The sequence below is a fragment of the Myxine glutinosa genome, chromosome 1, assembly GCF_964187855.1.
Source record: "Myxine glutinosa chromosome 1, kmMyxGlut1.1, whole genome shotgun sequence".
Taxonomy (NCBI): Eukaryota; Metazoa; Chordata; class Myxini; order Myxiniformes; family Myxinidae; genus Myxine; species Myxine glutinosa.
Window position 1 is genome coordinate 430,826,716 of NC_136261.1, and position 72,089 is coordinate 430,898,804.

A 72,089-nucleotide genomic window follows, 5' to 3' on the forward strand; every position below is an offset into this window, starting at 1 on the left:
ATCAAAGAGCTGTGTACAGTGGAGGCTCCTGGTTTTGCTCAAGTGCTGGATAAATTTCCATCTCTATTTGAGCCAGGAATTGCTTCCTTCATGGGGATAAAAGTTAAAATCCCTCTGAATCCGGAAGTGCAGCCCATCTATTGTAAAGCTCGTTCTGTTCCCGACTTGATAAAGGGAAAAGATCGAGTATGAACTTGAGAGACCCCAGAATGAGGGGGTCCCTCTGCTGTTGAGTTAAATGAATGGGCCAGTCCAATTGTTCCTGTGTTGAAAAGCGATGGAGCAGTGAGGATCTGCGGGGACCACAAGGTGACCATAAACGACTCAACACAGGATCAGTATCCACTGCCCAAAGCGGTTGACCTGTTTTCGACATTTGCTGATGGGAATTTATTCACCAAGTTGGATCTAACGTCTGCCTACATGACACAAGAGCTGGATGAGGAGTCAAGGAAACTCACATGCATCAACACTCAAAAAGGGCTGTTCATCTACAATCGCTGTCCTTTTTGAATCCATTCAGCAGCGGACATCTTTCAGAGAAACATGGAGTGTCCATTGAAATCTGTGCCAAAAACTGTTGTGTTCCAGGACGCCATCCTGATCACGGGCTGCAACACTACAGAACACCTGAGTATCCTAGAGGAAGTTCTGTGTCGTTTGGACAAAGTAGAGCTCAGACTGAAACGTGCGTGTTTATGGCGCCAGAAGTGGTGTTCCTTGGCAGAAGAGTCACCGCTGCTGGAATTATGCCTTGTGATTCCAATGTCGAAGCAATCAAGAACGTGCCCATACCAGAAAATGTGTCGCAATCACGTTCCTTCTTGGGAACGTTCCTTTGCAAAACCATTTTGGCAGTTTCTTGCCACTGTTGAGCACAGTGTTGGAAACCTTGCATCAGCTACTTTGGAAAGGAAAAATTTGGGTTTGGGGCAAGGCCCAGGATGATTCATTCAAGGAAGATAAAGGTCCATTGTGTTCTAACAAGTTGCTTGTTTTTTATGATCCGTGTAAGCGTCTTGTATTGTCGTGTGATGCCAGTGCCTATGGGGTCGGCTGTGTATTGCAAAAGCCAATGAGTCGGGCAAGTTACAGCCTGATGCGTTCGCTTCCAGAACCTTGACGAAAGCCAAACGAGCCTATGGTATGATTGATATCGAAGCTTTAGTCTGTGTGTTTGGGGTAACCAAAATGCATCAGTATCTGTTTGGTCGTAAGTTTGAGCTTGAAACCGACCACAAACCGCTCACTTTCTTGTTTTCAGAGAACAGAGGCATCAACACCAATGCGTCATCACGTGTTCACCGGTGGGCCTTGACGTTGTCTTCTTATAATTATACTATTCGTTATAGGCCTGGCACTGGGAATTGTGCTGATGCACTGAGTTGACTGCCGGTGCCTGTTGCTGATCGCAACAAAACTCAACCTGCTGACCTTGTATTGGCTATGAATGCGTTTGAGAGTGACAGCTCTCCAGTCACTGCTGCTCAAGTTAGGTTGTGGTCCAACAGAGATCCTGTGTTGTCTGTAGTCAAGCGTTGCATTATGACTGACGATTGGTCCGGCATACCAGACTCGGAGGAGTACAAACCATTTTCACGTCGTAGAGATGAGCTATCTGTCCAGTCAGATTGCCTAGTTTGGGGCAGACGTGTCATCATGCCAAAACAGGGGATAGAGTTTGTTCTCTGAACTGCATAGAACCCATCCTGGTTTTTTTATGATGAAAGCTATTGCAAGGTTTCATGTTTGGTGGCCTGGTATTGATCCCGAACTTGAATGTTGTGTTCATCGTTGTGATACCTGTACGCAGCTCAGTAAGTCGCCAGCCTTCCAAACCATGTGGTCATGGCCTTCCAAACCTTGGTTCAGGATTCATGTTGACTTTGCAGATCTGTTCTGAGTGAAAATGATCCTTGTTGTCATTGATGCATTTTCCAAGTGGATTGAATGCTCTGTCATGTCTACCAGCACTTCTGCTGCTACCATTGAGAATTTACGTGTCATGTTCGCTATTCACGGTCTACCAGATGTGTTGGTAAGCGATAATGGTTCGTGTTTCACGTGTCAGGAATTTCAGGAATTCATGAGGTAGAATGGCATCGGACATGTCCGTTCTGCTCTGTTCAAACACGCTTCTAATGGCCAGGCAGAGCGTGCTGTAGAGATCATCAAGCAAGGATTAAGGCTTGTTACTCAAGGTTCACTTCAAACGTGTTTGTCACGCATGTTGCTCGGGTATAGATCAGACCACATACCATAACTGGAGAACCCCCAGCAGAATTACTTATGAAGCGAGACTTCAAAACTGCACTCTCTCTTGTTTACCCTGACGTCGGTGAAACTGTTGCTAGCAAGCGTCAGTCAGAAGTTCTATCATGATCACACGGCTGTGTCGCGTGACTTTGCTGTAAACGATCCGGTTGATGTGCTAACAATGGCCTTGGAGTGAAATGGCTGCCAGGTGTAGTTCTTAACAGGGAAGGCACCCGTGTTTTTGTGTCGAGCTGAAGGATGGGTGGATGGTTAGAAAACATACAGCAACTGGATTGCCCAGCCCCATAAAGTAAGCCCTCAGCCCCGTAAGTCACAACACCATAAAAAGCCCTTTAAAAATTAAAAACTCGCACTTTATGTAAAAACGTGCTCTTGGTGGTCACCACACCATGAAAAGCCGTATATAAATTAAAACTCGCAGCACTTTATTTAAAAACGTGCTCTTGGTAGTCACCACACCATCAAAAGCCCTATAAAAATTTAAAAATCGCACTTTATGTAAAAACGTGCTCTTGGTGGTCACCACACCATGAAAAGCCCTATATAAATTAAAACTCGCAGCACTTTATTTAAAAACGTGCTCTTGGTAGTCACCACACCACGAAAAGCCCTATAAAAATTAAAAACTCGCACTTTATGTAAAAACGTGCTCTTGGTGGTCACCACACCATGAAAGCCCTATATAAATTAAAACTCGCAGCACTTTATTTAAAAACGTGCTCTTGGTAGTCACCACACCATAAAAAGCCCTATAAAAATTAAAAACTCGCACTTTATGTAAAAACGTGCTCTTGGTGGTCACCACACCATGAAAAGCCGTATATAAATTAAAACTCGCAGCACTTTATTTAAAAACGTGCTCTTGGTAGTCACCACACCATAAAAAGCCCTATAAAAATTAAAAACTCGCACTTTATGTAAAAACGTGCTCTTGGTGGTCACCACACCATGAAAGCCCTATATAAATTAAAACTCGCAGCACTTTATTTAAAAACGTGCTCTTGGTAGTCACCACACCACGAAATGCCCTATATAAATTAAAACTCACAGCACTTTATTTAAAAACGTGCTCTTGGTAGTCACCACACCATGAAAAGCCCCATATAAATAAAACTCGCACTTTATTTAAAAACGTGCTCTTGGTAGTCACCACACCATGAAAGCCCTATATAAATTAAAACTCGCACTTTCTTTAAAAAGGTGCTCTTGGTAGTCACCACACCATGAAAAGCCCTATAAAAATTAAAACTCAAACTTTATTTAAAAACATGCTCTTGGTAGTCACCACACCATGAAAAGCCTTATAAAAATTAAAACTCGCACTTTATTTAAAAACGTGCTCTTGGTAGTCACCACACCATGAAAAGCCTTATAAAAATTAAAACTCGCACTTTATTAAAAACGCGCTCTTGGTAGTCACCACACCATGAAAGCCCTATAAAAATTAAAACTCGCACTTTATTTAAAAACATGCTCTTGGTAGTCACCACACCATAAAAAGCCCTATAAAAATTAAAACTCGCACTTTATTTAAAAACGTGCTCTTGGTAGTCACCACACCATGAAAAGCCCTATATACAGACTTGGCATTTAATATGGAATTTTTTTTGTGGGAGTGAACTTACTTTTCAAGATGTCTTAGAACCAAAAGTTCATTGGAATTATGTTGAAATTATTCTAGATTTTGTTAATGTGACCTTTGAAAGAAACAAAAACCACATTTGACATTTCAAAACAAATAAATTGATCCTTGAAAGTGATGTAAACTGATATCGAAATGAATTCATGGACAGTACTGTGTCAAACTTCTGTACGTTTTCCAGAAGTATCTCTTTATTTTGCACATTAGCCAATTTTTTTTTAAACAAAAACAAAAGTTAAATTACGACTGGTATTACGGACAGTAAAATTACAGTTCAGTACTTCGTGTAATCCCCACGAGCATTCAGGAGAGCACGTACACGTTGAGGCAATGCTGTTCACGAGATTTGCCAAGGTTTGGACAGGCATCGCTTGCCATGCAGTGACAATAGTCTGCTGCAATTCACGCATAGAGGTCGGCTGCTGGTCCAAGTGGTCGATTTGATGCGTTAATTCTGCCCACAAGTTCTCTATCGGATTCATATCCGGGGACATCGCAGGCCACTCCATATGCTCTACACCACGGTCAGCAAGAAAGTGTTGGATCATGCGAGCACGATGAGGCCGTGCATTGTCATCTTGGAAGACAAAGTTTCCTCGAAAGGCTGCACGAGCAAATGGAAGCAATGTTTCTTCCAGAATGGCCCTGTACTTGAAATGGTTCAGGTTTCCATTCAGAACAACCAGGTCAGTTTTGCCCCCTGCATGAAAAGCAGCCCAAACGGTCACCCCACCACCTCCAGCTTGGACTCTTGGCACTATACAATCTTTGTTGTAGGCTTCATGCACTTGTCTGTGCACTCGGACACAGCCATCTTGACGATAGACCAGAAATCTAGACTCGTCACTGAAGATCACGTGATTCCAGTGTCCTGGCTGCCATTGACGGTGCTCTCTGGCCCACTGCAATCAGCGCTGGCAGTGATGTCTGGTCAGGCGTGGCTTTCTCAGGGGACGCCTGGCACGATAGCCTGCTTGAACCAGTCGTTGGTTGACTAGCCTTCTGGATACAGGCACATTTGTCAGTTGCTGCCACTCAGCCCTAAGCCGATTAGCTGACTTGGTATGGCCATTGCGGACTAACCGGTGCAGCTGGCGATCATCCCTCCTTGTGGTTCTGCGGGGACGTCCTGGCCTCGGTATTGGAGTAGGGACACCCCTCTGAGCATTTCGTTTCAGGATCTTTGACACCTGACCTTGAGTGATGCCATACCACTGAGCAATAGCACACTGTTTCATGCCGTAATTTCGTAAAGCCACCACTCCATGACAAACAGCATTGTCGAGTTGACGGACCATCTCCAGAGGAAGCGGCAATAACTTTTGGAGACGTGCAGCAGTTGTTTTCCACTAATACAGAATGCAACAACCCTTGTATACCCGACTGTGAAGCCAATCATCAAATGCACCTGTCCGTACATTTTGCCACGCCTCCTGTGATATAATCCTGTTGTTGACGTCTTGCTGCGACAGACAATCAGTGACATGGTTCTTTTAACAAATAAATCACCAAAGTGTAAAAGAAACTCACCAGATTGATATACTGAGTCAAGAAAGTAAACCCAAGTCAAGAAAAAAAATATATTCCATATTAAATGCCAAGTCTGTAGATTAAATCTCGCGCTTTATTTAAAAACATGCTCTTGGTAGTCACCACTCCATGAATAGCCCTATATAGATTAAAAGTCGTGCTTTATTTAAAAACATGCTCTTGGTAGTCACCACAACATAAAAAGCCCTATAAAAATTAAAACCCACACTTTATTTAAAAACATGCTCTTGGTAGTCACCACACCATAAAAAGTCCTATAAAAATTAACTCACTTTATTGTAAAACCTGCTGTTATATGATTTTTTTTGGACGTTGCTAATTTATGCAACTTTCGGTCGGTTGGGAGTCCAAATATGGCGGCCGTGTAGCTTCATGAGCAAACACTCTCATCGGCTGGTCGTTCCTCCATATCATAGAGCTGTGAGTGGATACCATGTCGGACCTGTCACCTTTGCTCTGCCTGCGATTGACGTTATTGAGTGTCTTCGATTCGATACATTTTAAATCCCTCCCGAATCGATTGGTGTATCAAATCAAATAACACAGCAACCTGTCATTTTTAAACGAATGATGAAATGCCGTATGCTTGTGTGATAAGCGATTGATGGATATAAAGTGAAGCGTTTCATATTATAGTGGTGGATCTGGTTATTAAACATTTTAATCGCAAATATATTTCACCTCAATCTCGGGGCCCTGGGCACGTGCCCAGTGTGCCCTTTGGTTAATCCACCACTGGGCATGAGGTTAGTATTAATAGGAAAAGCAGGTTTCGTAAAATAATAACTACCTTTAATGTATGCGAATGCAACCATAACCACAATAAAAATTGTACAATTCCTAATGTTAATACTGATCGATACTATTTAGCAAATCTAAACTCTATTATATTGCACTGTCCCAAAACACCCCCCATTAGTAAATGGACCAACCCGTGATCATGGCGGAACATTGCGGTTTTTTAATCCAGAACACCTGTCCCAAGGTGAAACAAAACTACTCCAGCGATGTTGAAAAGGAAACACAACTCAGCATTCGGTAGAGAGAATACCTGCACCAGGTGAACACCTTATGTTTTGTTCAGTCGGACACAGAAAGATTGAATCTAGATTCGACTTGAACCAAAATCTAATCGCTTGTTCTTGTCGCTTAGTAACTCATAGTTTTGTCATAATTCGTCCACAACTTTATGAGATATCGTGTTATAATATATCGTTTTGGCCCAATAACTCATTGGTGAAGAATCGCTTACAAAATTATAAAATTCTCCGACCCGGATTCGGATCCGGATCTTCACCAAAATTGAATCGGTTCTTCCTTGTCACACACACAACTTGTCCACCAAATTTCGTCCGAATCTGTCCACAATTATTTGAGATATCGTGCTATATTGTCGTTTTGGCCTTGTCTTTCAATGGTGAAAAATCACTTTAAAATTTTTCAGATTGGATCTTCACCAAAATCGAATATTTTCGTCCTTGTCACACACACAACCTCTGCACCAAATTTCGTCCGAACCTGTCAACAATTTTGTGAGATATTCTATTCACAAACAAACAGACAAACAGAGGTGAAAACAAAGCCTCCTTGATGATCCACCTTCGGTTGTGGAGGTAACAAAATGTGAAAAGGGTTGAACATCACCCGAAATTAACTTTGTTCATTACGCAAGCGGAAGAATCACAAAAGGGTCTTCGGTCTGTCTAATTTGTGTGTTCAGTCACCAAGCAGCTTGCTATCGCTTGACAAGCCAGCCGTTCCTTACCAACGGTTTTGGTTAAGTGATTGATTGTGTGCTTCGGCCACTTGGCGAGCACTCGACAATAAACTTTTTGTTCTTCCACAAGCCTCGTCTTTTTATCCAAAAACAAATAAATAAACAAGAAAGACGTCGTGCAGAGCACAATACTTGATAAAATCCACCCCTAAACCCTCCCCAAAAAAGTTTCCATTGAGACATCAAATTGTCCATTTCATTGAGATTAAAGTTGACAATCTTAATCATAGCTCATTGAATTTCAGATGAAAATTGATGATTTTGAAAGTTTGACCTTTAACCTTTTGACCTTAAAATAGTTGGTTTCCCAAATCAGTGAGGCACTTTACAATTGCTCTTTAATGTTCAGGTTAATCGGATGAAAATTGATGATTTTTTAGACAAATTGATGATTTTAGAAGTTGGACCTACAGTTGGCATTTGACCGTTTAATCTTAAAAAATAGTTCATTCCCCAATTCGGTGATTAAATATGCAAATGCTGTTCAACGTTCATGGCAATCGGATGAAAATTGACTATTTTAGAAAGTTGACCTCAAGATGACCTTTGACCTAAAAAAATCAATAGTCTTCTCAGTTGTGACTACACGTACAACTTGGTAAAGTTTCGTGACGATCAGGGTGGAATTGTAACTTGTGGGCAATTTATATAAAAACAGACAAATAAGAAATCTGTCATGCACAGAACGATATTTGCGAAATCCCTAATATAGGTTTTTGTCCCTTTGCCAATGTTTAACTTTTGGCTTATGTTGACGTCAAAAATAATAGGTGGCTGAATTAATTGTCCTGATATGCAAATCTTCTTTAAATTTCAAGTGAATCGGATGAAAATTGAGGATTTTTATAAATCTGCCAAAATTGTTGACTTTTGGCCTATCCTGACGTTTTGACCTCAAAATCAATAGGTTTGTTTTTCCTTATGGCCAACTCTATGATTTGGTGAGGTTTCGTAAAGCTCGGTGGTTTGTGCCCAGTGTTTGTGCCCAAGGCCCCAAAAAATGTAAATCCACCTCTGCCTGACTGACTCACTCACATATAAACACCCACTCACTCACTGTGAATCACTCAGTCACTCACTCACTCACTCACTGTGAATCACTCACTCACTGTGAATCACTCACTCACTGTGAATCACTCACTCACTCACTGTGAATCACTCACTCACATATACACTCACTCAAATATACACTCACTCACTCACTGTGAATCACTCACTCACTCACTGACTAAGTGACACACTCACTCACACAACGACTCATACTCACTGACTAAATCACATACTCTGTGACTGTCTCACTTAGACCCACTCACTCACTCACTCACATACATACTCGTTTGCTCACACTGACTCACTCATCTCAATGACTGACTCACACAATGCACTCACTGTCTGTCTCACTGACTCGCTCGCTCACTCACTCACTGACACACACACACACACACACACACACACACACACACACACACACACACACACACACACACACACACACACACACACACACACACACACCTCACCTATGGATGGACACTGCTCGATCGATAGGTTTACTGGACTAAGGTCCAGGTGAGCTAAAAACGTGTTTGTTACCTGGTAAAAAGTAAGACGAGTTTTAGGAATCCTTTTTAACAAAACACGAATGTAAGTACACGTGGTCATCGTGGGGAGTGTCACATTTATTTTATATCAATAAATTATAAAAAACGGGGAATATTAATTATTTTAATTATGAAAGGGGGAAATATCAATTCATTATCTCATCATGTCTCGGCTACGTCAAATTGAGTGCGACGTCACATAATGTTGGATATGATTTTACATTGATAATTTCACAGGGAATCACTAGATTATTGGAGTCGATGAAACTTGTGTTATAATGCAAATGTACAATGTGTTATACAAATGTACAATGTACAATGCAAGTACACACGTCACGGACGTTGTTACGGATGTTAACGTGTTATATTACACATACACCGCCTAGTGGGTGATTATGGCATGCATGGTAATACGGTGGGTTGTACTTCCGGCGTCATTTCCGGGCTGCACGTGGACCATGGCTTGCTTGAACTGACATCGGCTCCGTGTCCTTTTCCACAAGCGGCTGAATCAGTGATCGGGTCGGATCTTCTGAGGAAAAGGTTTGTTCAGAGATTCTCATTTTATTATTTATACTGAGAAAGATATTCTGTAAAACGATTATTCGAAGTGATTCTTTATAATATTAATAGAGAGATCGGGTGAACATTATGATTATACGTAGCACGATATGACAAAGAGATGTGGATGGATTATGACGAAACGAGGGGATGAGATGGGTAGAGGAGGAGGAGGAGGAGAAGAAGAAGAAGAAGAAGAATCAGAAGAAGCAGGAAAAAAAGCTGATTCGATTTAGGTTTAGGTCCGAATCCAGATCCGATCTATCATTGCCATTGGATACAAAACGTTTCCTGTTTATCCTGGCGGAGGTTTGTGTGATACCGAGTGTCGTTATACGTCCTTACTTGTGAAACTAATCCTGGTGTTGGCTTCATGTTTAATGTGGCTGCTTTAGTTTAAGATGTTAGGGTCACGCCGTTAAAATAACACCAGGTGGGTTGACTCAGCGCGTCATCCTTTTGAAGTCCGAAAAATGAGTACCGGCATCCCGGAAACAGGGGGCACTGCATCAGCAGCCCGCGAAACGAAGTGGTTTTTTTTTTTGAGGGGAAGAGGTCTTGGGTCTTGGTGACATAAATCATAAATTTTCAACATAGTATGGCAGATAGGTGCAGGAATTGTACCTTTGATGATACAAGCATGGCATTTGGCACACAGAGTATGTCCGAAGAAAGATATTTGGATATTGAGCCATTGCAGATTTGTCCTTTTTTGAAAAATGGCCGCCATTGTTGTCACAGGACAAATCTGCGATGGCCCTATAGCCAAATGTCTTCCTTAGGGCACACTCTAACTGTGTGCCAACTCGTGTGCTTGTATCATCAAAGGCACAATTCTCCCAAATATTTCACCTATCTGCCGTACTAAAAATTGGCTGCCATTTTTATTGGACACATCTGTGATGACTCAAATAGTCAGAATATTTAACTGTGTACCAAACACCATGCTTGTATGATTCAAACAACAGTTTATACAAATTAATATACCATATTGTAGCGGCTACCGCTGGGTTTACACAATCACCTTGCACCTACCGAGGACGCGGAGCGATCACCATGCCGGGCTCGTCCAGGACGCCCGGGCATGCCTGCTCTCGACTTGCCAGGCCTCGTCCGGGACGCCCGGGCATGCCCAGGCACGCCCGGCCATGCCCGCCCTTGACGTGCCAGGCCGCGTCCAGGACGCCCGGGCACGCCCCCTCTCGCCTTTCCCAGGCAAACGCTCCGGGATAATGTGTATATATATTGTTGCCCGATAAACGGGCTTTTCAGAGTACCCGAGTTGATTTGCCACAATAAAGAAACTCGGACGAATTCCAGCTTTTTGTCGCGTCCATTCTTCCGATTTACGTCGGAGCATAGCTCCTACATTGGTGACCGGACATGGACACAGCAGTTGCCCTCAAACTGCCTACCTTTCCGGGAGGCTCACGCGACGGTTTGGTTCGCCCAGGCGGACTCCCTGTTCGCCCTGCGAGGCATCACGGCCGACGACACCCGCTTCCACCATGTGGTAGCAGCGCTCTGCTCAGCCACCGTGGTCCATGCCCTGAGCCTCCTTGAGAGCCCGCCAGCCGCTGACAAATACGGCGCGATTAAAAAGCTCCTCGACGCTTTCGCCCTCTCATCAACGGAACGCGCACGGCGCCTGCTCGACCTGCCCGAGCTCAGCGACACGCGCCCGTCCGAGCGAATGGACTACATGCTTTCGCTGCTCGGCGAGCACTCTCCGGCATTCATGTTCCGGGAGCTGTTCCTCCGTCAGCTGCCTAGCCCGGTACGCCTCGCCCTGGCAAGCACGACGATCACGGATCCCCGCGCCCTCGCCAGGGAAGCCGACAAGATCTCCGCGGCAGGCCAACACATTGGAGCAGCGACCTGGGGCCACCACCATCCAACGCAATGCCCATGGCGCCCGAGCACCCGGCACGGTCGACGAACGAACTGCCAACACAATTGGTGGCCGCTACCCTGCGCCGACCTCCTCCAGCACGCCGACCGGAGCCTCCACCTGACCTGGCGTGGTGTTATTATCATGCCAGGTTCGGACTGAAGGCCCGGACATGCCGACCCCCGTGCACCTTCGGCAAGCCGGGAAAAGGCCGGGCCGGCGTTCATTACCAGCCATGAGCGCCGGCCACACGGGCAACTTACTTTTCATCACGGAAAAAGCGTCCAGATGGCGCTTCCTGTGTGACACCGGCACCCAACTGAGCATCATACCCGCCTCTGATCAGGACAGGCAGTCCGCGGTTTGCGGCCCCTCCTTGGTTGCGGCCAACGGACCGGCCATCCGCACCTTCGGCCCGTGCAACGTCACCCTCTGCTTCGGCGGCCAATGCTTTAATTGGACTTTTGTAACCGCAAGCGTGCCCATGGCTCTGCTCGGCGCCGACTTCCTCTGCGCACACGGACTGCTGGTGGACGTCCAACGGTGTCGCCTCATCAACGTCGAGACCTTCAGCTCCCTGGTATGCACATTGAGCAGCTCCGCTCCGACCGAGCTGGCATGCGCCCTCCCGGCGGTGAATGAGTTTGCTTGCCTGCTCACGGAGTTCCCGGCCCTCACGCGGCCGATGTTTTCGGCCGTCGCAGTATGACATGGGATCGAGCACCACGTACCAACCACGGGCCCGCCGGTCTACGCCAGAGCCCGCCGCCTCGACCCAGCCAAGCTCGCCATGGCCAAAGCCGAGTTCGACGATTTGGAACACTTCGGCATTGTGCGGAGCTCCGATAGCGTGTGGGCTTCGCCACTACACATCGTCCCAAAACCAGGGGGCGGCTGGCGCCCATGTGGCGACTACCGCCGCCTTAATGACGCTACCACCCCCGACAGGTATCCGATCCCGCACATCCAAGACTTCTCCGCCCGTTTGGCAGGACGGGTCATTTTTTCAAAAATCGATTTAATACGGGGATATCACCAGGTACCTGTCAGGGCGGCCGACGTCCCAAAAACGGCCGTCATCACGCCGTTCGGCTTATTCGAATTCCTGCGAATGCCATTTGGCCTCAAGAACGCGGCTCAGGCATTCCAGCGCTTGATGGACGGCGTGCTGCGTGACCTGCCATTCCTCTTCGTTTACCTGGACGACATCCTCGTCGCCAGTACGTCCCGGGCCGAGCACCTCCTCCACCTCCGAACACTGTTTGGTTGCCTCAGCGAGCACGGCCTCATCGTCAACCCGGCCAAATGCCACTTCGGCACGACGGCTGTTGATTTTTTGGGCCACCACATCACCAAGAACGGGGCCGTGCCACTGCCAACCAAGGTCGAGGCCATCACCACGTTTCCGCGTCCCCGCTCCATAAAGGCCCTGCAGGAATTCCTGGGAATGGTGAATTTATATCACCGCTTCGTGCCCCGCGCTGCTCAACTCATGCGGCCCCTCTACAAAGCCCTCCGGGGCAAGCCGGCCAAGCACGACGTCGTCTGGTCCGCAGCAATGGACGCGGCCTTCAAAAGCTCAAAGCGGGCCCTCGCCGATGCAACACTGCTCGCTCACCCGGTGCTCAACTCTCCCATCGCCCTCACCACGGATGCCTCCAACTACGCGGTGGGCACCGTACATGAGCAATGGGTGAACGGGGTTTGGCAGCCACTCGCTTTTTTCAGCCGGCAACTCCGGCCGAACGAGCTCAAATATAGCACGTTTGACTGTGAGCTCCTCGGTCTACACCTGGCCGTTCGCCATTTCCGCCACCTCCTGGAGAGCCGACCCTTCACGGCGTTCATCGACCACAAGCCGTTGGTTTACGCAATGGCCAAGGTCACGGAGCCGTGGTCGGCCCGCCAACAGCGCCACCTCTCCGCCGTGTCGTAGTTTACCACGGCCATCCGGCACGTCACCGGCAAAGACAACGCCGTGGCCGACTGTCTTTCTCGGGCCAGTGCGAACGCGGTCCACCTCGGTGTGGACTTCGCGCTTATTGCGGCGGACCAAACCACCGACACCACGGTGCAAGCCCTCCGGGCGGCGGACACGGGCCTCCGCCTGGCCGACATCCCCTTCGCGGACACTGTCCTGCTCTGCGACGTCTCCCAAGGCCAGCATCGCCCCATCCTGCCCGTTACCTGGCAACGCCGCATCTTCGCCTCCCTCCACAGCCTTTCCCACCCGGGCCGGAAAGCTTCCCAGAAGCTGGTGTCGGCGCGATTCGTCTGGCACAGCCTTCGACGGGACGTCCGCAATTGGACCAGCACCTGCACAGCCTGCCAACAGGCCAAGGTCCACCAACACACCCAGGCCCCGCTTAGTCAGGCAGATAGGTGTATCCATCATAAGAATTGTGGGTTTAGACGTACAAGCATGAAATTTGGCACAGTCATAGATAATAATCTAATGAATAATTCCAGATATGGACCCACCACGAAAACGTCCTATGGTAGCCATGGCGGCCATTTTACAAAATGGCCGTTTTGACCGCGATTATTTTTTACCGGACGACACAAATGCTTCTTTATGTTCTAATGAAATGAATCTAGATACACATGTATGCCATAATTGTATTCTCCAAATGACCACAATTTGCATTTGTGTTGCCAGCAATGTCGATTAACCCACCAAGCACTGTAACGGTAACTTATATTACTAGATAGTTCCAGTTTGATCTTGTTTATACGTCACAATTTTCTCCACCACACTGGCACAAAGCGGTACATTTCAAACTAGCTTGTTTGCACTTGCATCGGCCCTTGCAACCCTTTTTGCATTTACAACAAATCAGCTCCCTTGATGAAATGCTGGCTTCAGGAAGCATGGACCACAGGGGTTTCCAGTTGTGGGGATCGATCCATCCCCAATCCCCAGGTGAGGGCAGATCCATAACAACCTTGAGCATGTTTCCCAAGCAGTGGCCACCCGTGTACACAGCCCTCTTGATTTGTTGTACCAGGGCTCCTCTGGTAGGGGGAATAGCTTGCATGGCTCGTCCTTTCTTCGTGAAGAGTGCCTGTCGAGCTTCGTCTATGTTGACGAGATTGCTGGTGCGATCGTAGAGAAGAATGGTGAACCGCTCGAGCACTGCCACAACATCATCAGAGATGTCTGCTGTCCCCATGGAGAGATGAACTAACGCTGGTGTCAATTCGTCAAATACTTTCCAGGTATCCCAGGCTGTATTCTTGCCCCGTGTATTAAATGACGAGACTGTGTCACACCCTGTGTATGCATGGAACATCGGGAGGGCCTGTGACTTATCTGGTCCGAGGAATGCTGCAATTTCATGTGCTGGAATATACCTGAAGTGCTGGCCTGTCCCAAAGGCCACCCAAAGCTCCTGGATTTTGAGTTTGGTTGTTGCTGCCACAGCCAATACCACTATATCTGTATCCACCGTATGCAGAAGAATTTTCTGAAATCCATCACGGACTGCATCCGCGAGATGTATCATCATTCGTGTATCAGCCTCCTCATGGTCACATGGGGCAAGATGACTGGTGTCACGTGCGGGAATGCACGTCACATCTTAACCATCCGTGATGACTATCTGCTTATCTGATACAAGATGTGTGATGTGTTTTGTCAAGAAGGCAAACAGTTCTGTTTTGTTTGCATCAATTCTCACGAACTGCTGCCAATTTCCTGGAAGAACAGTGGATCCGTCAACTCTCCTCCGAATGCCTTTCCCACGTTTGTCCCTGGCTTGAGATTTCAGGCTGTTGTCACGGTACTGGTCCCAGACTATATCCACACGACAGGCTCTTTGCAAGTGACCTTGTATGTGTGGCAAGAATACTTTCAGCGCATAATCATCAAAGGTTTTGGCAGCAACTGGTTTCAGAACGTTCACCAACACTGCCCCGTCAAGGATAGTGACGTCAGTATCTGGTTTTGGAGCATCACCACTGACCTCTGCGCAACTCTCTAGACACACCAATAGATCTGATTTGGTTCCCAGTCGTAACTTCCCAAGCTGAGATAAAGACGGGGGACATGCTTGGTTTTCATGGCGGAAAAATTCTGCAAGATCACCATCTCGTGTTTGAGACGCAATGTAGAGTCTTGAGAATAAAGAGCAGTCACTCTTTAGCGAAGTTACTTGCAAACTTGTCTTGGATTTCTCTCTTGGAGACGATTGACTAAACAATGGGAGTTTATTCTTCTTTATTGGCTTAGTAAGAGGTACGGTTCGCTCCAGTAGACGGTCTGCTACGAAGGTCTTGTACTGTTGCTTACCTATCTCCTCAGCCTGTTGAACAGTAGAAACAACAGTTGGGTCAGCAATGTCTCTTGTGTCCAGCCGCAGCAAGTCTGTACTCTCTTCTAGGAAGGGGTTTCCCATTTCCTCTATTACTTCAACCATACGTTTGACGTGTTGAGTAAAGATTACCTGTGAACTATATGTTTGCTCATGGTGGTGTGTGTCTTGATTAATCCTTATTTTCCTTCCCTCCATGGATGCTTCAAACTCGGTAGTCATTCTAACCAGTTCCGGCCCAGCCACCATCCATCTTCTCAGAGCATTTGGATTTTGAGTGAGTCCAACAGCACCACCGTCACTCTTCACAGCAGCATTATTTTGCTCATGAGCCTGGTCAATGGCCATAGATGAGAAAACTCGTTTTGTCTTGTGAACTGTGAATTTGCCATTGGTGAATTCAGTAGCAATATCTGGGTGTGACTTGCTAAGACTCATCATGTCTCGAATGTGGACAGGCACCCATCGTGCATAGTTGGTGTGGTGCATGCTGAAAAACCATGGTGCAAGCTGTGTGAGGCTGTCCATGTACAGGGGGAAGTTTGCTGTCCTCAGTGACTTGACAAACGTTAAGAGGAGGACTTCCAGTTGAAGAGTGATGTGCCAGAATTGGAACTGTGGCACATCTCAAATTCGTTGACCACACCAGTCATCAAAGGATTCAGGATGGCTTTCAGACTCCAGAGACTCTGTGTAATGGGCGTAAGATTTTGTCAGTAGGATATATAAGCTGCTTGTTGTCACTTGATGTGCATGTCTGGTTCTTGTAACATGAGATGCATGCAGAAATGAATCTGCAGTTCCAGGAGAAGCAACTTTGGCCTGAACCAGGGCTTCCACTCATCCAGCATCTTCCAGCCAGTCTCCGATCACTTTTAGTCCAGCCATCTCTATATGCAGCCCTCCCAAGATGATGACGAAATTATCTTCCCCATACGTTGATGGCCAAGTCCACTGTATCTGCTTGGAGATGGTGTAGAGTGGTTGATCCACAGTGATCACTGGTTTCTGTCCTTGGTTGACTTCCATCACAGCTTTTTTAATCACATCCATGGAGTGCCGTATCATACCAACAGACTTGGAGTCGTCCGGAAAGAGGGGAAGTAGTGCTGTGATCGCCGGCAGATTATCTTGTCCTGACTCCTTACTGGCATGGTAGTTTGCCCATGATAAGTTACTGTCACTCTGTGGGATTTCTTGATACCTCTGTTTCACAGTATCCAGCCATCTGTAAATTAAGCAAAGTACATTAGAATTGTCAGAAAACAAGCAAACATTTACTCATGGTATAACAATAATGTTATTGCATCACGTTCTTATGGCATGGTATTATGTTAGAATGTTACAAGTACTCACCCATACTCTTGGTGCAATGCCTGGGTGATCTCCTGCCCATCACTCTTCAATGGACCATCAGCCTTTGGGAGTGGAGGATCCTTCCGAGGTAACACCAGCGGACGAACACAGGTGTAGGACTCTGGGAGCTCTGACAGTGTAGTGGTAGTAGATGGCTGTTCAAGGACGCTGTGTTCCCTGCGATCCTTCCAATTATTTTGCAGACTGGGGTGCTGGAAAAGTGATATCCCAGTACCGTGAAAGGAATCTGTCGACGATGTGGAGCTGGGATTGTGGTCGATATTATCAACCACTGCCGTTGTGAATAAGCCCTCGCGTAGATTGGGTGGACACACTACCTCATCTCGGTGATACTGCTCACACACTCTGTTTCCCATGGATGTGGAGATTGCCATCACTCGGTCATAGGAGATGGACAGTCCGAGATCAAACAGCATCTCAATGAGGTCACGTTTCCGAGTCCTTGCATGGACTGTGAGTCCCACGTAGATGGGCAATGGGGTCTCTCTGTCTTTGTTGTGATGCACAGTAGTACTTCCCACTCTGCGACGGATGGAGCTATTGTACTGCAACAACTGAGCTGTGCTGAGGGTTGCTTGGGTTACACCATCACCTGATTGAGACTTGATGTTGGGGCCGTCAAGGATCATGGACACCAAAGTCAACAGTGACTAAGGTCCTGATTTTACTTGGCAGTCCTCATCAAATGAACCTGTGAATGTAGCTGCAGTTTGGAACATTTCTCTACGTACTATCTCCGCTGCCCTTGCAAGACATATGGCTTCGTCATCATAGTCTTCTTTGCAGACTTTACGGAGAGCAGGTCCTACATCTTTATCAAATGCAAGTAGTATATCACGCCCTTCCTTATGAGCCGTAAGGTCTGGGATTTGGGCCAGGATACGATTTTTAAACTCTGTGCTATGTTGTCTGACATGCTGCTCCACTCCAAGTTGTTCTAGACGATTCGAATAAAGTTTGACGAGATCTGCAAGTTTAAAGACAGGGGCATGCTCTTCATCTATTCTTGTTTCATCGATAAATGACAGCAACTCGGCTAGTGCAATCCCATGGTTGACTTTATCAGTTGTGTCCATCTTCTGTTTATCTTGTAATGATTTAGTTTTGTTGTAAAGTGAAACAAGACACCTTGGATGATATTTTGCATCTTGTGCGACCATGTCCCCAGCACTCAATTTTGCAAGTAGCCTCTCGTCCTGCAGGTCTAATGCACATCTTCGTACGCGTGAGTCGAGACGAAAAGTTGATGCCTCACAGAGTGGTTCGGAAGTTGACACATCTTCGTATAAAAAACAGACATCCGATGCTGCCACTTCATGATGAGCGACTTGACGAGTGTATTTCTTGGATGGAGTAGCATCAGGGTCGCAACCCTGTGTGCATTTCCTTTTTTCTGCTCGTTGTAGTTTTATATCATTGAATTTTGTATGGCAAGATTTGTGCCACTTGGCATTGTTCTCCAGAAACGTAGTTTCAATGCCATTCCCGTCATCAAGGCGTCCTAATTCTAGTGGCATCGGTAATTCGTGAAGTTCATTGAAACATCTGATGTTGAAGGCAATGGTAGAATAACCAACTCCAACATCGTGCCGTTTTGATTCTGCTGGGCATTGCAAACTTTCTCGTGTGATTTTTTGGCACAAAATGCACTTGTTCCAATCCGTCTGTACCTGAGACTTTGATTGTCCAGGTTGCAGTGGATCCACACGCTGATAACTCTTAGACATTTCGCTGTTCGAAACACCAACTGAAAAAAAGATAAGATATGATAACAAGTTGCAATAAATAAATAAAAACTTTATTTAATTTGCTAATTTGCACTTTATTTAATTTGCTAATTGCACTAATTTGCATAAAAATGATACGTGGGACATTTTTTCAACTATTTAACAGCAAATCATTTTCTACACATTTTTTCCTATCTATAGACACCAATGAGAAGTATATTTCGGGGGGGGGGGGGGGGGGGGTGCACGAGACCCCTATCTGGCCACTAGACTAAAAGCGGCCATTTTGTAAAATGGCCGCCATGGCTACCATAGGACGTTTTCGCGGTGGGTCCATATCTGGAATTATTCATTAGACTATTATCTATGACTGTGCCAAATTTCATGCTTGTACGTATAAACCCACAATTGTTACACCTATCTGCCTGACTAGCTGGCACCTTTCACCGTGCCCGAACGACGTTTCGACCACGTCAACGTGGACCTGGTGGGCCCCCTCCCCCCATCACGGGGTTTCACACACCTGCTCACCATGGTGGACAGGATCACCAGGTTGCCGGAGGCCGTTCCCCTCGTCTCCACCACCACCGCCGACATGGCGCAGGCTTTCATCACCACCTGGGTCGCCCGCTTCGGTGCACCAGTGGACATCTCGTCGGACCGCCGACCGCAGTTCACCTCCGAGCTGTGGGGCGCAGTCACCCGCAACCTAAGGGTCAAGCTCCACCATACTACGGCCTACCACCCCCAAGCCAACGGGTTGTGCAAGTGATTCCACCGCTCCATGAAGGCCGCGCTCATGGCCGGCCTTCAGGACGGCGGTTGGGCCGACCGGCTGCCGTGGGTCCTTTTGGGCCTCTACACGGCCCCCAAGGAGGACCTCCGGGCGTCCACCGCCGAGCTTGTCTACGGCCAGGCGCTACGCGTCCCGGGCGAATTCGTGCCCGACGCTACCAGTCCCTGGACCACAGCTCACCAGCGCTCGGACCTCCAGGAGACCGCCCGACAGTTTGCCCCCGTGCCAACGTCCCACCATGGTGACCCCCAGTCCTACGTCCCCCCAGCGCTTCGCACAGCGGAGTACGTTTTTGTGCGTCATGACGCACATCGGGGACCACTCTGGCCACCGTACGATGGGCCCTTCCGGGTCCTGCGACGGGACGACAAGTCGTTCGTCATCGACATCGGCGGCAGGTCGGACCGGATTGCGGTGGACCGCCTCAAGCCGGCACACGTGGACATCGACCAACCGCCACGGTTGGCCCTTCTGCCGCGGCGAGGCCGCCCCCCGTCCACGGTGCCCCCCACTCGACCGCCTACCACCACACCGGACCCCCCCCCCCCCCCACGACCCACCAGGGGTCACTTTGGCTGGGTCATCAGGACCCCTCTTAAATTGACCCTGCCGGTGCAAGTCGATTCTGGGGGGACGTGTGTAGCGGCTACCACTGGGTTTGCACAATCGCCTTGCACCTACCGAGGACGCAGAGCGATCACCATGCCGGGCTCGTCCAGGACGCCCGTGCATGCCCGCTCTCGACATGCCAGGCCGTGTCCGGGACGCCCGGGCATGCTCGGGCATGCCCGCCCTCGACTTGCCAGGCCGCGTCCAGGATGCCCGGGCACGCCCCCTCTCGCCTTTCCTGGGCAAACGCTCCGGGATAATGTGTATATATATTGCTGCCCGATAAACGGGCTTTTTGGAGTACCCGAGTTGATTTGCCACAATAAAGAAACTCGGACGAATTCCAGCTTTTTGTCGTGTCCATTCATCCGATTTACGTCGGAGCATAGCTCCTACAATATACCATAATATACCATATAAATGGTGGCCATTTTAAAAACATTGTTGTCACAGGACAAATATATGATAACCCCATAGTTGGGTTCTTTAATTATGTGCCAAATGTCAAGCTTGTATGGCCACAGCAACAGTTTATACACAGTAATGTACCAAATATATGTAAAATAACAAACAATGGAGGCCATTTTTTAAAATGGCCGCCATTTTTGTCACAGGACAAATCTGTGATGGCCCTACTGCCAAATATCTTCCTGAGGGCATACTCTAACTGTGTGCCAACTCTCGTGCTTGTATCATCAGTCACAATTCTCCCAAATATTTCACCTATCTGCCGTACTAACAGATTCACTTGATGTATGTATATATGTATGTATGTGTATATATATATATATATATATATATATATATATATATATATATATATATATATATATATATATATATATATATATATATATATATGTATATATATGTATATATATATATATATTGTTACGGTTCGCATACAAGATGTTACTTTGGCCGAGCGGAGGTCACACCGCGACCTTGACAGTTACCCCAACTTACCCCGATTAACCCAAACGTTGGTCAGATCGCGCCACAGATATTCAATCGGGAAACCTCTAAAGCGACCGAATGGAAAGAGGAAGAAGAAGGCATACAGAAGAATTACGGATTTATTATTTACACACAAGCAAAAGGGGGCAATCAAATTTATTTACAAGCAATGGAAGAAGCAGGTGACACTGAAAATTACTAGCTTAACTATACAGACTTAGCTTATTCCCAGGGACAAGACAGAAGACAGACTACGAACACACTTACATGGGGGATGATGACAGGAATGGCAGGAGGTCCGTTCAGCTGGCAAAGGCAGCCGGTTTGGCTCGTTCAGCCGTCGAGGTTCCGTTCCGACCTTGCGTCGTGGTTTAAAGCGAACACGACAACCGCTGGAACCAATGTGGTTGCGTCGATGCCACGACCCTCTCGCTCTCTCAGTAATGATGGGATTTCCTCTCAGGCAAGGCACGATCTCTCGTGTCAGGCAACCCTCTTGTGCTGTGCAGCCACACCTCTGCTGGTCTCAAGCCTTCTCTCTTCCCATCTCAAAGCTTCTCTCACAGCTTGTCTCTAAGCTTATCTCTCAGCGGGTCTGCTTGGGGAGCGTCGCGCTGCGGGTTATATAGGCCCCGCCCCTCAACCTTTGCGAACCTCCTCGATCGCTCTTCCTCCGCCCTCTCAAGCCCAACCCCCTCGTGCTTGGTTGGTTGTTCGGGGCTGGCTCACTCCTCCCCTCTATGATGAGGGGGAGACACGCCTTTCTTCCCCGTCCTTGCCTCGTGGCCAATGACGGCTATTGGAGGGTGATGTAATTGGCCCTTGAGGCCTGGCAATGATGAGAGGGGAAATGGAGGTTTTTGGGAATGGGGATGAAGGATGAAGGGAATCTATCTATTTTACTTGGTGCAATGGAGTATTTCAATTAATGGGAGACACAGCCTTACCCTAAAACACATAAGGAAATAAACTACTGAACAGGGATATTATAGAGTCATTCAATGTATGCTTTTGGAATTAACTACCGGGACGCCCTTTGACCTTTATACAACAGAATGGAGGCAGGAAGGCGACATTTTACCACACTTTACTATACAATACACACAATCAAAAAAACAATCCTCATATCCGCAACACTGCACCCTCCTCCTCTTAGGCACGTCCCGGGCCTACAACTTATCTTAGTGTGACATGTAGGTGTAGTTCCCTCTACTTTTAACCTGACCCTGAGTGCGACAGTTTTAAAACATAAATAAATATGTCCCGCTGCTCCATTGCACCTTACCTAACAGACTCACACCCACAGCTATCCGAATTGCAGAATGGTCTTCAAACTATACATTTACGGTGGGGAGCATTATTTACAATTGACGCTACTTTATTTACAAAACGCAACCCAGGACCTGTGATTGTTCTTTCTGGGGGGGAGACAGTCTGCTCTGCATTGACGCACCATGAAAGCACCCAAAACGCACCAACACACCCTCAAGCACCAATCGGTGCACAGTCACCATTGTTCAATAAAAATAAAAGCAACAACCCCTAACCCTGCAGGTGGTCTCTTGCTCTTCGGCTCCCTCTGCTGGCTATTTGCTCTCTTCCAGTTGTTGTCATATTCCTTTGCTGGCGGCCTATTTGTAATAAAACTTGCACCCAACGTGTCCATTTGTATTTATTTATGGCCCACAGGGACCGACGATGTATGGTTCACCTGTGGGGCATCGGTGCCCTGTGGCCAAGCTCCGCCAGCAAGATTTCGGGCCTTCATGGCCGGTTCCAGCAGAGGGGCCATGCCCCAACCCATGGGGTCCATAAGTGGTGCTCGGCCACAGACGTGTGGTCCATAATGTGGTGCATCGATGCAGACAGCTGGTTCTGGGAGTCTCGGGCGCATAATGGCCGACTCACGCACACTCCCCTCGGTGCCCAATGGCGCACAGGTCCTCATGTGGGAGACAAAAGGGGATAAAGACAGATGAGCGAGGGGTAAGGTCTCAAGGGTACACATCAATCAAGGTAATGCAAGGTGAAGTGCGTACGGAGAGCGAAGTGAGAAAAACTCGTCCCTACCGTACGTCACCCCCCCTGTCACCTACACTACTCTTGCCCTTACCCCATATGTACAAAATCTACACATTTACAAATTCGTCACTACGTCTTGTCTTCCCATATTTCCCTTCTACACCAAATTCGTCATCAATCCCTCTATTCAAAATTTGCCATCACCAAATTCATCATCACTCCTCATAAGGAGGAAGAGATGGAACATCAAGCACAATGTCACATGCACGTCATGATGCATCTCACATTCCAAACACTTGCATCATTAAAAATAATAAAAATAACCTGGCATGGTGTGGATGTACCTGTCACCTCAGGTGAGTGGATGCAGATGGTGCAAGGAGATCTTCATCCTAACTACCTTCTAAATGACTTTAATACTCTTTACACTACCCGGGGCCTTTCCCTGCCAAACCATTGGCCGTCTTACTCTATGCGGTTTTAAGAACCAATCCCCATTGACCAAACTGTGGTGCTTTTTTTTTTTTTTTGTATACAAGATCGAGGCTCGTGAAAGAGCTAACATTAATCACACAAAAAGACAAACCGACACACAAAACACAAAAAACAAGGGGAGCGGTAGACAAGATGGGGAGAGAGGGGGAAGGACACAAAAGAGAGGGGGAAGGACACAAACACAACATTTGAGAGCAGGGACATCGGGAGGGCTTGGGGGGAGGTGGGAGAAGATTAAAACATATGAACACTGCAAGGACTCTGGGGTGAATTACCGGGGGTAGAAAAGATCAAGGTTTTCGATGGGGGAAGATAAGAGATGGTGGTGAACAGCTGTTTTAAAGACCTGGAGGGAGGAGTGGGATTGAAGGGAGTGGGGGAGTTTGTTCCAGAGGCGGGAGAAAAGGGGAATGAAAGAGTGAAGGTGAGCAGAGAGCCTAGACTTTGGCAGTTTAACCAGAAGAGGGTTGCAGGCAGATCTTGTGCGACCTGAAGGAATATTGGGGGGACAGAGCACAGAGAGAGCTGGGGGAGCAAGGCCGGAGAGGAGTCGGTAGAAGACAGAAAGACCACCAACCTGCCTGCGGTGAGTGAGTGAAAGGCCCTCGGCGTTGACTACATCGCAGGAGATTCCAATGATTCTAAAAGCTTTGGCCTCAACAGCGTGAAGCCGAGCAAGGTGTGAGGCAGGAGCACCAGCCCAGAGGGGGGAACAGTATTCCATTGAGCTGCGGATGAAAGCCTTGTATGTGGTGAGGAGCTCAGGTGTGCCAAGGAAGGACTTCGCACGACGGAGGATGCCCAGTCGGCGACTGGCTTTGGAGGCCAGCTTGGAAATGTGGTTTTCCCAAGAAAGATCATGGCAGATAGTGAGACCCAAAAGCTTGAGCGACAGAACTTCTTGGAGAGGATTGTTGAGAAAGTAGATGGGAGGGTTGTCCAGTCGGTCCTTTCGGAGAGACATTGTAAGAGTGTGAGATTTGTGAGGATTGAAAGACATGTTCCACTTGTTTGACCAGTCTGTGATTTTGTCCAGGTCTGCAGAGAGTGAGGAGGCTGCAGACTGCCGATCTGAGGGATGAGGAATGGAGCGACAGAGAGTAGAGTCGTCAGCAAAGAGATAGAGAGGATTTTCAAGAGAGTCAGAGAGATCATTGATGAAGACCAGAAAAAGCACAGGGCCCAGAACACTACCTTGGGGAACTCCAGCCTGAACAGGAAGAGGAGATGAGAGAAACCCATTCAGGGCCACACGTTGACTACGACCAGAGAGGAAGTCCGCCAGCCATGCGTGGAGATTTCCATGGATACCAAAGGAGGAGAGTTTGGAGAGCAGAGCAGGGTGCCAGACCGTATCGAAGGCACGTGAAATGTCAAGGGAGACAGCTCTAATTTCCTGTTTGGCGTTGAGGACCTCCATCCATTGTTGAGAAAGCAGAAGCAGCATGTCCAGAGTAGAGTGACCAGGTCTGAAACCAAATTGATGATCAGAGATCAAGCCATTGGAGAAGAGGAAAGATTTAATATCTGAAGCAATGATGGATTCCATGACTTTGCTGATAATTGGGAGAAGGCTGATTGGTCTGTAGTTGCTGGGATCTGTTTTTGCACCTTTTTTGTGCAAAGCGGTGATGTTGGCTGATTTCCAAGCAGATGGCAGATGACCTTGAGCAAAAGAGAGGGTGAAGAGAACAGAAAGAGGGAGTGAAAGTGCAGAAGAACATGATTTTAGGACCCATGGGCTGATGCCGTCAGGACCAGTTGCAGAATCAGAGTCGAGGGTTGCCAGAAACTTTTCCACCTTGTCAGGAGGAAAGGACACAGAGTCCAGGAGCAGCTGGGTACGACTGGGTACTGTGGGTACAGAGAGGGATGGGTTTGGGACACAAGATTTAGAGGCAAACACAGAGTTGAGGCATTCAGCTTTTTCACGTGTGGAGTCAGCCGTTAAGCCGTTTGAGGTGAGGGAGGGGATGGAGGGGGAACAAACACCAGAAACAGATTTGACCAGACGCCACCAGGATTTGGAAGAGGGAGACAGATAAGAGAGTTCGGTCTTGAGAATGGTGAGATATTGTTTCCTGGCTCTCCTGAGGGTGGACACACACTTGTTTCGGGCTTTGTGAAAGGAAATGAGATTTCCTTCCATTGGATTTGCTTTCCAGGAGACGAAAGCAAGTTGTTTCAGGGCAACAGCCTCACCACAAGATTCCGTGTACCATGGACGGGAGGAAGGGTATGACAACTGAAGACGAGATGGTATAAATCTGTGCATGAGAGAGAGAGCAATTTACTTTGAAAGAATTCCCAGGATGAGTTGATATCAGAGGCGGTAGAGATGGGAGACCAGTCCAGATGATTGATGGCTGCTTGAAGACCGTGCCAGTTGGCCTGAGTGAAATGCCAGACTCGTCGACGCTGAGGAGGCTCTCTGAGAATGGTCAGAGAGATGTCCACTTTGACAAGCACATGATCAGATGAGCCGATTGGAGCAGAAGAAGAGCAGCAGACATTTTCAGGGAAGTTTGTCATAACCAAATCCAGAAGAGAAGATGCTCCGTTGACTGAGATCCGGGTCGGGAAATTGACAGATTGTGTTCGGGCACGGTGAAAGGAAATTGACAGAATTCCTTTGCTGAAGAGCCATGGCTGGTGAGAGAGTTACCCACACCCAGCCAACTGGCATGGTGACAATTGAAATCACCACATATGAGGAAGAGAGAGTTGGGATGGGTAGATAGAAGTTGGTCCATATTATCAGACAGTGAGATGTAGATGGAGTCATCGCTGATTGGTGGACGGTACAACACACATATGAACAAAAGGTGGGAGTGAAGGGGAAGCCGTAGCCAAAGGTATTCCTGGGGGTGAGGTGGAGAGAGGGCAGTGGAGGGCGAGTGAGGAAGAGAGTTTTTTATAAAGATAGCAACCCCACCTCCAGGACGAGGCTCAGGTCTATCATACCGGAGGAGGGAGTAACCTGGGAGAGATACCAAGGCATCAGAGACATCATGAAGGAGGAAAGTTTCTGTTAAGCAGATCACATCTGTTTTGTCAGAAGCAACCTGTATGGAGAGGTCAGTCAAGTTTGAGCGAAGGCCCCGGATGTTTGAGGTCCATACCGTTAATGAAGAGGAAGGGGGAGCATCGGGTCCAGAACAGGGGGGGAGGGGTAGGGTAAGATGTGGAAGAGGAGGAAGAGGTAGGGAGAGCTGTTGAAGGTGTGTCAGAGATTTCAGAATAGCTTGGAGAAAGGGAAGAATGGGGCGGACAAAAGGTTTGAAGGTGAAGGGATGAGGCACAGTGAGGGGTTGTTTGAGGGGGGGCAGAGGAAAGAAGAAGGTTGGGGGGGTGGAGGTATGAGATAGAAGGGAGACGAAGTGGGGAGGAGGCAGCTTCGAGGAGGAGGGGGGAGGAGGGAGAATTGGAGAGGAATGGTATGGGGGGAGATTTGAATGGGAGGGGTTGGGGTGGAGTTTTGAAGGGGAGGAGTGAGGGGGGAGTTTAGGAGGGGAAGGGCAAGGGGGGAGTTCAGGAGTGGAGGGGCAGGGGGGGAGTTTAAGAGTGGCAGGGCAAGGGGGGAGTTTAGGAGTGTAGGTGCAAGGGGAGGGATTTGGATGGGAGGGGCAAGAGGGGAGTTTAGAAAGTGGATGATTAATGAAAGACGAACATTGAAAACAAATTGGGTTTGTTGTGATTTTCAAGTTAGCAAACCGGTTCAGAATGATGGAGGAGGGATGGAATGAATGTGAATTTAGACCATGTAGTGAGCGAGACGTATAAGATATTGAATTTCTTTTTTTTGAGGTGGAATGAGTTGGAGAGGAAATTGAGAAAAGCCTTTTAAATAGGAAGAAAAACAGCGTGTTGTAAAATACCACTGAGTAAAACACTGAAGGGGAAAGGTTGTACATATTTAAATAATATTTAAACAGAACCGTGAACAATCTTATGTGCACAAAAAATACCAACGGGGGGAGAGCCGAGAGGGACCACCACGAGTCACGTGAAGGGCAAATGGTGGATGGCCAAACGGTGGATGGCGTTGAAGGAAGGCAGGATTTCAAACCTTTGTGTGGTTAAAGGAAGCCATTTAGATGTGCAAGGAGACATGGCCAAAAGAACAGGCCATGTGACCAACAAACGTCACATCACCAACAAGCAACCAATGGGCTGCGAAACCTCCCCTGAATGAAAGAGGGAAGGAGGACTGAAACCTTCTTTGGGGGAGGAGGGATGGAAGGCCAGCATGTGACCAACCTCAGCCAATGGGAGGCTGTGGAACTTCCAGGAAGCTTTCAGAGGTGATAAAACCCCCGCCCATCGCATTTTCCAGCCTCTTGCTTTTGGGCTCCGCCGACGACACAGCTCTTGCCTCTTGCCCCTTTTTGCTTCGCCGAGGACACTGCTCTTCCTTTCTGCTTCATGGATACTCTTGCTTTTTGCGTCGAGGCCTGACACACATCGCTCTTCGCCGATCTCTTGCACCATCCGGCTGACCTGCAAGCGTTGGCTTCTTCCGCGACTCACTTGAGCCGAAGTTCATCTGCCTGCGTTGAAGTTCTTCGGACTTTACCTCATCCAGACTGCACGTCCAGATCGAAGATCAAACTGCGCGCTGTGCACTCCACACCACGTGGCCACCTTTGAGGCAATCCCAGCACATACATCGGTACGCCGTTAACCGGTGTGTCTTTCCCTGTGTGAGTGTGTGAGAGTGTGAAGGCGCCTAGTTGTGTTTATTATTAGGTAAGAATTGATAAGCTGCATCTTCATCTCTTTCTCTGTGCCTTCAAAATAAAAGGCTGTATATTTCGTTCTTACTTTCAAACCTGTTCGGGTACATCTTTTCTCCATTGGCCTTGCATCATCCGAGACCGAGTTTGGCTTGAATCAGGTCCGTAAATCACGTCGGGTAATGCTGCTTTCCACACCGTGCAAATCCGCTCGGCACGCAATTGAATAAGGTGTGTGAAAGCGAGGGTTCGATGCCCGGTTTCTTCAGCCACGTGTCTTGAAGGTATTTGGGATTATTTGACCAGCAAACTCTTCGGCGCGTGGTTGGGAGGTTGGCGATCGGAATTGCTTAGCAATCCGTCGATCACGAGCTTAGTCGTGGTCGGCAGCCTCAATGGAACCGGAGTTTGAGGGGGAATGGGGCATAAACCCCCCTTTGTACATCGATGAACCCGGGATCCACAACAATATAATGGGGCCTTTTCTATACCCCTGGCGTTTTTCCGAATAATTCCCCTTCTTGTAACATGTTAGAATGATAAGGTAGTGCAATAGCCACTGGATAAAATGGTGGTAAAATCTGGAACTCTTTTTTACTACACACCTTTAAACCTATTTAAACCTTCATTTAAATTGAATTATATACTTGAATATTGTACATCACAAATCGCCTTCATAATACTTTCAAGAACAATGAAATATATCGATATTTAGCATGACAGGGCCTCACGTGTAAGAGGGACAGGATTTGGGTGAAGAAGACTCTGATAATATGGCAATATATAGAATGAGGTCGATTGACACCGTTTTATGTTGATCAATAAAACGTCCATCTTCTAAACTGCGACTCAACATCGGCTTGTTACAGTGTCCAAGGCCTACTGGTGATGGATGAGACTGGTTCAGTAGTGCTAAACTTCTGGATTTTTTCACGATCTTTGTATCATTATTTTATGAAAACTGAAGTATGTACTTGAACACTTAGTGAAGCCTCATCTCGAATATTGTTTGCCGTTTTGGTCACCACAAGTCTGGAAAGACCTAGCTACTATAGAGAGGGTTCAGCACAGGCCTACTAGATTGATTCCGGGCCGAGCTAGACTCAACTCCGAGGAGCGCCTGAAAGACGGATTTATACGTGAGAAAGGAGGCGGTTTTGATGGGATGACAGATGTTTGAGATAATGAAGGGTATTGACAAAATAAGTGCAGAATATTTCTTCAGCAGAGACATCGACAGGGCCAGTGGCTGTAGCCTCGAAACAAAAGAAGAGTTAATATGTCAAGGATTTTTCACCCAGAGAGTTGTTGATGCATGAGATGGTCTCCGAGAAAGGCATTGGCAACAGAACTAATAGATAAGTCTAAATTAGGATTATATAGATACCTGGAAGCTTTAGAGATAGAAGAGTATTTGGATATTGGCAAGACGTTTGTGACTTGAGTATGGATTGGGAGATTGTGTGCATCTGTGTGAAGTGAAGTGAAGTGAAGTGAAGTGTCCTGTGTGTGTGTGTGTGTGTGGGAAGTCTTGTCAAGGGGTGGTGTGTGGTTGATATTGTGTGTTTGTCATTCAAGAACCGCCGTTGCACAAACCTCCCCCCCAAACACCCACCACCCACACTTGAAAATAAAAAACACAAAAATTTGCTTTTTTTCCTTAAAATAATTAAAAATAAATGTATTTCTCTATTTTTATTTGACGTGCTTGGGATATCCCTGGTCGTGCCACATCGTCTCATCCACATTCCACCCCCATTCCCCAAATGAATTTGCATTGTTTTGGCAGATAAACTTGGTCTGGTGTTGCTGTGGCGCAGCATAATGGGCCGAATGGTCTCCTCCAGTTTACTCTGGGTTTATTTTTGTCTCTGTATATAAAAACTCACATTCATTAGATCATGATTGACAATAAAACTTACAAAATGGGACACAGCAGTGAACAAACTGGATGCAAAAGCCCGCATTTATTGGGTAATAATTGATTGGATTGTCAATGGAAATATCTCACAAAAATTCCAAACAGAGTAAAGAAAATAACATGTATAACTTTTCATTTGTTAACACAGGCATTGTATCCTTGGCAGGTCATCGGTGATATGGAGAGCTTCTTGGAATGGCTCATGTCCCAAGGCCTGAGAGCAGAAACAGCCCAAGCAGTGATCGATAAGCTTGGAATTGAGAATCGGAAGGTTATTCGGGCTTGCACTGAGTCGGATCCATTGCGGACCGAGCTCCTCGCTCTCGCCAAAGAGAAATTACAATTTGCAATGTATGCTAACTTCTGTAAATTTATGAATTCTTTTTCGAAGCCGCAAGGTTTCCAGATTGCAGGTTCTTCTCTGTTGGGAAGTATTTTCATCAACTTGGAGAATGTTATTCGGGAACTTTCCAGTTTCTGTGAAAAGATTTTCAGATCCCAAAATGTGCACCTTGACAACGTTTCTGGGTTCTCTGGAATCGGGTTCAGTGATGTGTGCAGCCTCCGCTCTCAGCATGAAGCATCAAGACTCACGTCTGGTATGTGACTTTTTTAATACAACAGCAAGTTAACAAATATCTTGATCTTCTCCCATTGTTTTTTTTTGTATACTTTTAACTTGTGTAAGCTCTTTTGGTGCAGTTTGATATTGTCTCATATCAATGAATTTTTTGATGTAGGGTACAAGGTAAATTTTAGCTCACCTGGAACATATTTCTGGGGAGCTTATGGGATGGGTCGTCGTTAGTTTGTCCATAAACACTTGCTGCAGCTTCTCCGAAACTGCTGATGGGATTGTGACCAAACTTGGCTAAAATTATATTTTGTGTGTTTGAACTCAAGTTTGTACATGGCATTAAAAAGTAGGAGTTTAAGTGGGTGTGCGGGAGGTAGAAGGGGACAGGGCTAGGGAGTAGGCATGATATCCTAAAATGGTTATTTGCTCTATTATCTGAAACTGCACTGACGATTTTGATGAAACTTGACCACAACCTTCATCACCCATGATGTACCAAATTTCTTCACAGCATTTAAAAATTCGGGGTATATTTCCCCTATTTTTTGTGTGGGGGGGGCGAGGGGGGAATTGTATTAATTACCTCTGTGTTCCATGTTTAACGGTGCATTTAAGTTATCTGCATGCAGGAAATAGTTTACCTCTTCAGCCATGGAAGGCTTATTCTTGGTATCCCACATTTTTTGAAAAAGTATGAAGACGCTTCATCGTCGTCATATTGCAATCGCCTCTGTTCATCCGTCTGTCTGTCCATCATGCTGTCCAGAATGGTTGTGTAAAAATTCACATACTTGGTTGTTATGATCCCCACATGGCAATAAGGTGCAAGAGCAGTATCATTTTGACCCCCCCCCCCCCCCCCTTGGGTACATTACCAAAAATTGCTTTGAAGATGTGTTCACTTGAACTGTCTTCTGTTCTCACAAAACTGTACTGCTTGTGCATGTCAAAGTCTATGTTTCCACGCTGGAAGCAGGCTTCTGCATTCCCTGTCTTTAAAGGATCTGGTGAGTAATCAGATTCTTCTAACTATTGGCCTGTTGGGACTTCCACCCATTATCAGCAAAGTCTTTGAATCCTTGATGGAACAACTCCTGACTCATCTGGAAACCCACAACCTCCAAACTGATGTTCAGTATGGCTTTAGACAGTCAAGGTCCACTGGTGATGTTCTATCCCTAATCACTGAACATGTGAATGGGGCTTTAGATCATTGGGGAGAAGCCAGTGTTGTTGCTCTCGATATCTCAAAGGCTAAAATCATATGGCCTTTCTGGAGAATTGCTTGATACAATATCTGACTTCCTTGCAAATCATCAAACATCTGTGGTACATGAGGGACAGTAATCCCCTGTCCGTAATACGAATGTGAGTCCTCAGGGTCTGTCTGTGTTGGGTCCAACATTGTTCATGTTATATATCAATGATCTGCCTGATTGTATTCTTTCTCAATGAAGCATTTAGGGCTTCAGGCAGATGACTCAACACTGCATACTACCTACTCAGGAACCTTTTTTCCTCCTACCCGTGACCAGTGGCATCAAGAGCCAGCACGGGCCCCGAGGCAAATAACCTCGTGGCCCCCACCCCCACTCTTTTTCTCTTTTAAAAATTTTTAAGGAACTTTCTTGAATGAAAAAGAAAAAAGTTTTAAAAAACAAATGGTCACTTTTATTTTGCCGTTTGATCGAAAATATCAGAGATAGCGGGACGTTTGGACCGATCGAGTCAATTTGCACCCGTGACTATTGAACACTATTTCCCCCTAAGATTGGTAAAAAAAACTTGAGAAGACGATTAATAATTTTTGGACAAAGAGGATACAAACGCATTTCTTTGTAATGCACATTTCTGTAACCATTTTCTGTTAAGTTTGAAACTACTATTAACAGCGGCAAATGTTGTTTTGTTTCTGGCATGAAAAAGCAAAATTAGTTTCTGGGTTTTAATGTAACGATGAGGAAATGAGGATGAGCTGGTGAGGTGTTTGGTTTCACTGTAATGTTTAAAAAAAAATTACAGGAGAAGCTCGGGCCCCAAGGCAGTGCCCTCCCCTCGACGCCTCTTCCCATGACCATATGAGTACCACTCTCAATCAGGACCTAGAGAGTTAGATGAACTGGGGGCAAAGACTGGTTTGTTACTCTCAACCAAAAATGACCCACTTATTATCTGTTTCTAGTTAAAGATCACCTTGTTTTCTGATGCTGTCTATGGATTCTTCATTTTTGCAGGAACTCCCTGTTATCTGTCTGCTTGCATTGGATATCAGCTCAAACCTCAGCTGTGAAAAGTACATCTCTGGTAGAGCTAAAAGTACATCACACATCACCTTGGCTGCTTGTTTTGTGCTCGGTGATACCTTTCTCAAGTTGCTCTGCTCCATCTATTCAAGGCCACTGCATGTCCTGTCATGGAGTATCATTGCCATATTTGGGCTGGTGAGCTGGCCTGTCACTTTTCTCTTCTTGATAGAATCTAGCAGTGTGTTGCCATTCTGGTGGGACAGGAGTTGCATCATCCCTGGAACCTCTCTCAATCTGCCACTCTGTTGCTACAGATATTCCTGCGGAATGTGTTCTGAGGGTCTATCAGGTTGTTCCACACGAGCATTCTTTCAGTTGCTCAACACATCTGGCAGTTTCCTCCCATCCATCCACTATGTCTGTCCCAAGGAGTAAGACTATAAGGCATTCTGGATGGAGGTCCTCCATGCCAAACAGGAAATTAGAGCTATCTCCCTTGACATAACACATGCCTTCAATACGGTCTGGCACCCTGCTCTACTCACCAAACTCGCGTCCTATGGTATCCATGGAAATCTCCACGCATAGCTTGCGGACTTCCTCTCTGGTCATAGTCAACGTGTGGCCCTGAATGGGTTTCTCTCATATCCCCTTCCTTTTCAGGCTGGAGTTCCCCAAGGTAGTGTTTTGGGCGCTGTGCTTTTTCTTGTCTTCATCAATGATCTCTCTGACTCTCTTGAAAATCCTCTCTACCTCTTTGCTGATGACTTCACTGTCTGCCGCTCCATTCCTCATCCCTCAGATCAGCAATCTGCAGCCTCCTCACTCTCTGCAGACCTGGACAAAATCACAGACTGGTCAAACAGGTGGAACATGTCTTTCAATCCTGACAAATCTCACACTCTAACGATATAATAATAATAATTCATTTATTTTGTATAGCGCTTTTCAAGAAGGCCAAAGGCGCTTTGACAGAGTGCAAAACATAATGCATAACAATACATGAAAACAACAATTGCAAAAAGACAAGAATCAATGGGGAAATATTTAAAGCAAAAGTAGGGAGAAGGAGAAGAGATAGTCAGGGGTTAAATGCTGTGGATTGAATGTTGAATGCAGTGTTGAACAGGTGGGTCTCTAGTGATGTTTTGAATGTGGTGAGTGAGGAGGAGTCTCTGATGGTGTGAGGTAGTGAGTTCCAGAGGGTGGGAGCAGCGACGGAGAAGGCCCTGTCCCCCCAGGATCTGAATTTGGTCCGGATGGGGGTGGGGGGGGGGGGTCAGGAGGTTTTTACCAGCAGAGCGGAGATTGCGGGTGGGAGTGTGTCTGGAGAGGACGTCAGCCAGGTAAGATGGGGCCAGGTTATGGAGGGCTTTGTATGTCAAGAGGAGGATTTTGTACTGTATTCTCTGAGGGATGGGGAGCCAGTGAAGCTTGTAAAGGACGGGGGTGATGTGGTCACGGGTCCGGGAATGGGTGAGTAGACAGGCAGCGGAGTTCTGAATGTATTGGAGTTTATTGGTGATTTTTGAGGGTGAACCATAGAGGAGGCTATTGCAGTTGTCCAGACGGGAGGTGATGAAGGCGTGGATGAGGGTTTCTGCAGCCGTGGAGGAGAGGGATGAGCGGAGACGGGCAATGTTTTTCAGGTGAAAGAAGGCTGACTTTGTGATCTGTTTAGTGTATTTGTCGAAGGAGAGGGTTTGGTCAAACATGACGCCAAGATTCCGGATGTGAGGGGAGGTGGATACTGGGATACCGTCGATGTTGAGGGCAAAGTTATGGGTGGATTTTGTGAGCGTTTTTGGGCCAATGATGATTATTTCAGATTTATCACAGTTAAGCTTGAGGAAGTTGATTTGAAGCCAGGATTTTATTTCAGTGATGCAGTTTGTCAGGATAGAGTGGGTGGCGGTGGAGACGGACTTGGTGGAGATGAAAAGCTGGATGTCATTGGCGAAGCAGTGGAATTGGAGACCATGACGGTGGATTAAGTGACTGAGGGGGGACAGGTAAAGGATGAAGAGAAGGGGGCCAAGAACTGAACCTTGGTGGACACCTTGGGGGAGGGGAGCAGTGGGGGATTTGCAGTTATTGATGGAGATGAACTGGGGTCTGTCAGAGAGGTATGATTTAATCCAAGAGAGGGCAGTGCCAGCAACGATAAAGGTGGTTTCAAGTCGGGTGAGGTGGATGGTGTGATCGATGGTGTCAACGATGTCTCTCCAAAAAGATCGACTGGACAACCCTCCCATATACTTTCTGAACAATCCTCTCCAAGAAGTTCTGTCACTCAAGCTTTTGTGTCTCACTATCTGCCATGATCTTTCCTGGGAAAACCACATTTCCAATCTGGCCTCCAAAGCCAGTCGCCGACTGGGCGTCCTCCGTCGTGCGAAGTACTTCCTTGGCACACCTGAGCTCCTCACCACATACAAGGCTTTCAACTGCCGCTCAATGGAATACTGTCCTCCCCTCTGGGCCAGTGCTCCTGCCTCAAACCTAGCTCGGCTTCACGCTGTTGAAACCAAAGCTTTCAGAATCATTGGAATCTCCCATGATGAAGCTAACTCCGAGGGCCTTTCACTTTCTCAATGCAGGCAGGTTGGTCGTCTTTCTGTCTTCCACCGACTCTTCTCTGGCCTTGCTCCTCCAGATCTCTCTGGGCTCTGTCCCCCAAATATTCCTACAGGTCGCACAAGATCTGCCTGCAACCCTCTTATGGTTAAACTGCCAAAATCAAGACACTCTGCTCACCTTCACTCCTTCATTCCTTTTTCTCCCGCCTCTGGAACAAACTCCCTCACTCTCTTCAATCCCACTCCTCCCTCCAGGTCTTTAAAACAGCTGTTCACCACCATGTCTTATCTTCCCCCATCCAAAACCTTGATCTTTTCTACCGCTGCTAATTTCACCCCAGATCCACTTTTTTGAAATACCAACTTCTGTCCTGGAAGTCCTTGCAGTGTCTTTGTGTTTTATACTTCTCCCGCTCCCCACCCCCCCCCCCCCTTTCCATGCCTCCTGCCCCCAAGCCCTCTCCCTCACACAGATCTCTCGATGTCCCTGCTCTCAAATGTTGTGTTTGTGTGCTTCCCCTTCTCTCCCCATCTTGTCTACCACTCCCCTTATTTTATATTTTGTGTGTCTGTTTGATTTTTTTGTGTGATAAATGTTCGCTTTTTCACAAGCCTCGATCCTGTATACATTTAAAAAAAATCTTTTTCTTTTTCCCCACAAGGCATGACTCTGGAACAGCTTCCCTGCATGCTGCTCTCCCCTCTGTATCAAGCTACCTCGATTCAAGAGGAATGTCAATAGACTCCTTCTTTCTGTCTCATGTCGAATATCTGTACTTTCTCTTGTGTAGGCCCCACCTTGCGTAGCCTGGAAGTCTTTCTTGCAGGCGATATGTCATAAAAATATATATGGATGTGCATTGAGAGTACGTACCCCAATTGGCAAAGCCAAACTATTTGGCACCAAAAGGAAACACGTTTGTGAATGAGTGAAAACCCTGCTTCTGTAACAATTGATGTCAGGAGTGAGAAACGAATCTGGGGTGCTATCACTGGTGCCCCAACAATTTTAAGGAGTGTAGGGTGAAAGTGTAATTCAAAGAATTATTCAGCTATGTCAAGCCAAGGTGAGCAGGACCTGGTGGGCTAACTTGAGGAGGATATGGAAGAGATAATGGCCCAGGAAGCTGCATATCAATGTAACATTGTGGGAGGAGGACCAGGAGGGGCTGCAGTGAAGGTGCCGACAGTGAGCGAGGACCCAACCCTCACCAGCCCCTGGAAAAGGCAGCGCTAATGGCATGAAATCGTGGGTCGCCCAAGTTTGGCAGTGACCAGGTGATGTTGTTGATAAGTCAACTAATGGCACAGATGAAGATGAAAATGGAGGAGGGACAAGGTGGCTGGCATAAGGCATGATATGCATCTGGGGCAGGCATAGATAAAGGCTGATGTGATGGACATGGGCAATGAGATAGCCGCAATGCTCAAGGCAGTATGTGGAAAGGTAAGTGAGCATGTGGATGGTGTCTGGAACGAGATGGGGGGGCAGGTGAGGCTAGAATGATGGAGGAGATAAATGGGATAAAAGAAGAGGGGAATGGACTTAAACAGGGAAAGAAGGACTTGCTGAGGGGAAAAAAGAACTGATCGAGTAAATCAGAAGAAATACAAGATCTAAGGGCAGCTCAGAAGGGCAAGAAAGAAATAATGTAAAATGGGCCATGATGACCTAACACAGAAGATAGAAAAAATGGGATGAACGACAGAGAAAAAAGAAAGAAAATGAAAGAAAGAATGGAAGACACTAAAGTAATCTTAGAAGAGGAACGTAAGGGGGAACAGTGGGAATAATAAAGATAGGTGATTTTTAAACATAGGGGAAATACCCCTGGTGCTCACCTGGAAGAATAAACAGTAAACTGCACTGACTCAAAGTATTTTAAACCAATTTCATTTGTTGCAAGAATTCAGGGCAGCATGTTGAATCTTTCAAACATAATCACAAGACTTTAAACAACAAACAAAAGAAATGCCTATTTTGGGGTGAAACTCCCCCCTCTCCTAACCCCATATACCTCCTCAGACCACAATTTTTCTCATGCGTTGAACAAACATTGGTACATCACGGGTGTTGAAGGTTGTGGTGAAGGTTGAAGTGAAGTTTCATTGAAATTGTGTGTGTAGTTTCTGAGAAGAAAGCAAATACCAATTTTGGGGGGTTCAACCTGGACCAACTTTGACCCCCGTAGTCCACCTTCGACTTCGATTTTGTTCGTGCCATGAAGAAACTTCGGTACATCATGGAGGATGAAGGTTGTGGTCAAGTCTCATCGAAATATTTTGTGTAGTTTCAGAGGAAAAAGCAAATTCCTATTTTAGGGGGTCAAACTTGGATCCTCTTTGACCCCATTAAATCCCCCCAAACCCAATCTATTAATTTTTTTTTTTTAAATTTTCATTTTATTGTGCCATGTTCAAACTATATTCACAACATAACAAATATAATTTGTGCCAAGTTTGGTCACAATACCTTCAGCAGTTTCGGAGAAGTTGCAAGTGTTTATGGACGGACTGACGGACTGACAACGCGCCATCGCATAAGCTCCCCTGAACTTCGTTCCAGGTGAGTTAAAAATGAAATGAAATAGACAAAGTCCTTGGTGTCCTTGTGTTTTATACTTCTCCCACGCCCCCCCCCCCCCCCACCCCCTTCCCATGCCTCCTTCCCCCAAGCCCTCTCCCTCCCACACATCTCCCTGCTCTCAAATATTGTGTTTGTGTGCTTCCCCTTCTCTCCCCATCTTGTCTTCCGCTCCCTCTTTTGATATATTTTGTTTGTCTGGTTGATTTGTTTGTGAAGTAAATGTTAGCTCTTCCACGAGCCTCGATTCAGTATACAAAAACAAAAAAAAACAAAAAAACCAAAGAAGAATGATTAAAGACAAGCGAGAGGGCAAAGAATGTTAAGGAGGAGATCAGAGAAAGTATTGAAACAACGTGTAAAGATTGGGATAACACATGGCAGGTGCAGATGGAGGGGATATGAGCGATCAAAACGGACCATGACGAGGTGAGGCTGTGTGAGCTGGAGTGAATTAATGGTGTGAAAGGGTGTGTTCTGAACTTTGGTGGAATAAATAACCCGGGGTTCATTGGAGTGCCGAGCATCAGTGTAACGGAGTGTGTGCCGCGAGCGTGCAGAGTGGAGTACATGAGCAAACGAGAGTTCGGGTCATGCACCGACTCAGACCGGGGTAACTGTTATCTTCTCTTATATTAGGGGAGGGGTGAGGTTACTGAGCGGGAAATATTTTAAATGTTGGATTTCTGGTGCTGTGCGAGGGAGATTAAAAAGAACAGGTTTGTAATCCGTACAGGTCCAAGGGAGGTCACATTTCAAGGCACCGCTGTCACTGTGTGTTAATGGTCCGTTCCGGAAAAAAGCCCTTTGTGGATGATTGAAAAGATATTCCCAAGGAATGGTGTGCGGTTGAGTGTGCGTGGCACAAATGGCAAATTCAGCTGTGGGACCTCTGCAGGAAGATCACATGTAAAGTAGTGTGTACGCTGTCATAGAGTGAGATTGACCGTGGAGTGGATTGTGTGAATAAATGGTGTGCGAGAGATCATGAGATGGCCGATGTGTGTCAGTTGTGTGCGCTGGTCCGCGAGGTGATGAGGGGATGTACCGGATGTACCAGGTTGTGTGAGTGGATGTGGTGAAGGTTTCCGGGTCGCGCGTATGTGTGTGACGTCTGTGGGGGTTCTGCAGCATGAGGAGTTGATGTAGAGAACACGTCTGGGTTCCCTGTAAGAAATCCGCCGAATGTCAGTGCGAACATTTAAATTAAATGGCAGGTTACGGATGTGCCCTTGAACTTTCACACAGAGGGGCAATTACATAGGATATAATATTTATTGCGGAAGCGGCTTAAAATCTAGAACGCCATAGCAATCGCTGCTGTTTCAATGTGTTGGGCACTTGTGGAGAAGCTGCCTACCTGTTCATGCCATGGAAGGATCGCCTGTCGAGATCAATTGTGTTGGCAGGTTTGACGGTCTCAATCGGTGTCAGTAGTTGCTTAACATCTCGTTGGGCCGTGAAGCTATCCACGGCATGGCTACCTGTGTGTCCAGAGGTCGGGGAGAGTCAGATGAGTTCCACTCGTGAAGCGCCCCAAACCCCAAACCCAAAACCCCGAGTCTGCAACAATATTTTCACTCTGTCTGCTGCTTGGGAGTTAAACAAAACTGAAAATCATTCCAAACAGGAAAAATACTGTTTATAATGACATCATAAAGGTCACAAACAACAGGCACAAATAACTAATATAACGTGTTGGATAAAGTGATGTAATCGACAGTGTGAAATGCCAGTAAATTCCAGAATTTTTATAAAATGAATTTAACAATCTTTATTTTAGGTAAATTTATTTAAATACTTGAACACTGTTGAACACAAATTGCCTTCTTGTTACTTCCAATAACCTATAGTTTAGCAGGACTTGGACATCTTAAATAGGGTGGTGTACAAGGGTGATGTAGAAGAATGCTTCAAAAGCGCTTAACATCTGGAAGTTTTCTTTTTAACAATATTTATCTTCATTATGAGCTCACCTGAAACGAAGTTCCGGGGGGCTGAAGCGGTGGCGCGTCCTCAATCCGTCTTTCACTCCATAAACACTTGCAGCTTCTTCTCTGAAACAGCTGATGGGATTGTGACCAAACTTGGCACCAATGATATTTGTTATATTGTGACTAAAGTTTGTTCACGGCATTGAAAAAAAAAAGTCGGTGTCGAAGGATCTACCAGGGATCAAAGTGGGTCCAGGTTTGACCCCCCCAAAATAGATATATGCTTTCTTCAATGAAACTACACACACAATTTCAATGAAACATTACCACAACCTTTACCACCTGTGCTGTACCAAAGTGTGTTCACGGCATAAATAAAAAAATTGGAATCTAAGGTAGTTTAAGGGGGCGGGGGGAAGTTGCCCCCAAGAATAGTATTTTTTGTTTGTTTGTATAAAGTCTTCAGATTACGTGAGTATGATTGTACATGCTGCCCTGTCTTCAAGCATCCATCGAAATTAGTTAAAAATGCCATGATACGGTTTAAAATACTTTTAGTCAGTGTGGTGTACTGCTTTATTCTGCCAGATGAGTGCCCAGGGATATTGCCCCGATGTTTATATTTTTACTGAAGTGTACATTCCATGACGTAACATGTTCTATGAACTCTTAAGATGGTTCTCAATTCCATTTCCCTGCAAACGACTGATGCTAATTTGTACACAGGTGATGTCCATGCTGTACATGTGGAAGGCAGACAACACAACAACGATTCATCTGTCACAGAAAATTCAAAATGTCAAATGTCATCACGACATCTAGACTCAGTTCCTATAAAATACAAGTGCATGTCTGGGCCTCACAACACCAAGATTAAAATTAAATTAAACAAACACAAAAAGGTTTTCGAAAAACGAATACATCATCAGTGTGATGTGTGCCGAATGGATTTTGCTTCAACGAGTAACTTCAAAATACACATGAGAATCCACACTGGAAAAGGCCCCCACAAGTGCTCTGTCTGTGATAAAGGTTTCTTGACAAAAGGAAGTTTGAAATCGCATATGAGGATCCATACAGGAGAGCAACCTCACACATGTTTGATATGTGATAAAGGTTTCTCTCATAGCAACAATTTGAAATTGCATATGAGAATCCATTCAGGAGAGCGACCTCACACATGCTCGATATGTGCTAAAGGTTTCTCTGAAAAAGGCAGTGTGAAAAGGCATATGAGGATCCATACAGGAGAGCAACCTCACAAATGCTCGATATGTGACAAAGGTTTCTCTGAAAGCAGCAATTTGAAAACGCATATGAGAATCCATACAGGAGAGCGACCTTACAAATGCTCGATTTGTGATGAAGGTTTCTGTCGTAGCAGCCATTTGAAATCACATATGAGGATCCATACAGGAGAGCGACCTCACACATGCTCGATATGTGCTAAAGGTTTCTCTGAAAAAGGCAGTGTGAAAAGGCATATGAGGATCCATACAGGAGAGCAACCTCACAAATGCTCGATATGTGACAAAGGTTTCTCTGAAAGCAGCAATTTGAAAACGCATATGAGAATCCATACAGGAGAACGACCTTACCTATGCTCGATTTGTGATGAAGGTTTCTCTCGTAGCAGCCATTTGAAATCACATATGAGGATCTATACAGGAGAGCGACCTCACACATGTTTGATATGTGATAAAGGTTTCTCTCATAGCTGCAATTTGAAATTTTCATGAACTGGTTCATGAATAATGATTTCCTGAAAAATGAGGTGGAAATTTTGAGTTCTGGGACAACTTCCTCTTTTTTTTTGGATTATTGCTTGTTTGTTCTCTTTTTTGATTGTGACTAGTATTTAGGAATTTTGTATTCCATCTGATTTAGTTGTTTTTCTAGTCCCTTTTTGGTTATGCTCAGATGGCATCTTTCCATGGCAGGTTGAACATCCTTTTTTACTCGATCTTTTCTGTAGTCCATGTTTCATTGCCATGTGTGAGATGGGGGGAACATCCTTGATGTAAAATTGTTTGTCATAAGAAGACTCCTGCCTATGTTTTTCATGAAACTTGAATTTGTGAAGGGTTTCTCAATAAAGAGAGATCCTAAAAGCACAAATGCACTGTCTGTGTTGTTGTGAATACTAGCGTGACTCAGCACATCCATGCTCCTCAGCACTTTTCTCAACCACATGTCGTTTCAGAGGGATAGGCATCTTTGCCCATTTCGGTGTCTTTTGGGTCTATCTTTTTTCTTTTTTTTTCTTTTGTATACAAGATCGAGGCTCATGAAAGAGCGAACATTAATCACACAGAAAGACAAACCGACAAACCGACACATAAAACAAATAGCATCGGGAGCGATAGACAAGATGGGGAGAGAGGGGGAAGGACACAAATACAACATTTGAGAGCTGGGACCGAGAGACATGGAGACATCAAGAGATCGAGAGATCTGTGGGAGGGAGAGGGCTTTGGGGGGGAGGCATGGGAAAGGGGGGGTGGGAGAGGTATAAAACATATGGACACTGCCAGGACTTCCAGGAAAGAAGTTGGAATTTCAAACAAAGTGGATCTGGGGTGAATTAGTGGGGGTAGAAAAGATTAAGGTTTTGGATGGGGGAAGATAAGAGATGGTGGTGAACAGCTGTTTTAAAGACCTGGAGGGAGGAGTGGGATTGAAGGGAGTGTGGGAGTTTGTTCCAGAGGCGGGAGAAAAGAGGAATGAAAGAGTGCAGGTGAGCAGAGAGCCGAGATTTCGGCAGTTTAACCATCAGAGGGTTGCTGGCAGATCTTGCCCAGAGGCAAGGTCTTCAGGGTCTTCTGGGTCTTTAAGGGTCTTTTGGGTCTTTTGGGGTCTTCAGGTGCTTTTGGGTATTTGGGGTGTTTTGGGTCATTGGAGTCTTTTAGGTCTTCGGCGCCATTTGGGTCTTCAGGGTCTTTTGGGTCTTCGTGGTCTTTAAGGGGAGAGTTTTCCAGACAGCTAAACCCCACTCCAGCAGGGAAAATGGCCTTAAAATGCCTGTTGTTGTTGTTGTGTGTGGTCTTCATGGTGTTTTGGGTCTTCGGGATGTTTGGGGTCTTTTGTGTCTTTTAGGTATTTGGGGTCTTTGGTGTCTTCACGGGCTTTTGGGTCTGAAGAGTCTTTTGGTTCCTCTAGATCTTTAAGGGTATTTGGGGTCTTCAGGGTGTTTTGGGCCTTTGGGGTCTTTTTGGTCTGCAGGGTGTTTTGGATCCTCTGGGCATTTTCTGTTCTTGGGTTTTTTTTGATTCTTTTCATATACAACATCGAGGCTATCACATCAAACACATATCAGCACATGAAACACAAAAAACATAAACAGACACGTAAAACAATAAAGGGAGGGGGAGACAAGATGGGAAGAGAGGGGGAAGCACACAAGCACAACAGTAGTGAACAGGGACATCGGGAGATCTGTTTGAAGGGAGAAGGCTGGGGGAGGGAAGGGGTACATGGTACAAAACAAATTGACACGACAAAGAATTTCAGGAAGGAAGTTGGGGATTGAAAGATGTGGATTTGCGGTGAATTAACGGGATGGAAAAGATCAAGGTTTTGGATGGGTGAAGATAAGAGATGGTGATGAACAGCTGTTTTAAAGACATGGAGGGAGGAGTTGGATTGAAGAGAGTGAGGGAGTTTGTTCCAGAGGCGAGAAAAATGAGGGATGAAAGAGTGAAAGTGAGCAGAGAGTCTTGATTTTGGCAGTTCACCAGAAGAGGGTTGCTGGCAGTTCTTGTGCATCCTGCAGGAATATTTGGGGGATAGAGCTCAGACAGAGCAGGGGGAGCTAGGCCAGAGAGGAGTCGGTAGAAGACAGAAAGACCACCAACCTGCCTGTGGTTAGAGCGTGAAAGGCCCTCAGAATCGGCTTCATCATGGGAGATACCAACGATTCTGAAAGCTTTGGTTTCTACACCATGAAGCTGAGCTAGGTGTGAGGCAGGATCACCAGCTTAGAGGGGAGAGCAGTACTCCATCAAGCAGCGGATTAGCACTTTGTATGTGGTGAGAATCTCAGTATTGCCAAGAACGGACTTCGCATGATGGAGGATGCCCAGTCGGCGACTGCCTTTGGAGGCCAGCTTGGAAATGTGGTTTTGCCAGGAAAGATCATGGCAGATAGTGAGACCCAAAAGCTCGAGTGAGGATTGTTCAGAAAGTAGATGGGAGGGTTTTCCAGATGGTCTTTTCGGAGAGACAAGGTGAGAGTGTGATTTGCCAGGATTGAAAGACATGTTCCACTTGTTTGACCAGTTGGTGATTTTGTCCAGGTCTGCAGAGAGTGAAGTGGCTGCTGCCTGCCGATCTGAGGGTTGAGATATGGAGCAGCATGTGTTTCAATCCAGACAAATCTCACACTCACCTTGTCTCTCCGAAAAGACCGTCTGTAAAACCCTCACATCCAGTTTCTCAACTACCCTCTTTGAAGAAATTCTGTCACTCGAGCTTTTTGGTCTGACTATCTACCGTGATCTTTCCTGGGAAAGCCACATGTCAAAGCTGGCCTCCAAAGCCAGTCGCTAACTGGGCATCCTCCATCGTGCAAAGTCCTTCCTTGGCACTGCTAAACTGCTTACCCCCCCCCCCCACCCCCCCTACCGTCATGGCCAAAACTATTGTCACCCTTGAATTTTTTCAAATAACTCACAATTTTCTCAAAAAATAAGGTCTCCTTATTTTGAATCTTCATGGTCTCCACAATTCTTTATTTCACATTTAATATTACAGAACCTTTGTTTTTGATTCACAACTTAATATATCGCTTTAAATCAGACAATAAAAAGAAATGGCATTGACAAAATTATTGACACCATCAGTTTAATATTTGGTTTCACATCCTTTGGACTAAATAGTTGCATTCATGCACTTCCTATAGCCGTGATTGACCTTCCTACACCTCTCTACTTGCAGCATGGCCCACTCTTCTTGCGCAATCTGCTCCAGTTCTCCCAGATTTGAAGGGTCCCTTCTCCCAACTGCTGTTTTCCGATCTCCCCACAGGTGTTCAATAGGATTTAGATCTGGACTCATTGCTGGCCACTTCAGAACAGTCCAACGTTTTGTCTTGAACCATTCATGGGTGCTTTTTGAAGTGTGTTTGCAGTCATTGTCCTGCTGCAAGACCCTTGACCTTTGATGGAGAGCCAGGTTTCTGACACTGGGTTGAATGTTGCGCTCCAAAATGCCTTGGTAATCTCCTGATTTAATGATGCCATGCACACATTCAAGGTACCCAGTGCCAGAGACAGCACAGCAACCCCAAAACATCACTGAACCTCCTCCATGTTTAACTGTAGGGAAGGTGTTCTTTTCTTTGAAGGCTTCATTTTGTTTTGTGTAAACATGGAGAGGATGTGCTTTGTAAAAAAGCTCTAATTTGGTCTCACCTGTCCACAGGATAATCTCCCTTTGGGATTTTGGCTTGTTCATTGTTTTTTGGCAAACTCCAGTGGGGCTTTATTATGTCTCCCTCTCAGCAGTGGGGTGTTCCATAGAACCCCCTTTCATTGAGTTGACGACGTATAGTGCGAGTTGAAACTGTCGTACCTTGTGTCTGAAGTTCAGCTTGAATCTGTTTGGCAGTTGATAGAGGTGCATTCTCCCCCATTCGAACAATCCTTTACTGCAATATTCGATCAAGTTTTCTCTTTTGGCTCCAGTGCTATGGGCCATAAACTTCCTGATAACATTGCGTACAATGGACACAGGAACATCAAGGTCTCTGGAGATGGACTTGTAGCCTTGAGATTGTCCATGCTTGGCTACAATCTTGTCTGACCTCCTCAGACAATTCACTGGTTTTCTTTCTTTTCTCCATGCTCATTCACATAACAGCAAAATGACTCCTTTTCTCTATTCCAACTGGTTGAATGAGTGATTTTTATGTTGCAGGCACGTGCAACTCACCATAGGTGAGTTCAATTCCAAAGTAAAGGAGAATCACCTGCTTGTAATCTAGTTAATTCTCACAACCTCTAAAAGGTGCCAATAATATTGTCCAGGCCATTTTCAAATCAAATCAAATCAAAATGGTTGATTGAAGGCATGTCTTGCAGTGAATGACTGAATTACACATGCATACATATTCATAATTTGCAATCAAAGGTTGTTTACAAGATAAAAAATATATTAAATCAAAAAAATTCAAATAGTTAATTCACAAAAAGAATGTAAGATTGAAAAACAAACATGGCATATTTCAAACAGAGGAAAAATATATTTTTTTAAAATCTGAGAATTGTGACGAAGTATTACAAACTATTAAGAATACAAATTGAAAATGTCAATGCGCTTGTTTGAAATATTTTTGTTCTGCATTTGTTCTGTGAGTACTTTGTGCTTTCCTGAGATTAAAAGGTATATCTCTCATAGCAGGTAACCACTTTGTACGCAAATTATGGATTTCAACAGCGAGTGCAAATTCTTTACACAACTTATATCGTCGTTCCTCCAGGGTTTGTAATTTACATGTTTCCAAAGCAAGATGGTAACATGTGTAACGTTATCCTAGCATTATTTTACACACTCTTTTTTAACCCGTTCTAAATTGTTCACCTGTGCTTTAGTTAAGGCTGCATTGAAAAGAGGTACACAATACTCCAACACTGATCTTATGTAGCCAATATAAATTGTCACAAGGTTACAGATGGGTAAATTATACCATTTAACATTACGTAAAATGTCCAACTTTCTCTTACATTTTTTCAGCATTTCTCTGATATGAGCATCCCATTTCAGGTTTCTCTGTATTGCACACAAAGCACTTTGATTGATTGCACACTGGGTAACTGAGTGTTTTTTGGGTTTGTTTGTTTGTTTTTTTGTATGCAAGATCGAGGCTCGTGTAAGAGCTAACATTAATCACGAAAAAACAAATGGACGCATAAAACATAACAAAGGGAACGGGAGACAAGATGGGGAGAGAGGAGGAAGCACACAAGTACAACATTTGAGAGCAGGGACATCCTGAGATCTGTGGGAGGGTGAGGGCTTGGGGAGAGGAGGCGTGGGAAGGGTGGTGGCAGTGGGAAAGGTGGGCCCCGACCTGTGGGAGTATTTGGGGGCAGAGCACAGACAGAGCTGGGGAAACTCGGCCGGAGAGGAGTCAGTAGAAGACAGAAAGACCACCAACCTGCCTATGGTGAGTGAGTGAGAGGCCCTTGAAGTTATCTTCATTGCGGGAGATTCCAATGATTCTGAAAGCCTTGGTTTCAACAGCGTGAAGTGAAGCTTGGTGTGAGGCAGGAGCACCAGCCGTATTCCACTGAGGGGAGAGCAGTTGAGCTGCAGATGAAAGCATTGAGCTGCAGATGAAAGCCTTGCATGTGGTGAGGAGCTCAGGTGTGCCAAGGAAGGACTTCGCACGACAAAAGATGCCCAGTCGGCGATTGGCTTTGGAGGCCAGCTTGGAAATGTAGTTTTCCCAGGAAAGAGCATGGTAGATACTGAGACCCAAGATGTTGAGTGACAGAACGTTTTGGGGAGGATTGTTGAGAAAGAAGAGGGAGGGTTGTCCAGTCGGTCTTTTCGGAGAGACATTGTGAGAGTGTGAGATTTGTCAGGATTGAAAGACATGTTCACTTGTTTGACCAATGTGTGATTTTATCCAGGTCTGCAGAGAGTGAGGAGGATGAAGACTGCCGATCTGAGGGATGAGAGATGGAATGGCTTTGGGTGGAGTCATCAGCAAATCTTCCATCGAGTCGGAGAAATTATTGATGTAGACCAGCAAAAGCACAGGGCCCTGAACACTGCCTTGGGGAACTCCATCCTGAACAGGAAGGGGGGATGAGAAAAATCCATTCAGGGCCACATGTTGACAACGACCAGAGAGGAAGTCCGCAAGCCATGCGTGGAGATTTTCATGGATACCATAGGAGGAGAGTTTGTTGAGCATACCAGGGTGCCAGACAGTATCGAAGGCATGTGATATGTCAAGGGAGACAGCTCTAATTTGCTGATTGACATTGAGGACCTCGATTTATTGTTGAGACAGCAGAAGCAGCATGTCCAGAGTAGAGTGACCTGGTCCGAAACCAAATTGATGATCAGAGATCAAGCCATTGGAGAAGAGGAAAGATTTGATATCCGAAGCAATGATGCATTCCATAACCTTGCTGATAATTGGGAGCAGGCTGATTGGTCTGTTGTTTCAAGGATCTGTTTTTGCACATTTTTTGTGCAAAGTGGGAATGTTGGCTGATAGTCGGTGGGCCGATTCCCATAAGACCCTTAAAATGCAGTTTTCGTCTGCACCTCTTAGATATTAGGTTTCTGTGTTTTATTTTGTACGTATTTGTATATGAAACTTTTGGCTGGGGAAACCCTCTGAGAAAGTGTCCATTCTGCTTCAAAATTACTTTTCAACGGCGTGACCCCCCCCCCCCCTCAAATCCGACTGATCCGAAGCCAACAATTATAAATTGGAACATTGTTTTTCCTATGTATATACATCATTTCGATCTTTTGAAGTGCGTTTCACAGTTACTCTGACGTGCTGAGTGCAGATACAATGACCACAGACTGTTAAACCTTTTTAGGTTGGGCCCATCTGTGAAATCCAAGATGGCCACAACCGATTATGATGAAACATTTTAATTCTCACATTGTGGCGGACATGAAAGCACTGACGTGGTGACATCACCCCGCACACCAAGTGGGGGTGGGCCACGCCCGGGAGAGAGGCATGGCCTCACAATATACACGGGGTGCGCAGCCCTGAGCAGCTCAGTGTTACAGTGAGCTCTTGAATAAAGACACTTACAAATTACCGCGTTGTCCGCTTCCTCCTTGTTTACAAGCAGCGCGCTTAACGCCGCGCTTTACTGGTGACCTCGACGTTGGATCTGCTGTAGCGATCCTTCCAAACACGACGCCATTGCCATGGCCAACAACGCGATGTCGGTTAAACTTCCCGAATTTTGGGAGGCCCAGGCCGAAGTTTGGTTCGTCCAAGCCGAAGCCCAGTTTCAGCTTCGGCGCCTCACCGGTGACGACACGCGCTACTGCCACGTCATTGCCTCCCTCGGGCCCAGCACGGCCGCTCGAGTTATGTCCGTCCTTCGCCACCCACCGGACGGCCACAAGTACGAGGCACTCAAGCGGCTGCTCCTAGCCACGTTTGGCCTCACGGAGGACGTACGGGCCGACCGCCTCCTGGATCTCCCCGAGCTCGGCGACACGCACCCGTCGGTCCGAATGGACCATATGCTGTCGCTGTTGGGCGACGAAGCCCCTGGTTCTCTATTCTGGGCGCTTTTCCGTCGCCAACTTCCAGCACAGGTACGCCTCGCGTTGGCCGGGACCGTGCTAACGGAACCCCGAGCATTGCCCGCCGTGTCGGACAGGTACTTCGCGGCTTCGGACACGCGGGCGAGAGTCGGTGTGCAGGCTGATGCTGATGCTGATGCTGATGTTGACCTCGAGGCTGATGCTGGTTCACAGCATCAGCTTACACAGCATACGCAGCATGCTGATACGCACCTCGTGGCCGCCGCCACGCCCCGCCCACCGCCGCAGCGAAAACCGCCACCGCGGGGAAAACCGCCAGCTCCACCAGCCTGGCGGAGCCAGCCGCACTCCTCCAGCTCCACCACCTGGTGCTGGTTCCACGCCAAGTTCGGCCACAAGGCTCGACAGTGTCATCCGCCATGCTCCTTCAACAGGTCGGGAAACGCCCGGGCCGGCGCTCGATAGTGGCAATGAGCACCGGCCGTTCGAGCAGCCTGCTGTTCATAATGGACACCTTATCCGGGCGCCGTTATCTGTGCGACATGGGAGCGCAGGTGAGTGTCGGTCCTGACGGTACGTCGGACAAGCACGCCGCGGGCGGGGGCCCCGCACTGCTTGCCGCGAATGGGACGCCCATCCGTACGTATGGAAAATGCTGCCTCTCTCTGTGGTTCGGAGGGCAGGTTTTCCGGTGGTCGTTCGTCACCGCCGATGTGCACATGGCATTGCTTGGCGCGGACTTCCTGTGCGCCAATCGGCTCCTGGTCGACGTAAAGCACAGACGTCTTGTCCAGGACGAGACGTTCAGCTCGCTCGCTTGTGCACTGCCCAGCTCGTCGAGCGGCTCACCGAGCGGCTTGCCAAGCGGCTTGCCGAACGGTTCGGTTCTGGCCACGTTGATCTGTACGCTTCCGGCAGCGGACGAATTCACCCGCCTCCTCGCCGGCTTCCCGGCCCTCATGCAGCCCACCTTCTCGGCAGAGGCTGTCAAGCATGGGGTGGCCCATCACATCCCCACCGTCGGGCCACCGGTCTACGCCCGGGCACGCCGCCTCGAGCCGACGAAGCTGGCGGTAGCAAAAGCGGCGTTCGCTACCCTGGAGCGACTCGGCATCGTTCGGCGCTGTGAGAGTGCTTGGGCGTCGCCGATGCACATCATGCCGAAGCCCGGTGGGGGATGGCGACCGTGCGGGGACTATCACCGTCTCAATGACGCCACCACCCCCGACCACTACCCCGTCCCCCACATTCAGGACTTTTCCGCCCGTTTGGCAGGCATGTCCTTCTTCTCGAAGGTGGACCTCATACGCAGCTACCATCAGGTCCCCATCAGGCTGGAGGACGTCCTGAAGACGGTGGTCATCACGCCGTTTGGACTCTTCAAATTCCTGTGGATGCCCTTCGGTCTGAAGAATGCGGCTCAGGCATTCCCGCGGCTGATGGACAGCGTCCTGTGCGACTTGGATTTTGTATACGTCTACCTGGACGATATCCTCATCGCCAGCGTGTCCCGTGAAGAGCACCTACACCACCTCTGCACGCTCTTCGAACGCCTGGGCCAGCATGGCCTGATTGTGAACCCCGCAAAGTGCCGGTTCGGCATCACCGAAATCGATTTTCTGGGGCACCGTGTCACCAGGCCCGCAGCCGTCCCCCTGCCGGCCAAGGTGGAGGCGGTGAAGGGGTTTCCGTGCCCCCGCACGATCAGGGGGCTGCAGGAGTTCCTGGGCATGGTGAACTTTTACATTCGGTTCCTGCCCCGTATCGCCCAGCTCCTGCGCCCCCTGCACGAAGCTCTCCGAGGTAAGCCAGGCAAAGGCGACGTTACCTGGACTGAGCAGATGGACGCGGCGTTCACGGGCATGAAGCTTGCCTTGGCTAATGCCACCATGCTCGCGCACCCGATGCACCGATCGCCCTCACCACCAACGCCTCGGACTACGCGGTGGGCGCGGTGCACGAGCAATGGGTGCGTGGAGCTTGGCAACTGCTGGCGTTCTTTAGCCGGCAGCTTCACCCGCCCAAACGCCGTTACAGTACCTTCGACCATGAGTTGATTGGGCTTCATTGGCGGTCAGGCACTTCCGCCATCAGCTCGAGGGCCGTGCGTTCACAGCCTTCATCGACCACAAGCCGCTGATCTTTGCGATGGGCAAGGTCACCGAGCCTTGGTCGGCTCGGCAGCAGCGTCACCTCTCGGCCGTGTCTGAGTACATGACGGACATCCGGCACGTCATGGGGAAGGACAACCCGGTGGCGGATTGCCTGTCCCGGGCCGTCGCCCACGCAGTCCACCTCGGCATCGACTATGCCCGGATGGCAGCAGACCAGGCCGCTGACCCCGACGTCCAGGCCTTGCAGACCGCCGTCACGGGCCTCTGCATCACCGAGGTGCCGTTCGACGGCGCGGGCGTGGCCCTCTTGTGCGACGTCTCCCTCGAGCGGCCTCGCCCCATCGTGCCCGCAGGCTGGCAGCACCAGGTGTTTGACGCCATCCACGGCCTGTCCCACCAGGGCGCGAGGGCCTCCCAAAGGTTGATCGCTGACAATTTCGTCTGGCATGGCCTCCGGAAGGCCGTCCGCGGCTGGGCCAGGACGTGCCTCGCGTGCCAGCGGGCCAAGGTGCACCGGCACACCCAGGCCACATTGGCCCCGTTTACGGTGCCGGAACGCCGGTTTGACCACGTCCACGTGAACCTGCTGAGACCTCTGCCCCCCTCGCGGGGTTTCACCCACATACTCACCATGGTGGACCGCACCACCCGGTGGCTGGAGGCCGTGCCCTTGGCGTCGACGACGGCGGCGGACGTCGCACAGGCTTTCATCGCCACCTGGGTCGCCCGGTTCGGTGCCCCCTCAGACATCTCGTCCGACCGCGGCCCCCAGTTCACCTCGGAGCTCTGGGGGGCGGTTGCGCAGGGGCTCGGGGTCTGGCTGCACCAAACCATGGCCTACCACCCCCAGGCTAACGGCCTGTGTGAGCGATTTCACCGCTCATTGAAGGCCGCGCTCCGGGCCACCCTCCGCGACGGCGGCTGGGTCGACAGGCTCCCCTGGGTCCTGCTGGGCCTCCGGACGGCGCCCAAGGAGGACCTGCGCACATCCGCGGTGGAGTTAGTCTTCGGGCAACCGCTGCGGGTGCCGCGCGAGTTCCTCCCCGACTCAACGGCACCATGGTCTGCGGCACAGCAGCGCTCCGCTCTGCAGGAGACCGCCTAGAGGTTCGCCCCGGTGCCAACGGCACGCCACGGGCACCCACCGATGCACGTTGCCCCGGAGCTTCGCACAGCGGAGTACGTCTTCGTCCGCCACGATGCCCTCCGGACACCACTGCGGCCCCCGTACGACGGGCCTTTCCGCGTGCTGGAGACTGGGGTGAAGCACTTCACCCTGGACATCGGCGGTACTCCTGACTGCGTTTCTGTGGACCGCCTCAAGCCGGCCCACCTTGACGTGGACCATCCACCGCCAGTGGCCCGACCCCCGAGTCGGGGCCGCCCCCCTATGGGCGGACCCCCGGCACCACCCAGCCCCGCCGCCACGCCGCCCCCGGTCCTGCACCCATCCCAGGGGCAGCCGGAGGCATCCCAGATGGCATGCCTGCATCCCAGATGCCGCCAGTCGCCAGGGGGCGCTTCGGCCGGGTCATCCGTTTGCCCCGCAAACTGACCTTTAGCTGCGCGGTGATTCTGGGGGGGCGCATGTGGCGGACACGAAAGCACCGACGTGGTGACATCACCCCGCACACCAAGTGGGGGTGGGCCATGCCCGGGAGAGAGGCGTGGCCTCACGATATACATTGGGCGCGCAGCCCTGAGCAGCTCAGTGTTACAGTGAGCTCTTGAATAAAGACACTTACAAATTACCACGTTGTCCGCTTCCTCCTTGTTTACAAGCAGCGCGCTTTAACATGTTCTAATCTAGATAAGGTACATACGTGTATGAACTATCGTTTTGTATGTTTCCAGACATGAGGATACAATGCCCACATTATTTCTTTGGTAAACTACACATAATTGTTGGTAAATGTCAAGTGTATGTCGAACAGGGCTGCAGCAAATTCGAAAAAAAAATCTTTTTCTTTCATTTAGAAAGCAGAATGCTTGGGTGGTGGTATTTTGGGTGGTGTGCTCGAGTATACCATTAAATCTGGTAGTCAACGTGTGCCATGCCAGTTCAAAAGAGCATTGCAGAGTGCACAGTACAAGAAGGAGCTCATCAAATTCTTCCTTAAGACGTGGACTGATGATGTATACAGCAAATACATCAGTGGCTGAACTATACACAAAGAATTAAGTTAAGCACCCCTACACAACGAATTAAGGTAAGCACCCCCTAATATATATTCTTTGTGTATATGTATACATTGGCATATATTCTAAGGTATGTGAGATCAAATAATGATTGGTATGACATTAGCAATTATCCATTGATGAAATGCAGATGAGTGCACTCATCTGTGACGCCCATCGCTCGTGCAGCACGTGTTATCATCCACGTGGTCGTGATTTTCTGTAAATGCACTATCATCACGGGTTATTGCAAGTCACGCCTGAGCTCGTGTGGGGGTTACATGGTCATTTTCTCGTAATGGTGGCTCGTAGACGGTTGTCGGACGGAGAACGATGGCGGATAATAGGCATGATCGAGTCCGGAATGTCCAGAAAAGCTGTAGCTCGAACGTTTGGTTACCACCATTCGGTGATCAGTCGGTTGGTGCAGAAACACCAGGAAACGGATGCGGTGAAGGACCGCCCAAGGTCTGGAAGACCTCGCGTGACAACAGTCCGCCAAGATAGAGCGATTTTGAGACTGGTGCGACGATATCCCTTCGCCTCGAGCCATTTCCTGAAGGACAACTGGCTGCCCAACAGAAGGCTATGTCACCGTACCGTGAGGAACCGCCTGAAATCGGCCGGTTTAAGGTCAAGACGAGTGATCAAGCGTCCAAGGCTACTCGAACGACATCAGAGGGAGCGTTTGGCATGGTGCCTAGCGCGACGTGGATGGAACATCCGGTCTTGGAGGCGAGTTCATTGGTCGGATGAAAGCCGGTTCTTGCTGTACGTGACAGATGGGCGTGTTCGGGTGTGGCGCCACAAAAACACCGCGTGTGCACCTAAAAACATTCAACCAACGGTACCCTTTGGTGGTGGCTCGATTATGGTCTGGGGATGCTTCTCCCATGACTGTAAGTTGGACCTGATAACTGTGCGAGGTAACCTCAACGGAGAGCGATATGCTGAGGAAATCCTGAATACCACCGTAATCCCGCACTTCGATGACCACACCCTCGCCAGCAGACCCATCTTCATGGATGACAACGCCAGGCCTCACCGTGCGAGACGCGTCCGAGCCTTGCTGGAGCAAGGTGCTGTGACAACCATCCCCTGGCCTGCGTACAGTCCTGACCTGAACCCCCTCGAGCACGTTTGGGACATGTTGGGACGACAAATTGCGAAGATGGTCCCTCCAATAGCCAATCTGGATGAATTAGAACGTGCATTACATCGGGAATAGAACAGCCTGCCACAGCAACGCATACGACGGCTTACAGGGTCTATGAGACATAGGGTTGAGTCAGTGATCCGATCACGTGGGTCCTACACACGTTATTGACGCAAAGATCGCTAGAGGTCTTCTCAGAACAATGACTGTACGTTAGAAAACATAAACGTCATCCACACTGTCCGTGATGGACCTATAGCTCCATACTTAAATTGAGGTGAAAATATGCCTAAAATTCCCAAAAAATTTCACCTTAAATTATTCAGAATAAAATATTGAAAACGGCATGATTGTTATGTTTTTATGTGACCATAATATCACTTCTCCAGAAAATATAGCAATATCATGGGTATATTACACTGTTTTGATGACAACAAACTTGTAATGTGCGAGGTTGTAAAAAAACGGGGGGGGGGGTGCTTAACTTAATTCTTTGTGTATATATATATATATGTCACAGCAGAGCAGGAATGCTTTCGGCTCTCAGCTGCAATGGACACGGTGCAGTGTGCTGCCCAGGTCGACCTAACATGTCAACACGAAGAAGCCGATACACGAATTCTCTTGCATGCTGTACACGCCAGTGGAGAATGTGATCAACCAATTTTGCTGCGCTCACCTGACACAGATGTCCTCGTTCTAGCAGTCCATGTGTGCGGCATTCATCCTGAGCCACTGCCACTGGTATTCTGAGTCCAGCATAAAAAGGCATGGAGATATGTGGACGTGCCATCGATTGCTAGGAAGTTAGGTGCTGCTGTATGCGAAGCATTGCCTGGCCTGCACGCGTTTGGAGGTTGACTACAAGCCAATTCGTTGGTCGTGGGAAGAAGACAACAATGAAGCTTCTGGATAATGCAGACTTTTTGGAAGCAATGAGGTTACTGGGCACAGATTTCAATCTGACACAGAACGCACTTCAAAAAGCGGAGAATGCCATATGCATTCTATACCAGAGTCCAGGTTGCACCAATACAAATCAAGTCCGCAACCTGAAGTGGAACCGTACAACTAATGATATCACAAAACTGCCTCCCTGTCGCGATTCAGCTGTCTTGCACATCCGCCGCGTTAACTATCAGGCTGCCATCTGGCGAAGATGTCTGGAGGCAGACATGGATCCACCATCCCCAGACGGCCACGGATGGCAGGTGTCTGGAGAATATATCTCGATCGTGTAGATGACACAGCCTCATGCACCTGACTCTCTGCTAACCCTTCTGAAGTGCAGCTGCAAATCTAACATGCCATGCACCACCCGACGTTGTGGTTGCCGACACCGTGGTGTGTCATGCACACACCTGTGCATGTGCGACGACCACTGTTGGAATAGAACAAGTGTAATCAATGTTGGGGGCGATGAAGACGACGAGGATAGTGATGTGGAGTGACAGAACACAGACACAATAACAGATTACATATAAATACATTGTAACCATTTATAATGTGCCATGACAACTGTAATTTGAAGAACACAATACGTATATGCATATGGCATCATTTCGAGTGCGAGATGGGATTATCTCAGCATAAGTCAACAAAATCTAGGCCTCGCCTGTCTCATGCTAAGATATACCCATACTCGCACGATAAATGATGCCATATGCATTTTCTCGCACGAACAACTCCGAAAACTCATATTTAACCACAAATTAGACTTACGAGCTTATTTGCAAGTCATCCATTCAAAGTAGACCGGTTTGTTTACAATTGCGTAGTAATCGCGTCTCCGCTCGTGCCAAGCTAGATGGTCTAAAAACGGCAACTGTTGGTAATAATTTTAACTCTAATTTAGATAAACATTTATATTATTTTATCATGTTGAAAAAAGAGGCAACTTTCGGGTCATGATTACATAAATTTATTATGAAACGAAAGAAATTATTTAGGGACTATTTTGTTTCGCGTTTCCGCGGCGTCTTCCGTTATACTTTCGTGCTAAGACAGTGTTTTGAATGCAATCGATAGCCCTAGGCTCTTTATCCGGGAAAAACAAGATACTGAAGCAATTTCGGATTTATTTAGCTGATTTAAAAGGAAGATATATCCAACAATAATAATGGGATTAATGTATTTTTCAAGTTTAGCTCGCATTCAGTGAGCTTTGTTTACTTCGAGACACTTGTGCTGAGATGCGTTTTTCCCAGAACTGGTCTAGACACAATGGTACAGACACACGTGAGTGCGAGAAATCTGGAATAACGTGCCATGTATCTGATCATCTCCAGTCTCTTATATACAAAATTAACACTAACGTAGCATATTATGCTGATTCCACAGAAATAACGTCGGAATTGGTATCGTCATGTCTGAAAACATACAAAACGAGACTTCATACATGTCTGTATCCTATATAGATTAGAATATATGAGAATTAGGACACTCTTGGCATAATCGGTGGCAGCCATCTTGGATTTATCAGTTTGGCCCAACCGAACAAGGTTGAACAGTCTTTGGTCTCTGTATCTGTAATCAGCATGTTAGAATAAGTTAGAAACCCACTTCAAGTGATTGTAAAGATGTATACACATGCGAAGTACAATGTTCTAATTGAAAGTTGTTAGTTTCGATTCAAGAGGGGGTGACACGGTTGAAACGTAATTTTGAGGCAGAATGGACACGTTCTCAGAGGGTTTCCCAAGTTAAAATGTTTTCTTATGCACATAAGTACAAAATAAAACACAAACCTAATATCTAAGAGGTGCAGACGAATTTTGTTTTTTTAAGGGATCAGCCCACGGACTATGATTTCCAAGCTGATGGCAGATGACTGAGCAAAAGAGAGGGTGAAGAGAACATCGAGCGGGTGTGAAAGAGTGGCAGAGCAGGATTTTAGGACACATGGGCTGATGCCGTCTGGTGCGGTTGCTGAATCAGAGTTGAGGATTGACAGAAACTTCTCCATCTTGTCAGGAGAGAAGGACACAGAGTCCAGAAGCAGCTCGGCACGATTGGGTACGGTGGGTGCAGAGAGAGACTGGTTTGGGACACAAGATTTTGAGGCAAACACAGAGTTGATGCATTCAGCTTTTTCATGTGCAGAGTCAGCTGTGTAGCTATTTGAGGTAAGGGAGAGGATGGAGGGGAACAAACACCAGAAACTGATTTGACAAGACGCCACTAGAATTTGGATGAGGGAGACAGGTTTGAGAGTTCAGTCTTGAGGCAACAACAACAACAACAACAACAGGCATTTTAAGGCCATTTTCCCTGTCAGAGCGACGGTTAGCCTTGTGGGCCCCATGACAATCTTTTCTATTTTGCCCTATTTTCTACATCTCCCGCTTGTTAACCCCCTTGCTCGCATTTCTTCTTCTATTAACTTTAGCCAAGTCTTTCTCGGGCTTCCCCGTCCTTTACTTCCTTCTACATTCATTTCCATCACTCTTCTCAACCAGTCAATTTCATCATTCCTCAACACATGACCAAACCATCTCAACCTGTTTCTCTTCACAGCATCCATCACAGGCTCTATTCCCATCATCTTTTGCAATTCATCATTTGTCTTCCTCTTTCTCTTAATGATACTCCACACATCCACCGATCCATTCGCATTTCCACCCTTTCCAGCCTTTGTTGCTGCTCTACGTTAATTACCCATGTCTCGCTCCCATAAATCATAACACTTCTCACACATGCAGCATGCACCTTTCCCTTCAGCTTCGACGACACTCCCCTCCTCGTCAGCATGTGGTCTTATCTCGTCGTCAATCTTGAGAGTCGATAGAAATTGTTTCCTGGCTCTCCTGAGGGTGGACACACACTTGTTCCGGGCTTTGTGAAAGGAATTGAGATTGCTTTCCTTTGGATTTGCCTTCCAGGAGGCAAAAGTAAGTTGTTTCAGGCCAACTGTCTCACCACAAGATTCCGTGTACCATGGACGGGAGGAAGGGTATGACAACTGAAGACTCGATGAGATAAATCTGTGCATGAGAGAGAGAGCAATTTAATTTGGAAGAATTCCCAGGATGAGTTGATGTCAGAGGCAGTGGAGATGGGAGACCAGTCCAGATGATTGAGGGCTGCTTGAAGCCCATGCCAGTTGGCCTGAGTGAAATGACAGAATAGTCGACGCTGAGGAGGCTCTCTGAGAATGGCCAGAGTGATGTCCATTTTAACAAGCATATGGTCAGATGAACCGATTGGAGCAGAAGAAGAGCAGCAGATATTTGCAGGGAAGTTTGTCATAACCAAGTCCAGAAGAGAGTATGTTCCGTTGACTGAGATCCGGGTCGAGAAAATGACAGATGGGGTCAGTCCCAGTTGGTTGCAGAAGTCCTTTGCTGAAGTGCCATGGCTGGTGAGAGCGGTACCCACACCCAGCCAGCTGGCAGGATGACAGTTGAAGTCACCACATATGAGGAAGAGAGAGTTGGGATGAGTGGATAGAAGTTGGTCCATGTTGGCAGACATCGAAATGTAAATGGAGTCATCACTGTTTGGTGGATGGTACATTGGTACAACACACATATGAAGAAAAGGTGGGAGCGAAGGGGAAGCCATAGCTCGAGGTACTCCTTGCGGTGAGGTTGAGAGAGGGCAGTGCAAGGAGATTGAGGAAGAAATTTGTGAAGAAAAGTGTGTTATTGTAATTTACTGTGGAAAGAAAAGTGTTATTTATAAAGAGTGTTCGGTGTTGCACTCACTGCTTTGTGAAGGAAACCGTCACCGTGTAACATTTTAACTCATTCAATTTCATGTAATCAGATGTCCAATTCTGAAAAGAAAGTGAGGATTTCTGCATCTGTGACTGTTGAGTCTCTTTACAACTTTCACAAGGGTAAGATCATCCAGATATTTAAAATACGGGATGGGACTTTTCCTTATTTTGGACCGAAATCATTTATCATTACAAAAACCATTTTGGTTATGGAGAGGCATTGCGTCAGTGGCAGACGCGCCCACAGAGAAATGATGCAACCAGCAGCCGAGTGGCTGCACACGAACCACCCAGCACCATGCATGCAGTCTTTGTTTTAAGATGGACTTAACTTGGGAAGTTATCAATGGTTTAACCGCAGGCACGGATCGATGCTTGGTGTCCGCAGGCCCGGATCGATGCTTTGTGTCCGCAGGCACGGATCGATGCTTGGTGTCCGCAGGCACGGATCGATGCTTGGTGTCCGCAGGCCCGGATCGATGCTTTGTGTCCGCAGGCCCGGATCGATGTTCTGTGTCCGCAGGCCCGGATCGATGCTCTGTGTCCGCAGGCCCAGATCGAAACTCTGTGTCCGCAGGCCCGGATCGATGCTCTGTGTCCGCAAGCCCGGATCGATGCTCTGTGTCCACAGGCACGGATCGATGCTTGGTGTCCGCAGGCCTGGATCGATGCTCTGTGTCCGCAGGCCCGGATCGATGCTCTGTGTCCACAGGCCCGGATCGATGCTTTGTGTCCGCAGGCCCGGATCGATGCTCTGTGTCCGCAGGCCCGGATCGATGCTTTGTGTCCGCAGGCCCGGATCGATGCTTTGTGTCCGCAGGCCCGGATCCATGCTTTGTGTCCGCAGGCCCGGATCGATGCTTTGTGGCCGCAGGCCCGGATCGATGCTCTGTGTCCGCAGGCCCGGATCGATGCTCTGTGTCCGCAGGCCCGGACCAGAGATCACAATGATGAGACAAAACATAACAAAGAACCAAGAAGCCAAATGAGACAAACCGATGCTACGTTCCTGAGCTGGTCTCGTCCGCCACGTGCAGGCGCCGCCATTCCCATTACCCTTGTGATTGAGGGAGACTAATGGCAGTGGTAACCTGTATTAATGAGAAGGTAGACGAGGAACAAGCGGAAACTCTGAGAAGGTGATGAGCAGCGAATGACGTCATGTTTATAAGCACAACGTGAATCTCACAGCCGAGGAGGAGAGAAACGTTACGTCTTTACTAATTGAATTGGAGACAAACTTCAATCCGGGGAGAAATGTGATTTTTGAACGACACGTGTTCGGCAGGTATAAGGAAGAAGAAGAAGAATCAATTGATAATCTTGTTTCACGTCAAAGAGAGAAAGCAGCATCTTGTGAATATAGATTATTGAAAGAGGAGCTGAAGAGAGACAAAATCGTTCTCGTCGTAAGGCAGGTGTAAGGAAGAAGAGGAAGAATCAATTGATAATCTTGTTTCACGTCAAAGAGAGAAAGCAGCATCTTGTGAATATCGATTATTGAAAGAGGAGCTGAAGAGAGACAAAATCGTTCTCGTCGTCGTGAGAGTACATGGCGTCATCTCCTGGGGTAACATGATTTACCTGTCAACGTGGCGATTGAGACAATGAGACATGTCAAGTGGAGGAGCTCACGCACATGCGGATCAGAACAATGGAGCACGTGGACGGACAACCGTGACATATGTAAATACTGTGGTAATGCAAACACACGAGGAAGAAAACACTGTCCGACCTATGGTAAAACATGCAGATCATGTGGCAGAGCTAATCACTTTACCATGGTATGCTTTAAGGAAGATGTCTTGTACAAACTACAAAGGCACGGGCATTCACACTTGTAGATGCATGCGACACCTTTCTGCAATGCAAGGTAGATTCGGAGAGCAGTTACATGACAACATTCTGGATCCCCTGGGGCAGGTAACGGCGGCTCAAACTGCCTTGTGGAGTCTCCGTAGCACCAGAGGTGTACCAACGCAAGCAGCATGAGCTATTGGTGGAGTAGAGCTGATTGTAGATGACATCCTCATGGTTGGCTGCAGAGACACAGATGATGAGGCAGACCGTGACCATGATGCAAAGTTACTGGTGTTGATGGACCGCTGCAGACAGGTTAAACTTAGACTTGGTCTGAAGAAGCTACAGTTCAAAGTGACAAAGGTCCGTTTCCATGGATACATAATGTCTTCAAATGACCTGAAAGCTGATCCTGAAAAGGTGAGGGACAACCTGGAAATGTCGCACCCAACAGACGTAAGGGTGGTCCATCATTTCATCAGCTTTGTGACTTCCCTTGCCAAATTCATGCCACGCCTCTCTGAGGTTTGTGACCCGTTGAGGAGACCGCTGGACAAGGATATGATATGGCATTGCTACCGAAACACGATGCTGCTGTGGAGGAAATAATGTGCTTGGTCACCATTGTGCCTGTATTGATGTACTATGACATCTCAAAGCCAGTCACCATACAAAGTGACCCAAGGCAAAATGGGCTTGGGTGCTGTCTCATGCAAGAGGGACAACCAGGTGCATTTGCATCAAGGGCACTAACGCTGATGCAGAAAAACTATATACAGATCGAAAAAGAATGTCTGATCATTGTGTTTGCCTATCACCGCTTCCACCACTACCTGTATGTCGAGGAAGTGATCACGGCAGAGACTGATCACAAGCCGCTCATTGCCATTTTCAGCAAGCCCCTCATAAGCGCATGTAAGCGACTCCAGAGCATGCTTCTCACATTACAAAACAACAGCCTCAGGGTTGTGTACAAGCCTGGGCCTACAATGTACATGAGCGACATGCTCAGCAGGGCAACAACAGCGGTCAGGACTCAAAGTGCGGAACATGAGCGACACTTAGTTTGTAGCATGCAGCAGGAGCAGTTTGATGTGGAGCATATCATTCAGGCAGATTACCTGAACGTCACTGATTGACGCCTGCTTCAGATCAGACAACACACAGACAGAAACTAAAACTTGCAAGCACTAAAAGTTGTTGTCTTGCCAGGATGGCCTGACCAGAGAGAGAGGAGACATCTCTTGCTGCTCGAGATTACTGGCGATACAGAGACCAAATCGGTGTGCAGAATGGCGTGCTGATCAAAGGTCATAGAGTTGTCATACTGAAGTCACTAACACCCAGAGATGCTGATGTTGGAACCCATCTGTGGATCGGTCCCATCGGCCGATGGGTCTGACCCGTTTGCGGATCCGCAGATGGGTCGCCCGACCCATCTGTGGATGCACGAGAAATGACAATGCAGACCCATCGGCCGATGGGTCTGTGCCATCTGCGGATGTGTTGTTCACCTTGAAGGAATGTGTATGCATCAATGGTGGATGAGTATGTTTATTTGAACCTAAAAATAAGCAATTGATGTCAAACGGTTATCGACAAACCACATGTCACGGACTGCTTTATCTATAAACATTTATGACATCAATTGCTTATTTTTAGGTTCAAATAAACATACTCATCCACCATTGATGCATACACATTCCTTCAAGGTGAACAACACATCCGCAGATGGCGCAGACCCATCGGCCGATGGGTCTGCATTGTCATTTCTCGTGCATCCACAGATGGGTCGGGCGACCCATCTGCGGATCCGCAAACGGGTCAGACCCATCGGCCGATGGGACCGATCCACAGATGGGTTCCAACACTGACACAAATCCACTCCAGCCACATTGGAGGGGAAACAGCTACAGACAAGCTCGTTATACTCTCTACTGGCCAAACCTGCAAACAAAGATGAAAGACTTTGTCAGTAAATGTTCCATGTGCAATGAATATGCACATGAGCAGCAGAAGGAGACTATGATGTCGCACGAGTTGCCCACACGGCCCTGGCAAATTATCAGCATGGACTTATTCAAGAACACTGGCAAAGATTTCCTCCTGATGGTCGATCACTACTCTCACCTCTGAGAAATTGAGCTTCTCCCAGATTTGTCTGCCGAGACAACATCCGGTGATGCAAGGCGCAGTTTGCACGTCACGGTCAACCAGACCGTGCGATCTCTGACAATGGGCCTCAATTTACAGGTGAGCAATTCAGACTCTTTACCACAGAATGGGAATTTGAGCATCTCACCTCCTCTCCATGACACCCAAAAGCCAACGGGAAAGCCGAGTCTGTCATCAAATTCGTAAAGAGCCTGTGGAAGAAAGCTACATGTGATGGCAATGACCCCTGGAAGGCCATACTCCAGTGGAGGAACACCGTGGAGAACAAGGATGGCAGCCCAGTGAAGCGCTTGATGTGTAGAAGGTTGAAGACGCCTTTACCTAAGATTTATGGCATGATATTTCAAAAGGTTGGGGACAGCGTATGACAAAATTTGGTGGATGAGTTTGTTGGTTGACAACAAGCAGATTCGGGTTTGGTTCAGGTCCGAATCCAGATGCTGCCTATCAGTGGGATCCAAAACGGAAACACTTCATGTAGATGAGGTATGTTCTACCGAGTGCTGTTCTTTCCTTCTTCCGATGATTTCAAACAAATTTTAAACCCGATGTTCTGAGCAAAGGCCCAACAAACGGAATTGAACTTCTCTGATCAGCTGTGGTTTGCTTGGAACAAAAGTGAAGAGCACATTTTTCCTCCCACAATCAAACTGTAATGGTATATTTTGTACGTACCACAATCTGCTCCCTTCCTGGTACATGATCTTGAAACTCATCAATCGGATCTTGAACCCTTTATAGTGGGGCAACTTAGCATAACAATTGTGCATTTTGTGAGGAAAGCACCAACTTTGGCACACTAGTAGACTATCATATTATGAAAAGATCTGGATATTGGGCCATCTCCGATTCAGAGATTTGATTTTTGCAAGATTTCAATTCGATTGGGATCGAAGAGAATACCTTCTTCGTCTTCTGTACAGTGAAGTTGCCAGCCCTGAATTCTCTGGCTACATCTGTGTGCTTCATTGGGAGTGCAACCATGTCCCTCAGGTGAACAGGGACCCACCTGGCATAGTGTGTGTGGTCTAAGGCATGGAACCATGGGACCAGTTCCGTCAGGGCATCAAGGTACATCGTGAATGAAGCCTGCCGCAGAGAACGCACGTGGACCAGTACCAACATCTCTAGTTCCAGCACAGTTGCCCAGTACTGAAAGTTGGGAATGTCTTCTCTCTGGTGACACCATCTTCGAACTCAGGCAGGTCTTCTGCATCATCAGCATATGTCATACAGTGGCGTTCATACGCACGGTGTTGCAGGATGTGCAGTGCCGCTGCAGTAATTTGATGAGCTCTTCTTGTGTGGGTGACGTGGGAAGCTCGCAGGAAGGAGTCGGCCGTCCCTGGCATTGCAATCTCAGCTTGCAAATCTGCAAAATCTGCAAATCTTGCAAAAATTAAATCTCTGAATCTGAGATGGCCCAATATCCAGATCTTTTCATAATATGATAGTGTGGCGGACACGATGGCTCGCATGGTGCTGTGACATCATTCTGTGCACCAAGAGGGTGTCGGCCACGCCCGAGGGGTAGGCGTGGCCTCGGGATATACACGGGGCGCGCAGCCCCGAGCACGTCAGTGCTATAGTTGAGCTTTGGAATCGAGACTCTTTTTGGTTACCCGCGTTGTTGCTTATCTTCTTGGCAAACAAGTCGTGCGCATAGCACCGCACTTCACTGGTGACCTCGACGCTGGTTCCGCCGCCGCTGACCAACAGAACGCGCCATGTCAAACAATGCAGTGAAGCTCCCTGAGTTTTGGGAAGCTCGGCCGAGGTATGGTTCGTGCAGGCTGAGGCACAGTTCCAACTTCGAGGCGTAACGGCGGATGAGACGTGTTATTACCACGCCATCGACGCCCTCGGGCCTGGCACAGCCGCCCGAGTCATGTCCGTCCTGCGGAACCCACTGGCCGACCACAGGTACGAGGCTTTCAAGCGTCTCCTCATCGCCACGTTCGGCCTCACGGAGTGCGAACGGGCTGACCGCCTCCTGGACCTTCCCGAACTCGGCGACACACGACCATCGGTCCGGATGGACTACATGATGTCGCTGCTGGGTGACAAAGCCCCGGATTTTTTATTCCGGGCGCTCTTTCTACGCCAGCTACCGGCACAGGTATGCCTCGCGTTGGCCGGTTCCAAAATAAAGGAACCCCGCGCTCTGGTCGTCGAGGCCGACAAGTTTTTCATGGCTTGTGACACGCGGGCGAGAGTCGGTGCGGCCATCGCGGATCCCGAGGCTGATGCTGCTGCACACCTCGTGGATCCCGAGGCTGATGCCGATGCACACCTCGTGGATCCTGAGGCTGATGCCGATGCACACCTCGTGGCCGCCGCCACGCCCCGCCCACCACCACCACGAAAGCCGCGGCCTCTGCCTCCGCCACAAACCTGGTGCCATTTGCACGCCAGGTTTGGCCACAAGGCTGGGAATTGTTGCCCGCCGTGCTCGTTTGGCAAGTCGGCAAACGCCTGGGCCGGCGCTCGGTCGCGGCTTTGAGCGTCGGCCTTTCCGGCAGCCTCCTTTTTGTCACGGACACCTTGTCCAGGCTTCGCTTCCTCTGCGACACAGGCGCACAGGTGAGCATTATCCCCGCCTCCACGTCCGACAAGCGTACCGCGGGCTGGGGCCCCGCGTTGCTTGCAGCCAACGGTACACCCATACGCACATTCGGGAAGCACTGCCTCTCCCTGCGGTTTGAAGGGCAACACTTTCAATGGACGTTCGTAACCGCCAGCGTGCCCATGGCATTGCTCGGTGCGGACTTCCTATGTGCAAATGGGTTGTTGGTGGACATGAAGCATAGATGCCTCGTCCAGGCCGAAACGTTCAGCTCGCTTGCTTGCGCGCTGAGCAGTTCATTGGGCAGCTCCCTGAGCAGCTCACCGAGTGGCTCGCCAAGCGGCTTGCTGAGCGGTTCGGTCCCGGCGAGGTTGGTCTGTACGCTTCCGGCAGCGGACAATTTCACCCGCCTCCTCGCCAGCTTCCCCGCCCTCACGCGGCCCACCTTCTCGGCGGTGGCCATCAAGCACGGGGTGGAACATCACATCCCCACCATCGGGCCACCGGTCTACGCCCGGGCACGCCGCCTCAAGCCGACGAAGCTCGCGGTGGCGAAGGCGAAGTTCGCTATGCTGGAGTGGCTGGGCATCGTACTGCGCTCCAAGAGCGCTTGGGCATTCCCACTGCACATCATGCCAAAGCCCGGCGGGGGATGGCGGCCATGCGGAGACTACCACCGCCTCAACGATGCCACCACCCCCGACCGCTACCCGTTCCCTCACATTCAGGACTTTTCCGCCCGGTTGGCGAAAATGTCCTTCTTTTCTAAGGTGGACCTCATCCGCGGATACCACCAGGTCCCCATCAGGCCGGAGGACATACCGAAGACGGCCGTCTTTACACCATTCGGCCCCTTCGAGTTTCTTCGGATGCCCTTCGGGTTGAAGAATGCGGCTCAGGCATTCCAACGGTTGATGGACAGCGTCTTGCGCAACTTGGATTGAGTTTACGTCTACCTGGACGACATCCTCGTCGCAAGCGCGTCCCGTGACGAGCACCTCTGCCACCTCCGCACGCTCTTCGAACGCCTGGGCCAGCATGGCCTGATCGTAATCCCCACCAAGTGTCGGTTCAGCATCGCCGAAATCGACTTTTTGGGGCACCGCGTCACCAGGCACGGGGCCACCCCCTTACCAGCAAAGGTGGAGGCGGTCAAGGGGTTTCCGCGCCCCTGCACGATCAGGGGGCTCCAGGAGTTCCTGGGCATGGTGAACTTTTACCACCGTTTCCTGCCCCGCGTCGCCCAGCTCCTGCGCCCCCTGCATGTTGCCCTCCGGGGGAAGCCGGGCAAAGGTGACGTCATTTGGACCGAGCAGATGGACGCGGCGTTCGCGGGCGCGAAGCTCACCTTGGCTAACGCCACCATGCTCGCGCACCCGGCGCTCGATGCACCGATCGCCCTCACCACCGACGCGTCGGACTATGCGGTGGGCGCAATGCACGAGCAATGGGTGTGTGGCGCTTGGCAACCGCTGGCGTTTTTCAGCCGGCAGCTTCGCCCGCACAAACGCCGGTACAGCACCTTTGACCACGAGTTGCTTGGGCTCCAGCTGGCGGTCCGGCACTTCCGCCATCTGCTCGAGGGCCGTTCCTTCACGGCCTTCGACGACCACAAGCCCCTGGTCTTCATGATGGACAAGGTCGCTGAGCCATGGTCGGCCCGGCAGCAGCGTCACCTCTCGGCCGTGTCCGAGTACACGATGGATATCCGGCACGTCGCGGGAAAGGACAACCCGGTGGCGGATTGCCTTTCCTGGTCCGTCGCCCACGCGGTCCACCTCGGGATCGATGATGCCCGGATGGCGGCGGACCAGACCACCGACCCCGACGTCCAGGCCTTGCGGACCGCCGTCATGGGCCTCCGCGTCACAGAGGTGCCATTCGACGGCGTGGGCACAGCCCTCTTGTGCGACGTCTCCCTCGGGCAGCTTCGCCCCATCGTGCCCACGGGCTCCGGGTTTTTGACGCCATCCACGGCCTGTCCCACCCGGGCATGAAGGCCTCCCAGAGGCTGGTCGCTGACAAGTTCGTCTGGCATGGCCTCCGGAAGGCCATCGGCGATTGGACCAGGATGTGCCTCGCGTGCCAGCGTGCGAAGGTGCACCGCCACACCCAGGCCCCGTTGGCCCCGTTCACGGTGCCCGAACGTCGGTTCGACCATGTTCACATGGACTTGGTGGGACCTCTGTCCCCCTCGCGGGGTTTCACCCACATCCTCACCATGGTGGACCGCACCAGGCGTGCCTTTGGCGGCGACTACGGCGGCGGACGTCGCGCAGGCGTTCATCGCCACCTGGGTTGCCTGGTTCGGCGCCCCCTTGGACATCTCGTCCGACCGCGGCCCCCAGTTCACCTCGGAGCTCTGGGGGGCGGTCGCGCAGGGGCTCAACATTCAGCTGCACCGCACCACGGCCTACCACCCCCAGGCCAACGGCCTGTGCGAGCGCTTCCACCGCTCCTTGAAGGCCGCGCTCCGGGCCACCCTCCGCGACAGCAGCTGGGTCGACAGGCTCCCCTGGGTCCTGCTGGGCCTCCGGACGGCGCCCAAGGACGACCTGCGTGCATCCGCGGCGGAGTTGGTCTTCGGACAACCGCTGCGGGTACCGGGCAAGTTCCTCCCCGACTCCACTGCACCATGGTCCGTGGCGCAGCAGCGCTCCGCACTGCAGGAGACCTCCCGGAGGTTTGCCCCGGTGCCGACGGTGCACCACGGGTGCCCGCCAACGCATGTCGCACCGGAGCTTCGCACGGCGGAGTACTTGTTCATCCGCCACGACGCCCACCGGACACCGCTGCGGCCCCCATACGACGGGCCCTTCCACGTGCTGGAGACCGGGGCGAAACACTTCACCTTCGACATCGGCGGTACTCCTGACCGCATTTCCGTGGACCGCCTCAAGCCAGCCCACCTCGACGTGGACCACCCCCCCCGCCAGTGGCTCGGCCCCCGTGTCGGGGCCACCCCCCGGCGGGCGGACCTCCGGGACCACCCAGCCCCACCGGCACGCCCCCCCCCCCCCCGGTCCTGCACCCATCCCAGGTGCCGCCGGGGGCATCCCAGATGACATCCCGGCATCCCAGACGCTGGCAGCCGCCAGAGGGCGCTTCGGCCGGGTCAGCGGTTTGCGCAAACTGACCCTTTAGGTTCGTGGGAATTCTGGGGGGGGGGGGGGCGTGTGGCGGACACGATGGCTCGCTGGCGCGGTGACATCATTCCGCGCACCAAGAGGGTGTCGGCCACGCCGGAGGGGTAGGCGTGGCCTCGGGATATACACGGGGCGCGTAGCCCCGAGCACGTCAGTGCTATAGTTGAGCTTTGGAATAAAGCCTCTTTTTGGTTACCCGCGTTGTTGCTTATCTTCTTGGCAAACAAGTCGTGCGCATAGCACCGCACTTCAATAGTCTACTAGTTTGCCAAATTTGGTGCTTTCCTCACAAAATGCACAATTGTTATGCTATATTTAGCTTAGCTGCCGGTCTATGATGACTTCAGGTACGACAAGTCCTGTTTGTGTACAAATATGACAAAGTCTTACATGCAGATGAAACACACCTGCGATCCATTACATTATGATGCTTTGCAGTGGTTCACCTCTATGGTAACCCTCTATGGTAACCGTTCACCTTTTACAAAGATGGTAACTTATCTGAATATCCAAACAGTATCATCTTTCTGAGTTCACTTCACCACAAATACAGGTGCTCGTTATCCATACCTGGTATAGTGAATACCACTTTACACAGGTGGTCCATTCTCAAAAAGGAATGAAGAATACCCCGCAGACCGTGGATCAAAGGTCATGATAGTCCCACAAAAAGGTAAATCTTCTATAATTTGTTCATCAGATATGTCAACAGGTTACCTTCTATCAAAGGTTACCTGCCTGAAGAAACGTGCAGAGGAGAGTGGTGACGAATCCACAACCACAGGTGCTCATCCTGAAAAGAACGTTATCTTCCACCATTCTGCTAAATCATTCCGGAATGATGTGAAGGCCACTTGTGAGAAACTGAGGAGAAGAAGAATCCAGAAGGTGATCCATCGCTGTTTTTTCATCGCTATGTTTCTGCACCTGAATGTGTACCTGTGTCCCTCTATATTCACGTGACCTGGATGGTGACTGATGCAACTCCAGAGATGAATGAGTCAGACATAAAAGTGAAACTGAGTGAGAGAAATCGGGAAAAAGTGCTGAATATGGATCAAGGTATTTGTGCACCTGTAGCAGGTATCCCCACTGGCATTTCACACCTTAAAACAAACCAGGAGTAAAGAAGTAGTTAAAATGTTGAACCGTTTTATCAATATCATCATGTATCAAATAGCCAGAGATGTATCGCTTCCATGTCACGGACTAGTGAGGAGGACCAGGAACAAGGTGAGCTCTTGATTCCCACAAACCTGAAAGGTGGAAAATTCACTCAAAGTGCCATTGGTAACCTGGACTTCCATCAACACACACGGGAAGGTACAACAACGCGTGGCACTACCCACAACATCTACCAACATTCAGGTAACGATGATGAGGTGTTGAAAGCTTTTACATCAGGACCATGAACCAAAACACCTGGAGAGCTCCATGGGCAGGAATTCAGCACTTCCAGACTGAGGTGAGTGGTCTAACCTTGAGAGATCGACAGCAAAGTTGTTCCTTGTGCGGCCGGAAACTTGTACAAGAACCAAGAGATACGAAGGTGTATTGTGTACATCAAATGGTGCTCGTACTAAAAAGGTGTGTGGAAGGTGAAAGAGCTGGCAGGTGGGAACAGCACCTTGAGGGATAAACATGCTGCCATAGTGTAGCAGCATAGCAAACCTGTTGTGCATTTTGTGATACAAGCACCAAATTTGGCACAAATGTACATTAATATGTTGCGAACATTTTCAGATATTGGGCCACTTGAAATTCCGTAATTTTTTTTTTCAATTTTTTTCAAATTTCGTAATTTCAAATTTTTCGGGTGACACCGTCACAATTTCGGTCTTCGAGGCCGGCCGATATAGTGGGGCGGCTTAGCCCAAATATTCAAAAGAATTGTGCATTTTGTGATACAAGCACCAAATTTGGCACAAATGTACATTAATATGTTGCGAACATTGTGTGGTCAGCAATGAAGACGAGAGTATGAATTACATGTATGCAAAAGACCTTGTGAACCAGTGAAGCAAATACACGGGTAAGCATGAATTAAATCTAGGGCATGATATAATTTCCATGATGTTTACCTCTACACTCAATGGTGGAAGGAGGTAATGTTTTGATCCCAGCTTGTCTGTATGTCTGTTTGTCTGTTAGTCCACAAAATTCCAGACAAAGCTTGTAGTAGTGGTAGTTGTAGTGGTAGTGGTGATAACAGAAATTGTTATATAGAACTGAACTTATATTATTATTATATGCAGAAAATAACTTCATTTCTATATGCCCTGCAGTGGACAGGTTAATTGGTTTATGCACTGAAGGGGTCACCCTGGTGTGCACTGCTGTGTTCTGCCTCACTGAGTTGTTCAGGTATGATGTACTCAGCACAAGCTTCCGGTCGGCCCGGAGGTGGGGGTGCGGGGCCTGTCACGGAACGTCAAAACAAACGGCCTGCCGGGGCCGCCCAAAAGTCGGGCGTGAGGGGCGCGTCCACTAATGGAACGCCTCTCGCTTCCCAGATCGAGGGCCACGTGGTCAGGAGAACCTCGTCCCTTCCGGTCACACTTTGCCTATCGGCCGGCCTCGAAGACCGAAATTGTGACGGTGTCACCCGAAAAATTTGAAATTACGAAATTTGAAAAAAATTGAAAAAAAAAATTACGGAATTTCAAGTGGCCCAATATCTGAAAATGTTCGCAACATATTAATGTACATTTGTGCCAAATTTGGTGCTTGTATCACAAAATGCACAATTCTTTTGAATATTTGGGCTAAGCCGCCCCACTACCATACCTGATATCTACGAGACACA

The 72,089-nt window shown here is 48.3% G+C and overlaps 1 protein-coding gene across 1 annotated transcript; it reads left to right on the forward strand.

Annotated features, from left to right (window-relative positions):
- The first annotated feature begins 9,281 nt into the window (after nt 1-9,281).
- On the forward strand, nt 9,282-42,041 carry LOC137416487 (uncharacterized). Its single transcript, XM_068102092.2, has 3 exons — nt 9,282-9,391; nt 30,420-30,852; nt 40,900-42,041. The coding sequence occupies exons 2-3, from the start codon at nt 30,432-30,434 to the stop codon at nt 41,910-41,912; spliced, it is 1,434 nt and encodes a 477-aa protein (XP_067958193.2). The 5' UTR covers nt 9,282-9,391; nt 30,420-30,431; the 3' UTR covers nt 41,913-42,041.
- The last annotated feature ends 30,048 nt before the right edge of the window (nt 42,042-72,089 follow it).

What these genes read in the sequence shown, in the direction of transcription:
- LOC137416487 (XM_068102092.2), top strand. Translation starts at nt 30,432, where the DNA reads ATGGAGAGCTTCTTGGAATGGCTCATGTCCCAAGGCCTGAGAGCAGAA. An exon ending in AGCATCAAGACTCACGTCTG is followed by an intron (nt 30,853 to 40,899) that starts GTATGTGACTTT and finishes ATTTGTACACAG; the next exon opens with GTGATGTCCATGCTGTACAT.